Raw genomic sequence first — 72,089 nt, 5'->3', positions numbered from 1 at the left:
CTATTTGATAGATCAAGCAGGCAGAAAATCAGTAAGAATAGAGATGACCTAAATAGCACTACCAATCAACTTGATCTAATTGACATTTATAGAAGACTTCATTCAAAGTGGAGTTTACATTTTTCTCAAGATTACATGCAACATTTACCAAAATACACATTTTACGCCATAAAACACAACTTAATAAACTTAAAAGAATAGAAATCATACAAAGTATATTTTCAGACCACAATGGAATTAAACTAGAAATAAATTAGAGAGCTAGAAAATACCAGATATTTGGAAATTAAATAACACACTTAACACACTTCTAAATAACTGATGACTCAAAGAAGTCCCCAACGAAATTTTAAAATATTTTGAACTAAATTAAAATTAAAACACATCATCAGAATTGGTGGGATGAAGCAAGAGCAGGACATAGAGGGCAGTTTATAGCATTAAATATTTATATTTGAAAATAAGAAAGATCTAAAATCAAAAACCTAAGATTTCACTTTAGGAAATTAGAGAAAGAAGAGCAATTTAAGTAATACAAATTGGAATATAAGTCAATGAAATTGAAAACAAGAAGCCAACAGAGAAGATGGTTTTAAAACTTCAGTTCTTTGAAAACATTAACAAAATTAATGAACTTCTAAGTAAGCCAATCAAGAAAAAATGCAAGAAGATACAAATTACCAATATCAGAAACAGAAAAGAGATCAACACTACTGATAAGAAAACACTACAAAAGACTTTACTCTTGCAAATTTTATCATGTCAGTAAAGTAAACAAATTCTTTGAAAAACACAAACTACCAAAATTCATGCAAAAAGAAACAGATGAATCAGTATTTTAAAACCTTTTAAAAAGTAATTACCAGGCTCAGGTGTTTTCACTGTTGAATTCCACCAAATATTTAAGGAAAACATGTATCTATTCTCTACAATCTTTTCCAGAAAATACAAGTAGAGAGAGTATGTTTTAATTTATTCTCTGAAGCCAGAATTACTTTAATATGTAAAACAGATGGCATTACGAGGAAAGAAAACAACAGAAAAATCTCTCTCATGAACACAGATGCAAAAATCTTCAACAAAACATCAGCAAAGAGAATCTACCAGTATGTAAAAAGAATTACACACCAGGAACATGTGATATTTATTGCAGACATCTAAAGCTGGCTTAACATTTGTAAATCTACTAGTGTAACCCACCATGTGAGCAGGCAAAGATGAAAAAGAAGAAAGGGCGCCTGGGTGGCTCAGTCGTTAAGCGTCTGCCTTCGGCTCAGGTCATGATCCCAGGGTCCTGGGATCGAGTCCCGCATCGGGCTCCCTGCTCTGTGGGAAGCCTGCTTCTCCCTCTCCCGCTCCCCCTGCTTGTGTTCCTGCTCTCGCTATGTCTGTCTCTGTCAAATAAATAAATAAAATCTTTAAAAAAAAGAAAAAAAAGAAAAAGAAGAAAGATGCTGAAAAGCATTTGACCCACTCATGATAAAAAAAAACCTCTCAATACTCTGGAACAGATGGGAACTTTCCCAACTTGATAAAGAATATCTACAAAAACCCCCTACATTTAATATCATAGTTAAAGACAAAAAAAAAAAAAAAAAAAACTGGAGCTTCCACACTAAGTTTGAGAAAAAGAGATCAGCTTACCATCTCATACTGAAAGCCCTACCTAGTACAATAAAACAAGAAAATAAGAGAAAATTAGACTACAAAGAAAGAGAAAAATGTTTTTATTTGTAGATGACATAAGTGTATAAAAATCCCCAAAGAATCTGTAAAAAACACTCCTGGAACTAATAAGCATGTATAGCAATATCACATTATACAATATCAATATATAAAATGCAGTTGCTTTTCTATATGCCAGTAATGAATAACTGAAATTAAAATTCAAAAAGTACTATTTACAATAGCACAAAAAAGGGAAATGCTTAGGTATAAGTTTAACAACATGTATAAAACTGTATGCCAAAATCTACAAAACACTGATGGAAGAAATAAAAGATTTAAATAAATGGAGATATTCCATGTGTCAGTAATGAAAGACTCAATATTCTTACATTGACAATTCTTCTCAAATTGATCTGTTTATTCAACATAATCACTATCAAAATCTGAGCAATAGTCAGTTAAGCGTCTCCTTTCGGCTCAGGCCATGATCTTAGGATCCTGGGATAGAGCCCCGCATCAGTCTCCCTGTTCAGTGGGGAGTCTGCTTCTCCTTCCCTCTGCCTCTTTTTGGGCTTGTGTGCACTCTCACGCCCTCTCTCTCTCTCCCTCTCGCTCACTCACTCACTCTCTCTCTCTCTCACTCGCAAATAAGTAAAATCTTTAAAAAAAATCTGAACAAGCTATTTCATAAACATCAACATACTGTCTAAAATTTATATGGAAAGGCAAAGGATATAGAAGGTCAATAAAATACTGAAGAATAATAACGATGGAGGACTCAAATTATTTGATTTCAAGACTTATGAAGCTATAGTAACCAAGAGAGTGTAAAGGATGGCAGATGTTAGGAGCCAGGTTTCTCAGCGTTGGAGTAGGAAGTTATAGACAAGTAGGGGGAGAAGTCTAGAATGGCTGATGTGGTAAAAGATTACAGTTAATGACATCAGTATGAACTCATGTGTAGCTTAATATAAATATTTATAGATATGTGTATGTATAAGTATTATAAATATATATATGTACGTGTATACACACACAAAGTTTGCTCTGTCAGCTGAGAGGGCCTAGTAGGGTTAACATTCAGGTAGAAATTAGTACAAATAGGGCACAGATCTCAGATTCTAATACAATTCTCCAATAAAAGGAAGTCGGGCTCCTTAGAGAAATGACCACCTAGAAGGCTGTGTCAGAGGATATACAAGATGCACTTGGATAATAATGCTATAAATATCAGGGTACATGTATCCCTTTGAATCAGTATTTTTGTATTCTTTGGGTAAATGCCTAGTAATGCAATTGCTGGATTGTAGGGTAGTTCTACTTTAACTTTTTGAGGAACCTCCATACTGTTTTCCAGAGTGGCTGCTCCAGTTTGCATTCCTACCAACAGTTAGGAGGGTTCCCCTTTCTCCACATCCTCATCAACACCTGTTTCTTGGTTGTTGATTTTAGCCATTCTGACAGGTGTGAAGTGATATCTCATAGGTTGGGGGATGGGTTAAATAGGTGATGGGGATTAAGGAATACACTTGTGATGAGAACAGGTGATACATGGAAGTGTTGAATCACTATATTGCACACGAAGCTAATATTACACTGTATATCAACTAAGTGGAATTTAAATAAAAACTTTTTTAAAAAGATGCACTTGGAACATCTTGTAATGCTAAAAAAAAAAAAAAAAAAACCCCTCTAAAAAACAGAAACCAACCACAAACCAAAAAATCCATAATGATGCTGTGTCAAAGGGATACAAGAGTCAACTGAAAGACCTCTCAAAAGCCAAAGCTAGAACAAATTGAACAAAATAATTCCTACTGGATGATAATCCAAGATATAAAACAATTATCCATGAGTCCATACTAACATAAATGAATGACTGAATCAATAAACCAGGAGAATGGATAAATTTCCCATCCAGAAGAATTCCAAATAAGTTATACAATATTCCTCATTCACAGAGATAGAACCCAATTCCCCATTCCTTAGTATGAACTGCACATAGTGACTTCCTTCCAAAGAGTAGAGTTTGGAAAAGGGGGAGAAAAGAATAACATTATAGTGGAGAAATATGACAAATACTACTTCAGCCAGGAGCTCAAGGGTAACATCAATAGTGATAAGTGATATTGATAGGATGTACCCTTAATATGTTATGATGAGAATGGTGCTTTAACTCTGTGGGTTTTCTCCCCAAAACCCATCATTAAGAAACTAGCACAGCCAAGAAGAAGTAGGAGATATCATAAATAAACATATGTGGTATCCTGAATGGGATCCTGGTATAGAAAAAGATATTTGGTAAAAATAAAGAAAATCTGAATGAAGTATGAATTTTAGTTAATAATGTAATAATATTGGTTCATTAGCTGTAACAAATTACTAACTATAGTAATATGAGATGTTAATGATAGAGAAACCTGGGTGTAGGATATAAGGGAACTCTCTGTACTCTCTTCATAACTTTTCTGTAAATCTAGAACTACTAAAATGAAAAGTCTATTTAAAAAAAAAAAACTGAGAAAGCATTTTTTGTAGCCCCTATTCTCCACTTTAACTTCTCTTCTTCCATGTTTATGCTTATTGATGTTTAAAGTTTTCAGTTTGAAAAAAGTTTTATGGCTGAAAAAAAATGCAGTTCCAAATGGCCTAATTCATAAGATGGGACACATATATGTAGGGACCGGACCTAATAATTTTTAAATTTATTTTTGCATATATTAAGTGCTTGATATGTTGACAGAATTGTTTGATTAAACAGCAAGAAGCATAACTATAAATTAACAAAGAGCAGTGTGAACAAGACTTTAGACAGTATTTTATATACTAAAAGGACTCTGGTCAAATAGTTGGGATAACTAATAACATCACAGCTCTTAAAACCAACAAAATGATCACATCAAGAATAGATGAAGAATTATAAGCATTGACTTGATAAATCTAGATATGCCTGAAGTGTCCTTTCTCAATTCCAAATTTTCAACAAAGGTAAGCGCTATTTCTATACTCTGCATATTCTGGCCTAAAAATGAAACTTATCATTCTGATAGGTAGTAGGATTTCTCTTCCTTTGTAAAAGCTTCTCTGCCTCTCTTAAGATCTGCCACAATTAGAATGATTTCCACTCCTCATTCTCCCTCTCCCTCCGTCATGTCCCTAGAAAGGTCCTACTTCTCTACAATATAGAAGAAGAACTGCTTTGCTGTTTTTTTCTTTTTGAACTGCCTTGCTTTTTATTAGTGTAAGCCATTTGCATGAGAAAACAGAATTCTATAGACAGAAACGACACTCAGAGTGACACAAATCTACTTCCAAAGGGACAGTATCCTGTGGATGGAAATGGAAAAAGCAGCACCTGCAGAATTTTTAAAATGTATAATCTAACAGATCTAATTTCACTTAGTGATAATATTTATATAGAATACCAATGAACTTCTCCCACTGAAATAGTGTCTGCTTCTCAACTGGGAGGGATTTGGGGCTATATGCTTCCCAGCTTTTTCCTTGAAATAGCTTAGCCTTTAACCATGTTTAAACACAAAAGCAACACAAAATACCTCTTCAAAGTCAGTTTAGGTAAAACAATCCTTTTCTCATGTGAGTTCTGTAAAGACAACATAATAACCAAGCTGGAAGTGAAAATACAAGATGGCCCTGGCTCTCAAAGAAAATCTGATTAAAATGGAATATTTAAACTTACTTATAAATATCAAATGTTTTCACCATGGGAACAGAAGAGCAAATAAAGAAAGCTGTATGAACAGATTCACTTTACATAACTAACATTTACTGAGAATTTCTCATGTGTCTCACTGATCTTAGCATATATGGAGAATTATATTTTCAGTTTGAATTATTTTTGAATGGGCTGAATATAATATTTGGCTACAATAAATATACAGGTTACTTCTGATTTTTAAAAAATATTTTCTTAAAAATTATCACTTTTTATTTCTTTAAATCATCTCATTGCACTTAAAGCCATCTGTGACAGAGAGGAGGATGAGCTACTATTTCATAATATCTTGTGCTCCATTATGACTATACTGATCATAGTTTATGCAAGTTTATACTGTGCAAGTTTATACTACCTTATTTGTAGTCTGTGCAACTTTATATTACCTTATTTGCAGTATAATGAACCAGTGTTTCCATATAGCTACACAATTATTTTCAGGTTCATTAATAAAATTTCATAAGAATAAATGAATACAGTATTAAGATATTGAGAGGTCTCTAATGGTGGCTTGGAGAATAATTGTTAAGAGTGGGAAATGAAGCAGGGACAGCTATTCCACCAAATATTCATGACCCACTTCAGTAGTTTGAAGTTATCTTTAAGAAGTGACCACTCAGTCATGGATTACACTTGCCAATCATCCTTGTATCTCAATAGGGCCTTGTAATTAATTCCTGCTGATGGAATATGAGCAGAAGTAATATGTGACACTTTTGGGTCAAGGTATTTTTGAAGCGAAAATAGTTTGTGTATATTCTCTTTCCTTCTTGGAAGACATTTGTTGATGATCTTACAACCTCCAGTATCCTAGGTCCCTGAATGACTATATGAAGTAGAATTCTCTACTTCAGTAACCAAAAGCACCTGCACCGTGAAGTGAAACATAAGCATTTACTGTATTAGGGCACTGTAGTCTGGGAGTTGGCTTTTTAAAATAGCAAGGATTACTCTACCTAATACATACTTCATCAAGCCTCCAGAAACATAATCGACTGCTTCACAAGTCCTGGATAACCCGGATGTGCAAAGGGTGGAGAAACCTTGAGCACCGGCCTTTAATTAAAATAGTTAAAAAAAGCCATACAAATAAATCCTAAATAAGCCAGTGGTCTTGGGTATAAATTTAAAAAAACATGAAAGTTAATATAGAATTTTTCTAAATGTTTTAAACATTTGTTTCCTATAGCAAAACAGATCTTTGTTTATTTAGCATTATCTTTAAAGATTATCACTTTTAAAATCATAGTGACATTCCAGGGCTAGTAAAATAATATTTATATGATCATAGAATACATTTGTTATTATAGATATGAACCTAAAAACTGCAATTGCTGTTAGGAGTATCATTTTCTAATACATCTAGGATTATGAAAGAAAGAGTTTAAGAAGGAGATCAGTTTCACCTGCCACTAAAAAGAAGTTGGTGTTTATTAACCTGGTTTCCAGGGAATTGCTATCCTTCAACAGAATAGCTATTTAAAGACCTGTTTTTCTATGACCTAACTATATCCATGCTGTCAGTTTGTACTTTATGGGGGAAATATTCAGGACCTCATTAGAGAAAGAATGTGGGCTAGATTAGCTTTTCAGGGGACTATGGATCTTGTTAGCAGGTTAGTTAGTCGCAAATGCTCCAAGAGCATGTGATAGAGTAAGATACTCAAAGCACATAAAGTCTATGCTTGTGGGTCTTTTTCTAATCAAGTTGTCATTACTTGAGCCCTTTTATATTCTCCTTTCATATTCCTCTCCATCTGCCCTCAGCACTATTTGGTGGGAATAAAAAAAAGAGATAAAAGTATCAATAAGTGAATTTTGCCACTTTTTGAACTTTGGGAAAAATCAGAAAACAGGAAAGAACTTAAGAAATGTGTGAGGTTTCACTCTACTTGTAAGTTAGCAAGTCATCCTGTCAGTTTCATGGATAGAAGGACTCCATAGAGAAGGATAGGAGAGACAGAAACACAGTAACCATGGCACCCACAGTACCACCTACAGTAGGGAAGGAGATCACTGGAAGACCAGCACACAGATTCACCCAACCTAAAGCACAGCAAAAACAAACACAAACAAAAGCAAACACACACACACACACACACACACACAGTGGTTTAAAGGGGAACTACTATAAGTGACTTACCCTAGAGCATCTGCCAAATGGTGGAAAAAACTGCTGGAACTCTCTCTGGGGTCAGAGCTGCTGGCAAGTGCCATTGTTTACATTTCCCCTTCACCTTGATAGTGCAGACAGGAGCAAGGTCTAGGTGCTCTAGTCAACCTGCTAGAGCCACTGCAGTGGGGTTTGGGCCCCTAGCCCACAACAGCTCCAGCCATCCCCCACAAGGGGCCCCCTGCCTGCACCTGCTCTAATTCCATCCATCCCATCGAGGCAGCCCTAGAATGGCATTCACTGGGAAATCTCCAGCCATCCTACCAAGGCAGTCCCTGCACAAAGCACACTGGCTGCGTCCATTCCAGCTCCAGCCATCTCACAGTGTAGCCCTGGCCAGTGCATCTTGGAAAACCCCTGGCCCACATGGGCCCAAATTTCAGCTATCTCACCAGAGCAGCTCTGGCACAGAATGTCCAGGAACATCTGGCCAAAGCCAATGAAGCTCCAGCCAGCCCATCAGGGTGACCACACAGCAAAACACCCTGGAATTCCTGGCCTGCACCTACTCCAGCTTCAGCCAACCAGCCAAAGCCACCAAAGCACATGCAGTCAACAGTGGGGATATTCCAACACAAGGCCACTCCTTCAAGACTGGAGAGGTAGTTACTCTACCTAATGCATAGAATAAAGAAAGTCAAACAAAATGAGGAAACAGTGGAATATGTTACAAATGAAATAATAAGACAAGCCTCAGAAAAAGAACTAAATGAAATGGAGATACCCAATCTGCCTGATAAAGAGTTCAAAGTAATTGTCATAAAGATATTTGCTAGAGTTGAGAGAAGAGTGGATGAACTCAGAACTTCAACAAAAGATAGAGAATATAAAAAAGAACAAATGAGAGTTGAAGAATACAATAACTAAATGAAAAATACACTAGAGGAAATCAACAGCAGATTAAAGAATGCAGAAGAATGGATCAGTAATATGCAAAGAATGGATCAGTGAAGAGCAAAAAGTAAAAAGCATTTTTTTTTAAAGATATGTTAAGAGACCTCTGAGGTATTTTCACATGTACTAACATTCACATTATAAGGGTCCCAGAAGGAGAAGAAAGAAAGGGGCAAAAAATTTATTTGAATAAATAATAGCTGAAAATTTCCTAAGCTGGGTAAAGAAACACATGCAGGTCCAGGAAGCACAAGTCCCAAACAAGATGAATGCAGAAAGATACACACCGATATGTATTATACTTAAAATAGTAAAGTTAAAGAGAAAAATCTTAAAAGCAGCAAAAGAAAACAGTCAAATACAAGAGAGCACTCATAAGACTATGAGCTGATTTTTCAGCAGAAACTTTTCAGGCCAGAGAAAATGGCAGGGTGTGTTTAAAGCACCAAAAGGGAAAAATCTACAACCAAGAATACTCTACCCAGCAAAATTATTATTCAGAGTTGAAGGAAAGACAAATTCCCAGACAAGCTAAAGCAATGCATCACCATTAAATCAGCCTTATAAGGAATGCTAAAGGATCTTCTTTAAGTGGAAAAGAATAGGCCATAACTACAAATTTTAAAAATATAGGAAAAATCTCTCACTGGTAAAAGCAAATATATAGTAAAAGGCAGTAAATCAGCCACTTAAAGAGTTAGTATGAAAATTAAAAGATAAAAATAGTAAAATCAACTATAACTATAGGGACATATAGCGGTCCCCAACAGATATGTCCCCAACATAGGGACATCTAAATATATGAAACAAATATTAACAGACATAAATGGAGAAATTGAAAGTAAGACAATAAAAGTGGGGGACTTTAATACCCCATTTACATCAGTGGATAATCTAGACAAAAATAAATCAATGAGGAAACATTGGCCTTTAATAACACATTAGACCAGATAAACTTAATAGATATACACAGAAATTATCATCCAAAAACTACAGAATTCACATTCTTCTCAACTGCACACAGAACATTCTCCAGGATAGATCACCTGTTATGTCATAAACAAATCTCAATAAATTCAAGAAGACTGAAATCATACCAGACATCTTTTCCAACAACAACAATATGAAACTAAAAGTCAATTACAAGAAAAAAAACTGGGAAAAACACAAACATGTGAAGGCTAAACAACATACTACAACATGAAACCAGTGGGTCAATGAAGAAATCAAAGAGGATATAAAAAATATCCTGAGACAAATTAAAATGGAAAAACAACTTTAAAAAAATATATGGGATACAACAAAAGCACTTCTAAGGGAGAAGTTTATAGTGATACAGATCTACCACAAAACAAGAAAAATCCCAAATAAACAACTTAATGTTATATCTAAAGGAACTAGAAAAAGAAGAACAAACAAAACCCACAGATAGGAGGAGAAGGAAAATAAAGATCAGAGCAGAAATAAATGAAATAGAGATTTTTTAAAAATACAAAAGATCAATGAAACTAAAAGCTGGTTCTTTGAAAAGATAAATAAAATGAATAAACCTGTAGCCAAACTCATCAAGAAAAAAAGAGAGTGGACCCAAATATATAAAATCATAAATGAAAGAGGAAAATCTATACTTGGTACCACAGAAATATGAAGGATCATACAAACAATTACATACAAACATATTGGACAACTTAGAATGAATAAATTCCTAGAAACATACAATCTTCCCAGACTGAATCACAAAGAAAGAGAAAATCTCAATACACTATTACAAGTAATGAAATTGAAGCGGTAATTTAAAAAAACTTACCAGAAAAAGAAAGTCCATGAGCAGATGACTTCACAGGTCAATCTGCCAAACATTTAAAGTACAGTTATCACCTTTCCTTCTCAAATTATTCCAAAAAACTGAAGATAAAGGAAGCCTTCCAAACTCATCTTACCAGGCCAGCATTATCCTGATACTGAAACCATGCATACACATCACACACACACAAAAAGAAAATTACAGGCCAGTATCCCTGATGAATATAGATGAAAAAACTTAACAAAATATTAGCACACTAAATTCAACAATACATGAAAAGAATCATACTACACAATCACGTAGGATTTATTCCAGGAATGCAAGGATGGTTCAACATCTGCAAATCAATTAGTGTGATATACCACATTAAAAAAAAAAAGAATAAAAATAATATGATCTCAACAGATGCAGAAAAGCATTAGACAAAATTCAACATTCATTTATGGTAAAAGTTCTCAACAAAATGAGTACAGAGGGAATGTACCTCAACATAATAAAGGCCCTGTATGACAAACCCACAGCTAACATCATACTCAATGGTGAAAAGCTGAAAGTTTTTCCTCTAAAATCAGACACAAGACTGGAATGCCCATACTTGCCACTTTTATTCAACATGGTACTGGAAGTCCTAGCCAGTGGAAGGAAAAAGAACTAAAAGTCATTCAAATTGGAAAGGAAGAAATAAAACTGTCACCCTTCACTGATGACATGATAATATATATAGAAATATATATAGAAAACCTTAAAGACTCCACCAAAAATCTATTAGAACTAATAAATGAATTCAGTAAAGTTTCAGGACATAAAGTTAACACACAGAAATAAATTGTGTCTCTGTACACTAATAACAAGCTACCAGAAAGAGAAATTAAAAAAAAAAAATCCCATTTACAATTGCAGATAAATTTGACCAAGGACATGAAAGACCTGTACTCTGAATCTTATTAAACAGTGATGAGAGAAATTTAAGAAGACACAAATAAATTAAGAGATATTCTGTGCCTATGGACTGGAATAATTAATATTGCTAAAATGTCCATACTAACTAAAGCAATCTACAGATTCAATGCCATTCCTACCAAAATAGCAATGGCATTTTTCATAGAACTGGAAGAATCATAAAATTTGTATGAAATCACAAAAGGCCTCAAATAGCCAAAGCAATCTTTAGAAAGAAGAACAAACTAGAGGTATCATGCTCCATATTTCAAATTATACAAAGATATAATAATCAAAATAGTGTGATACTCAGTTATAAACAAAGAATGAAATCTTACCATTTGGGATGACATAGATGGACCTAGAAGCTATTATGTTAAGTGAAATAAGCCAGACAAAGACCAATATCATATGATTTCACTTATATGTGGAATCTAAAATATAAAACAAATGAATAAAACAAAACAGAAACAGATTCACAAATATACAAAACAAATTGTTACCAAATCTGAATCTTTTATAATGGACAGCATGCCATCTCTCTCTCTCTGCTCTGGAAGATAGCACTATTATTTTCCAAGTAAGCAAGCCTACCTTTGTTCCAGACAAAGACACTATTTCTGTTTAGTATAAAAACATCCTGGGGTGCCTGGGTGGCTCAGTGGTTAAGCGTCTGCCTTCGGCTCAGGTCATGATCCCAGAGTCCTGGGATCGAGCCCCACATCGGGCTCCCTGCTCTGCGGGAAGCCTGCTTCTCCCTCTCTCACTCCCCCTGCTTGTGTTCCCTCTCTCACTGTCTCTCTTTCTCTGTCAAATAAATAAATAACATCCTTAAAAAAAAAAAATCCTTAAAAAAAATAAGTCAGAATAAAAGGGGGCAAACAAGTTCTCACTCTCAAGATGTATAGAAATGCAAAACTCATAGGTATGAGAATTCTCTGTCCCTCTCCTTAGTATCTATATATTTGTATATTCTGTACTCTGTGTAAGGCATGGCAAGGTTAAGGTAGAATAGCATTTAATAAATACTTAGTTTTGATTGATTGAAGTAACTATCACCAACCAGAGATTTATTTAAATATATACAGTTAGCCTTTACATAACATGGGTTTGAACTATATGGGTCCATTTATTCCCAGATATTAAAAATAAATGCAGGGGATTAACATAACAATAAAAAAAAATTTAAAAAAATAAAAAAAATAAAAAAAAATAAAATAAAAAAAATAAATGCAGTACAGTACTGTAAATGTATTTTTTCTTTATTATTTTCTTAATAACATTTTCTTTTTCCTAAGTTACTCTATTATAAGAATACAGTATATGATACATGTAATATACAAATTACGTGTTAATCAACTGTTTAGGTTATTGGCAAAGCTTCTAGTCAACAGCAGTTTATTAGTAGTTAAGATTTTAGGGAGTCAAAATTTACGTGTAGATTTTTGACTACACAGGAGGTTGGCACCTCTCACTTCCATGTTGTTCAAGGGTCAACTGTGCATATATATTTGTATTACATATTAAATATACATTTATATTATATATTATTTACATTTTATATATTTATGTATTACATATTAACATACATGTCAAATATTTTATATATTTAATTAAACTTATAATGGTAGATTATTAATTCAATCAGTCAAAATAAGTACTAAGCCCTATTCTTGCTGTCCTTACTTTCCTAATTTTTAAGACTGAGATAATAAAAGTAGCCATTAATTGCATTATTTTGAAGTTTAAATGAGACTATGCATGTAAAGCACCCAAAATTTTATTTTGTTTATACATACCAGTTCAGAAAATGTTAGCTCTTACTGTTTTATTATATTAGTTTATATTTTATCATGTTTTTCAAATCATCTATTGATTACTACTTATTTTACTATGTAATTATTAATAACTATCCATCTGTTTAGGTATATGTATGCATATATATATATTTTATGCTTTGTGCATTTTAAATGTTGAAATCTATAATTCTATGCTTTTCTTCAGAATATAGAAAAATCTGTTTATTTTATTATTTACTCAAGTAGACTCTAGTTGAAGTGCAGAATCAAGTTAAAATAGAGGAAAGATACTAGGTAATAGATGTTCTTGCCCCCTCAAGTAACAGTGACAGGTCTTGAAGTAGCATATTAATTCTCTCCTCCTTTGTAGATGGAATCCTTTTAATAAACTGTGATCCACAAAGTATACGAAAAGAAATGCAGTTTGTGAAGGAAACCAAAAAAAGAACGCTTATTAAAAGCACTATGCTTTTCGCTTCAAAGAGTATTCATAAAGAGCCTCTTAAAAGGGAGTGAAATCTTCCGTTCCTGTGGGAGAATACATTAGGATTTTCTTTCTTTCTCTTTTTAGACTTGCATCTACCAAGAATCTCCTTTTTAATAACAAGGCCAGGTCATGCTGCAAAATATATGCTGCTATTTCTGGCATTTTGCTAGTTTCTCAGTGGTTTCAGATCACTTTTCACTTTTCACAGAATAAAAGCTTAGGGGGAAAGGGAAGGTCAGATTATAATGAATTGGTACTATTAGTAGTTTATATATAGGGTGGGGGCGGGGACAGGCAGGAGTAAATTAGAAATGGAGAGAGGAGTAGGGTAAAGTTTATTGGATTTATTACTTTGTTAAATACTCTGAGTTAAAATTTTCTCTCCTTGGTCTTTACAATCACCCTCAGTAGTCTGAGCCTCAAGTGAAATTAAACAACAAAACTAACTTACTGGATTTATTTAGGCAAAGTCAAAATGGCTACTAATTTCCCCAGGTTATTTACCCTGTCTTTGTGCAAAGAGCACTAGACAACCAAAATAAACGAATGTGCAGCTGTCAGTTTATAATGAAGAGCACGCCACCACTATTGCCTACTAATTACAGCCCAAGAGTTTAATTAAGATCTAATTACTCATTTTAGTACCATATTGCCTTAATTCTCCTGCAAAAGAGGTCAATCCATAGATATAGTTGATGGTGGGTCAGTCATCCACCTGGCCTCAGACTGTAGCTTTTGAGGTACCTTCATAGCATACATCATGGATTTACTAATGCATTTTCCTCTTATCTTTCAGAAATAACATTTTGTTGTTGTTGTTGGAATAAAGCCCTTCTGTCTCCCAATGCTCCCATTCAATCCTCATTTAAATGAATAAAACACTTTAGGATGACACTTGTTTGTACAATTTGAAAACGTGGAAATGTGCAGATAAATACAGTTAACTGTTGGTTTTTTTGTTTAATTCTTGCCTTAGTGTAAATGGCTCAGGATGATTATGGTTTCTTGATAGCCACACAAGAAGAAATCCTGCAACGATGTAACCTGTTGGGACTATAGTCCAAATCTAAATTGTTCCAGTTCTTGTAATATTTCACCAGTAGCAAAAAAATGTTGAGGGAGATCAGAAGTATGCTAAAAGAGTCTCCTTCCTCTCCCACTGCACCCTGATTTCAATTCATAATGTCTACATAAAGTAGCAAGAAATGCTCTTTAGAATTGACATCTCCCTATCAAATAATATAACCTCTTGAGGCAGTGTTAAATTGTATTATAATTTATTTTAATAGTATTACATGGGTATATAGGAGTGAGGGATTTCTATTACCTATAATATAGGCTGTGTTCCTGCTTAGGAGAAGTTAGTCTAAGATATGTATTCATTGAACCATATCACCTGTTAGTGCTCCTGACAGGAAAAGTACACATAGCTCCCACCTACCTATCTCTAACTAGTGGAGGTTATCAGTTTTACTCAGAGAACCTGTACAAGTAGTTATAATAGCCTTGACTCATATGCACAGTTTGATGCACAAAGGGTCTTTGGGTTGCCGGTTATTTTAGTATATACTAGTAATCTCTACTGCTTAGAGGTGGGTAGATGGGTCATACGTCCCTTTCTTGTCAAGATCACTAATGGGTATTATTTCAATGTAGATATGAAAATTTATTTTTTATTTTTTTAAAGATTTTATTATTTATTTGAGAGAGAGAAAGAGAGAGAGAGAGAACACAGAGGGAGAGGGAGAGGGTGAAGCAGAGTCCCCGCTGAGCAGAGAGCCCGATGTGGGACTTGATCCCAGGACCCTGAGATCATGACCTGAGCCAAAGGCAGATGCTTAACTGACTGAGCCACTCAGGCACCCCTAGATATGAAAATGTATTAAAGAAGGGGCTCACTTAGATGGCCTACAGGGCTTAAGAACTGCAGCCATAATCTATGATTGTCATGTAATGCCATAAAAAGGAGAATGATTTTATATGGCTGGATCAAGGTTTTGGTGATTTGTTCAAATCTATCTTATTAGGTTCATCAAATTTAAAAATGTGAATTTAAATTTTAGTTTTGCCAAAACTCCCATTGAGTGATTCTAGATAATGGAGTTTACTGTATACATTTATAAATATCTGGAAGAAAATATTTGATACAGAAATTTATAGTTTCCAGGTCTTCCCATACAACTTTAATTGTGTGAAAAAAATCAATTAAGTTAATGAGGGTTAAGAAAAGTATAAGAAGAATTTGCAATCACAGATCTTTCTGTTAGTAAAATTGAAAATAATGATTACTAATATATCCATGTCCAGAATCACAAGACCACTTTTTTCTTTTAACAGTAACAAAAGCATCAAAAAGAGTGTAGGTTATTTTTTTAAGATTTTATTTATTTGAGAGAGAGTGAGAAAGCGCGCATGAGCGGAGGGGGGGCGGGGGAGGGGAGGAGGGATTGGGAAGGGCAGAGGGAGAGAGAGAAGCAGACTCCCTGCTGAGTAGGAAGCCTGATGTGGGGCTCCATCCCAGGACCCTGGGATCATGATCTGAGCCGAAGGTAGACGCTTAACTGACTGAGCCACCCAGGCACCCAAGAGTGCAGTTTTTAAACAGCAAATTTAACTAATATCTGTCTACTTTGTAGCATTTCATTTTATTTCACATCTATTAAGGGATTACTTCAGCTAATCTTAAACAACTTGGGTATATAAGACATATTAGGATAGGTTTATATTGTGGTAATATTCCATCCCCAAATCTCAATGTCTTAAAATACAAAGTTTATTTTTCACTCATGTAGAGCCTACTGTAGGTTTTGGAACTCTCCAGGGTGCTGAATTCCGTGTGCCGGCTCTGAGATACAGGCTGTTTCGGACTTGTAGTTCCTCCATTAACAACATGTGACCTTTACTCTTACCCTGAAGGGAAAAGAGCAGAACTGGAAAATCATGAAGTGTTTTCCCTGCCTTAAATAGGAAATGGCATTTACTGCTTCAGCTCACATTTTATTGTCCAGAACTAGTCACAAGGTCCCTTCTCACTGCAAAGAGCCTGGAAAATGTAGGGGGACAAGTGAAATGTTTGGTGAGCATCACTGTCTTTGTTGAACTAGATTACCGGACATTTTAAGAACCAGCTGCAAGAAAGAGCACAAGTTTTCTTATATTCTCTTTCCCAAAGATTGATTCCCAGAGTTTCCATGCAAAATGTTTTATAAGGTAGGGTAAGATTTTGATTATGTAGAATTTATATTGTTGGTGGAGAAACAGAAACAAAAAAAAGTGTATAGTCAGGCTCACAAATAAATTAGGATCCACCAATTCTGTGCTGTAGTCTTTACTGACTTTCTCCCTTTTAGCTAATTATTTTTCCTGGGTAGGAGTAAACACAAGTATTTCCTACCAGATTATAAGAGGAGCAGCAAGCATAACATTGCTATATGTGATAGAAAGCACTTTCTGTCTCTTTCCCTACCTCTGCACCTCTCCCTCTTCCTCTCATTTGCACCTGAAGACTCCATACTCTTTGAAAGACAAAAATTAATATATGCAATGATTTTCTCCTTTATGTGACTCTTATTTAAAATTTGTTTCTGCCTCGTCACATTAGGAATAAGATGCTTTCCTTTTATTCATAAATAAACAATTTTTATTTAGGTTTCCTATCTGGGAAATATAAAAAAGAATCATCAAATTGAAGGGAACATTTTTTTCTCTTCAATTCTCTTTATATTATAGAAAAATTCCAGTTGTTCTGGAATTCCTTGGTTGTATTTCATATTCACAGATCACTGATCTCACGATTGAACCCAAGAGGGAACAATGTAAAAGCAAACAACAACAACAAAAGTAATAATAGTAAAGCTATGGTCCAATATGAAAGCATTAAACTAAATTACTTTGTAAAAATGTCTCTGTCATTTTCTGACTTTGCTTTTATTTCTAGGGTACAAATTATCCCTTTAACAACCCAGTACAAGAAACTGATTTTAATGTATAATTCACAATTCTGAGAAGCCTCATAATGAAGTATTAATTTTCTCAAAAACAAAATTTGTTTCATGCTAATAAAAGTGTATTTACTTTTACTGTGACTGGGAATCAACTCGAGATGTAAATGTCTCCTTTAATTAAATATCATAGGTTGATAAGTTTGTTTTTAATTATTATTTTGAAAAAATACAGTATAATCTTTCCTAGATGATACTGATAGGCAGTATAATCTATTTTCAAGATACAATAGATAGATTTTCAAGTATATGACAAGACCTTCCCTACTTATCTATAGATCAGTCACTGTAGTGGATTTAATAGAAGCTTTCAAAAATATAAGTCTACTTGGAATGTACAAATATGACTTTATTTGGAAAGAGGGTCTTTGCAGATATAATGAAGTTAAGAATCTTGAGATGAGATCATCCTGTATTAAGATGGGCCTATGAGAGGACATAGAAACACACATAGAAAGACCATGCAAAGACAGGTAGAGATTGGAGTTATCTTGCCACAATTCAAGGATGTTTGGAGCCACCCAAAGCTGGGAAGGGCAAGGAAGGATTCTCCTCTAGAGCCTTCAGAGGGAATGGAGCCTGCCAACACCTTGATTTCAGACTTCTGGCCTTGAGAACTGTGAGAAAATAAATTTCTGTTGCTTTAAGCCATGAAGCACATGGAAATTTGTTATGGTAGCCCTAGTTTGTTATAGTGTCCTGAAGGGTGTGTCCGGAAGGGTCTGTCCTTCAGAACAAATCTTTGAAGCTGGTTATGTGAGAAAAGCTGTCCTGTGTTAGAATCATATATTTTGGGAGGCTCAGCCAGAGTTAGGAGTTAATGAACACCAGGTCTTAACCTAGGCACTTACTTGCGAGATGATTTAAAATTTTTTCTGTCATATATTTTTTATTAAAATAGTGATGACACTTGTTAAATTCTATGCTAAAATCCCTTCTTTTCTCCTTACTAAATAAAAGAATCCTCTTTGGAAAAGTGAAAAATATTCTACCACAACAATCCCTTGAAAATGAATTTAATTTATAAATAAGATTATTAAAAATGCAACACTCTGTAGATGTAAAAAGAAAATAATATGGCCAGGAATCACATTTCTCATGCTTTGAGGTCCACTCGATGGGTAATTATACAAAGAAATTCTTCACATCATTACAAATACCTTTGCATCATAATTTTCTGAGTATCTTTAAAGACATTTTGAGAAATATGAGAAGAAACAAGCTATGAATTTCTAATAGAGATGTTTCTTTTTCTACTCTTTGAAAAATAAAACAGTCACTAAAATATGACCTATGCTTATATGGGTAGGGAAATTAACATTAGTTCATGTTCTCAAACTCAGATTAGCTAAGTAGAATGGATTTTCTAGGACAGCCTGGGCTCCACATACCTGATTGTTTAGAGGGGCAGCTGTACTCTAATTCCCTGAAGCCACTTTGTGGCCCCTGTGACTTGAAGGTAAAGAGCAGCCACTATCCCTAATATTCACAATGAGACCCACCACTGACATTTGCAAGGTCAAGGGCAATAATCCAAATGGGAACTCATAGACTTTATGCCAAATTATTTGAGATATACATCAAGCTAACAAACTCAGTTTGAATTCTCTTCCCCTTAGTTTCTCTTCAGTACAGGACAGTGAACTGGAAGGAGCTCCAGTTGGTTAGTTTGGCAAGTGCACAGCGTCTAGACCTACCAATATCATTAAGTCTTTCTGCAGTCCTTTTCCCCTCACCTCATTCTCATTGGAGCCTGCAAAGTCTCCTCCCAGTTTCTACTCCTGTTCCTGGATTGTCCAATTTAATTTTCTCTTGTTTATTTTGGGGCCGTGGTTGTTTTTTTTTTTTTTTTTTTCATTCCAACAAACAGCCACTGGTTTTTTTTGGATCCAGTTACTATTAGAAATTGGTCCCTTCCCACACATATTTTGAGATTCATGAGAATTCTGTGTTACCTTGTTTTGTAGTAGATGTTGTCCACGGGCTTTTTTTGTTCGTCTGCCTAAACAGTTGCTCCATCAGTTTTTGAGGGGTGATTCAAAAAGATAAAAAGACTCCACTCAGGATTTTCACTTATTGGAGAATGACCTATTGGAACCTCATTTACCTTATCCATAAATTACGGAAAATAATAGTAGCTATCTTATAGGATTGAGATAAGAAATAATATGAGACATGTACATTTTTAAACACTGGCCCAAAAGTAGAATGTAACCATATTAACTTTTATTTTTAGCCATTAGGTTCAAGCTTTTCAGAACCTTCTAGATTCTTTTTTACCACAAAATTTCAAAGAAGCTTTTGTATGTGTTTTCAGAACACATAGAAGATAAGAAACTGAAAACTAACAGATGGTAGGAGGTGCCATTCGCTCACAATTTCAATTACAACAGAAAGGTTCTTTGACAGCCTACTATTTGAGGGAAGGCACGGAAGTAAAAAGCGATAAAGAACTATATTATTCCTCAGTACCATAATGGACACTTATACTTTTCACATAGAGATTACAGTGTTGTTATGTAATAGCTTGAAAAACATTTAAAGTTTCTTTAAATAAAACAGAAGTTAACTCCATTAAAAGTTTTTTTAAAAACTTGACCACAAAACATATTTTATTAAGAACATCATTACCTTGTCATTCTTCCTTAGGTTAAATAAATGTATATCTACCTATCTATAACTAAAGAAAAAAAACATTAAAAATCACTTTGTTATTCAAAGTTATAGTGAAGGACAAATCATGTGCCATTAGTCACATAAAACATCTCTCCCACTACAATGCAGAAAACCCAGTGTAATATGTAATGTTTATTCATCTATCCTTTAATTGCATTATTTCAAGGGAGTGTAAACTCTATATCAAGTTTTAGTTATTTGCAAAATTGAGTAGTTTGGTGGTAGAACCATCTTATCTCCAACTGAAAGGACTGATAAGAAGAGATTCAGTGAAGTTTAATTCTAATGTCTCTTTTCATTCTACTGTGCAACATAGTGGCATTTTAATGATCTCACGGTGTAATCTTGGGGTTGTTTGCCTTTTGTACTTTCTTTTAATTTCCCTAGAGTGTAAAAAACTAAAGAGTAGAAGCCAACATCTGAGCCCTGGTTATGACTGGAGCGGGAACACTGAAGATTGATGTCTCACATGAAAACCATCAGTAAAAATTACCTAATGTCCAATTTCCTGGCTAACTTGGTGATCCTGAATGACTTGTGTAGTTTGTATCCCCATATCCATCTGTAAAGAGTGTCTGGCTCACTTCATAGAAAAATCTTGAGACTGTCACGGCAATATAGGTGGCACTATGAGGAAAGAAGATATGGAAAGGGAGCCACGGGGCCACCAGAGGAAAGGACTGGCCACCTGATACTCATATAGAATCTGACAGGCTAGGAGACAAGCACCTTGCTACAAAATAGGAGTTAGGAGAGGAAAGGAAAGGATGGGCAGTTGAAGTTTCATGGTTCTTGGACTCTCAGCAGCACTTAATAAAATTAACAATATCCCTTATTCTTGCAATGCTCCCTTTCCTCCTCTCAGGCCCAAGACAACTTGGATTGTTCTCCTAACTTCTCAGACTACTCCTTCTCTATGTGAGTTTTTTTTTCTTTGTGGCCCCTGATTTTCTTCATTTTTCTTTCTGCTCTGCCTTTCTGTCTTGCAAACTCACCATTTATTATGGTACTTTTATATGATTTTTTTAAAAAGCTGGCACAGTGCGTTATGCCTTTTATTTATTTATATTTTAGTATATTAGCATTCCCATTTTGACTGAACTCCTTTACAGGAACAACAAATCATGCCATTTTAATGAAGGGATAAATGACAATATTGATTGTGAATCCATTTAAATTAAGAACTACAGTATGGAGAATGAAAGGAGAAACCACAAAATGGAAGAACTATTATCCATGAAATATTAAAATTACTACAAATCAATTAAATAAAAAGAGATATTAGAAAATAGGAAAAGGCCTGAATAGGTCAAAGAAAGAAAATTCCAATGGTCAATAAACAAGAAAACTTACGGCACTTCAATAATAATGAGGTAAATTCAAATTAGGATGATTTTGAACAAGCACTACCCATTCACCAGATTAGTAAAAATTAAAACATTTAATATACCAAGTGTTGGTAGGATGTGGTGCAATGAGAACTCACATACCTTGCAGATGGGAGTGTTAGGTGTTTAGCCACTTTGAAAAGTAATTTGACTTATCTAAGTTGAAGTTTTTCATTCCTGATGCCCCATCAATTCCACTTGTAAGTATACTTCTAAGTATAAAGGACAACTCTTGCAAATGTGCATAAGAAATAATGTGCAAGGGTATTCATGGCAGCATTACGTGTGATAGCCCTAATTGAAACAACCCAATATCAGGCTAAAATAGAATGAAAATATATTTTATAATTCTTCATGTATTCATACAATGGTATTTATAGAGCAATGTAAATAAACAATGTCCACATACAATAATATTTGTAATTCCAAACATAATGCTGAGCAAGTCTCAAAATAATGTATCAAGTATAATTTATATAAAGTTCAAAAACAAGCAAAGGTAAACTATATTGCCATGCGGTACATAGATGGTGACTCTCTGAAGAGAAGGAAGGAAATAATGACTATGGTAAAAATCAGGATAGTGGTAACCCCTGGTGGGAGGAAGGTCACTGTAATTAGGTGGGGCACACAGAAGTTAGGTATGGAGGTGGAGGGAGTTTCTACTGTGTTAGCCAAGTTGTTTCTTGATCTAATATGTTTGCTTTATAATCCTTACACCTCTCACAATTAAAAAATAAAACAACCACACACAAAAAAGTCATGAAAGAAATATGGTAACTGGCCTCTAAAGATGATCTCCCAATGAACCATGCACTTAATGCTGTCCCCTCCTCTTGAATCTGGTCTACCTTTCACCCATAAGATATGGTAAAAGTGATACTGCATGACTTCTCATGTAGGTCATAAAAAGCCACATAGCTTTTTTTCCATATTCTCTTAGAATATCACTCCAGGGAAAGCCAACCACTATGTAAGAAGTCTCACTACTCTGAGGCTGCCGTGCTACGGAGATGTCCAAACTAGTCATGTGGGGAGGCTTCATGGAGAGATAGATGTCCAACCAGCCTGAAGCTACTCTAGCCATTTCAGCCCAAGCACCAGATACATAAATAAAGAAGTCTTTATACAACTTTAATCACAACTGCATGAGAGTCTCTAAGCATCTAGCTGAGTCCAGTCAACCCAAAAAGCTATGAGAGATAATAATAATAATAAACATATTTTTTAGCCACTAAGTATTGGGCTGGTTTGCTATGCAGCAATAGATAACTGGAACAGAATGAGAGTGGAACAATTAGAAAAAATAAAGTGGGAAATTTATGTTTTAACTAATCAAGATAAGGTAAAAATAATCTCATATATCTAAATAATAAAAATTCAGCACTTCTTGGAATATAGCTCACGCATGTATTTCGACAAATATACTCTCTTCTTACTGACAAACTTATATTTTCAACTGTCTGTCGGACACCTCTACCTGGATATCCTATTGGGTTTTTGGTTCCAAAATGAACATCCCCTTCCCCTGAAATTGGCTCCTTTTCCTAAGTTAATATTTCTGTTAATGTCAGAGTAAGCCTGACTCATATTTATGCTCTCACTTACATTCACTTAATTAGATATGAAGTCTTATAAATACTAGCTTTCACCTGTTCGTTGTCATTCATTCCTTCAATAAATAATCAGTCCCTACTAAGTTCCAGGCACTAAACTAGGTGCTGAGCTACAAAGGTGACCAACCAGTCATGCCTCCCGCCATCGTGGGACTTTCTACAAAATTCTTGGAGTATCCTTTCCCATTTCATTTCCACTATCTCCACCTACTTTCAAGGCTTTATTTACTTTCACTTGAACTAATGGGTAATTTCTCTACCAAGAGAACAGGTTTTTCTGCTTGCTGTTTTCACTGGTCTGGCTTAGCCATGCTGCCAAATTGATCTTTGTACTCGGATTGCTGTATTCCTTCACAAAAGTGATTCACTGATACACTACTGATAAGCTTCCTCTTCCCAGGACTTAAATGCAACATTTAATGCAACACTTACATAGCATCATCCCTCCTTGCTGATTCCTACTCATCATTCAAAGCACATCTCTAATGTTACCTCTTCCACCAAACCTGTCCTGTGTGTGAGATATTCTTTTGTTCATTTCAAATGAGTTTATTGAAGGGAGGCGCACTATGTATTCTGCCATGTATTATAGTCATACGAAATGAATAACTGTTCTCCCCAAACTATGGCTTCAATCATCTCCTATCTGGAATAGGCTTTCTCTCAATAGTTTAACCTATTTGACCCTAATTCAATATAGTCCATTTTCATAGTCTATTTTCAATTTAATAGGGTTTACAACTGGTAAATGCATTTCATCAATGTTAAAGTTCTGTCCCTGCAAGGTAACATACTTACAACTTCAGCTATGAATATAGAGAAATGAAAAGAATCAGATGTCTCAGAAATTTTTTTTTTTAAATTTTATTTATTTATTTGACAGAGAGAGACACAGCGAGAGAGGGAACACAAGCAGGGGGAGTGGGAGAGGGAGAAGCAGGCTTCCCGCGGAGCAGGGAACCCGATGCGGGGCTCGATCCCAGGACCCTGGGATCATGACCTGAGCCGAAGGCAGACGCTTAACGACTGAGCCACCCAGACGCCCCTGATGTCTCAGAAATTTCTATGTGAATTTATATTAATGATCCTGGAAATTGATAAAGAAGATAAAGGCTAATTCAAATATCCTTTTTTCAATTTCTTCTAAAAGAAAGATGACAAAGCTAAAGAACATGAGCCTTGCTGCCTCACAGACATGCAGAGAAATATACTAGACTTTTTAAAAAATTAAGCCTCTTCTCATTCTGTAAACTTTTCCATAAATATTTTTACAGAGCCCATTTAACAAACTATTGTTTAGTTATAGCTTTTTAATATTTGCTAACATTAAAAGCTGCTTATGTTTTCATGCAGGACTCATTCCTACTTTCAAAATTTCAAAAATTTAAATCCTTATATGTAATTATACCTTAGAAAAAGAAATTCCTGAGTATTTGACTGATTTTTCAACCATACAAATCCTCTCCAGGACTGTCCTTTTAACATTAAGAGCTGCACAGAGTTTCATAAGAGCTGCACAGATTTTTTACAAACTTTTTGCTTAAGCCTTTTACGAAATCATGTCTTAAAAAACATAACTGCCAATGATTGAACTGATGTTTTCAACCACACACACCCAATAAATGCACCTGAGGAAGTAAAGCTGGTGAAACAAAGCTCATTTGTCTTAAAGACATCCATGAGATGTAATGCACCGCAGCAAACTTAGGGAAAAGGAATTGCAAAGACAGTGAAAAGATTCTCTCCTTCCTAAGAGTTCTGCATTTAATGTTTCCATAGTTTCAAAAGCAAAGAGTAATCTTTTAAAAGAATATCTTTACCCTCAATCTGAACTACCGTATTTCTTTATAAAATATGAGTATCTAGATGTTATTAAGTTTGTAGTAGGAGGCTGCCTGACATAGGGGTGTGAACATAGGGCTTAAAAGAGAGACCTCTATACTTCACAATAGACATTGCAAAACTTGGGGCAGTTTACTTAACCTCTTTCGTCTCTGCAAAATGTGGATAGTAACCCTTACCTTCAGGATTCAGATAAGAATTAAATAAGATAATCAATGGAGGGGCACCTGGGTGGCTCAGTTGGTTAAGCAGCCAAATCTTGATTTCAGCTCAGGTCATGATCTCAGGATCCTGGGATTAAGCCCTCTGTCAGGCTCTGCACTAAGCAGGGAGTCTGCTCCCTCTCCCTCTGACCCTCCACGCCTCTTAAAAAAAAAAAAAAGTAATTAATTAAAATAAATAAATAAATAATTTAAAAGAAGATAATCAATGGAGGGAGCAGATGATCTTGTAATAGCCATTGCAACCATAGTAATAGAACAAAAGATTCCTACCATTCAAAGAGGTGGATGTGATTAGTCGTGGGAGGTGGAATGTAGTGGTTAGAAAAGATCATACTCCATTTTATTATTCAGAAACACATTAGGAAAGGGAACTATGCTCCTGTTTCATAAAGCTGTAAGTAATGTGACATCTCTGAAGGAAACACAACAGATTTGCTATGTATTGCAGTAAATAGTCCTATTTCGTGAAGCCCTTCTGTTTTTCCTGATGGGTCATGGTTTAACCAAATGTGTCACCCTCTGTCCAACTCATCACCAGGGTTGAGCTGAATGATTTTCCCTGTAATATACTGCTTGCATAACTGAATAGAAACATGGCCAAAAACTTGCTTTACAGAGCCCAGAGACTTCTAGCTAACTCGGATGTTGTGCTTTCTACCTTTACAAATGTGTCCCTCTGGGGCGCCTGGGTGGCTCAGATGGTTAAGCATCTGCCTTAGGCTCAGGTCATGATCTCAGGGTTCTGGGATCGAGCCCCGCATCAGGCTCCTTGCTCCGCGGGAAGCCTGCTTCTCCCTCACCCACTCCCCCTGCTTGTGTTCCCTCTCTCGCTGTGTCTCTCTCTGTCAAATAAATAAATAAAATCTTAAAAAAAAAAAAAAGTGTTTTAAAAAAAAAAAGTGTCCCTCTTATCAGACTACAAACACTCAGGGACACCTGGGTGGCTCAGTCGGTTAAGCGTCTGCCTTCAGCTTAGGTCGTGATCCCAGGGTCCTGGGATCAGGTCCCACATCGGGCTCCTTGCTCAGTGGGGAGCCTGCTTCTCCCTCTGCCTCCTCTGCCTGCTCCCCCTGTTTGTGCTCTCTCTGACAAATATTAATAAAATCTTTAATTTTATTGGTTATCTCTTATTTACTGGTTATCTCTTTCCCTGACTGACTTACTTCGCTTGGCATAATGTACTCTAGTTCCATCCACATCATTGCTAATAGTGTGGAATTTAAGAAACGAAACAGATGACCATAAGGGAAGGGGAGAAAAAAGAGAGGTAGGCAAACTGTAAGAGACTGTTAACTATAGAGAACAAGCAGGATTGCTAGAGGGGAGGTGGGGGGGGGATGGGCTAAATGGATGATGGGTATTAAGAAGGGTACTTGTTGTGATGAGCACTGAGTATTATATTTAAGTGATGAATCACGAAATTCTACTCCTGAATAAACAAACAAATAAATGATGAATAAATAAATAAATTGATCTAGATAACTGAAGAATATCCCCTCAGATAACTGTGCTCTGCAAATCAAGTAAGAATACGAGCGGTAGCTAAAGCTGAAATATTTCTACCTGATATTATATAGTATTCTGGTCTAGTGGGTTCAGTTTAACTTTTTACTGATGAAATGAAGCCACTAATTCCCCAAATACCCACTTCACTTGGTATTTTGTCAGCAGGGAACATATGTAGGAATTGTAGAGATGGCACTGTAGAAAGGCTGAAAATCTGCTGTCCCTCCCAGGGTCTGAAATCCACTTTTGGATTGCTGGCATCCTGACATCTACCAAGAAAGGCTGACTCTTCCTGGAATTTGGGGGAGACCTGCAGGTAGGAATGTACAGGAAAGACAACTGTTGGGACACCTGGGTGGCTCGGTTGGTCAGTCGGGCATCTGCCTTTGGCTCAGGTCATGATCCCGGGATCCTGGGATCGAGTCCCACATCAGGCTCCCTGCTTGGCGGGGAATCTGCTTCTCCCTCTGCCTGCAGCTCCCCCTGCTTTTGCTCTCTTTTTCTCTCTCCTCCAACAAATAATATTTTTTTTTTTTTAAAGAAAGACAACTGTCACTGTGGCACAGAAAATGTGTAGGGGTATTTTCAAGAATTTCTTTATAGTTCAGAAAAGAAAATTCTTTGGGACAGGGAGGAATTAGCCTTTATAAGAAGCTGTCTGGCTTCTGTTATTTCCATAAATTATACTAATGACCAAATTTTGCAGTATGATAGGTTTGTTATTTGATGAATAGGATGTATTAGAGCAAAAATGAATACAGCGTCAATGGTAATGACACCAACATTGTAATGATATTTGCCTGCACTAATAAACAGGCCTGGTCAAATTCCAGGAAAAACATGCCTACATCTTGTAGAAGTGGAGAGGGAGAGGGCAACCAGGGGGACATTTCATAGAGGAAATGACAACTGACACACGATGAAAAGAAGCAAAGCCACGATGCTTTGGACCAGTCCTCAGTTTTCTTGCTCATTGTTCTTTATGTCCCCATCCGGGCCTAAATAAAGCATGCATTTTCCTTTTCACAAACTTTTCTATCCCTTCAACTTCTTCTCTAACCTTAAGGCAGCAATTACTAGTCGCAGGATCATCCAGAGACTAAATTATTGCTACCTCTTTGGCATTCTTCCTACTTCAAGCACTCTTTCCCCAACTGGCATTTCTGCTAGGTGGACTTTGGTAAATGGTACTTTTTTTTTTTTTTTATTTGACAGAGAGAGACACAGCGAGAGAGGGAACACAAGCAGGGGGAGTGGGAGAGGGAGAAGCAGGCTTCCCGCGGAGCAGGGAGCCCAATGTGGGGCTCAATCCCAGGACCCTGGGATCATGACCTGAGCCGAAGGCAGATGCTTAACGACTGAGCCACCCAGGTGCCCCGTAAATGGCACTTTTAATAGTAAGCCCCTTCCCTTCCCTCTTTCGTCTGTGGGCATATCCCTAAAATTCTTTCTCTAATATACTTCTTACATCAAGCTCTTTAAAATCGTATGGAAATATCTTTTACAAATGTGTCCCTCTGGGGCGCCTGGGTGGCTCAGATGGTTAAGCATCTGCCTTTGGCTCAGGTCATGATCTCAGGGTCCTGGGATCGAGCCCCGCATTGGGCTTCCTGCTCCACGGGAGCCTGCTTCTCCCTCTCCCACTCCCCCTGCTTGTGTTCCCTCTCTCGCTGTGTCTCTCTCTGTCAAGTAAATAAATAAAATCTTAAAAAAAAAAAAAGTCTTTTAAAAAAAAATGTGTCCCTCTTATCAGACTACAAACACTCAGGGACGCCTGGGTGGCTCAGTCGGTTAAGCGTCTGCCTTTGGCTTAGGTCATGATCCCAGGGTCCTGGGATCAAGTCCCACATCGGGCTCCTTGCTCAGTGGGGAGCCTGCTTCTCCCTCTGCCTGCTCTGCCTGCTCCCCCTGCTTGTGCTCTCTCTGACAAATATTAATAAAATCTTTAAAAAAAAAAAGACTACAAACACTCAGAACATATAAAATTGACCACTGCAGATGGTGTTACAGGACTTTTATTCCCTTAGTGCCCAAGGTTCTTGGTCATGCCACTTCAATGAATGAAGAGGTAGACCAGATGAAGAGTGGTGGGGAGCAAGGCAAAGTTTATTGAGTAACAGTATAAAGCTCCCAGAGGGGGAAGGGACCCAAGAAGGTTGCTTTTTGGCGTTCAAATCTGAGAGTGTTTATAAGCTCTTTTACAGAAATATCTTGAGCATCCTCAGTGTGGGCCCCTGTGGATTGGCTGCTAAGGAGTGCCAATCAGGGCTTTGATCATGCACCCATCCACCTATTGGGTTATTGTTCACCTGTTGATGGTCTTTTGGGCTGAGGAGACTAACTGCCTCAACCTGTAATAGTGACCAGTGTTTTATGGTTAATTGTTTTATTTCAGGATGTTTTGCAAAAGCCACTTCAGCAGAGGCTGCTAGATAGGATACTATTATGGTCTTGTTTAAGCTATAAAACAGGATGCTAGTGCAGTTTTGTCTTGGCTGTCCCCACTCCCCAATCCCCACTGGGGACTCTGGCTCTGACTACCTAGTTGTCCAACCAACTCTTAACATTGGTACCAGTACTTGCATTTTAAAGGAAATCAAGTGAAATTTCAACTGGAAAGGCTATTGCTTCCTTGCCTCTATTCACCCCTTTTAGAAATCTTTCCTCTTTAGCTATCACTCACATTCTTACTTCCAAAAATTCTCAGAATCTTTCACCTATATTCTGAATGATGTTCCATCTTTCCAAATATCAGACTCTTAAGATCCCATCCTTCCAACCCCCAGCAATTTTATGGAATTTCCCTGGGCTTTTACTCTTCTCATCTGTACCAGCCCTTGTCTGATTCTATACACATTCACAATTATTTCCTCCTAAGTTCAAATCTAAATTCAAATGGTGTAAGCTCAAGTAGAAGCACTTTTTTTTACTAGATTTGACACATTAGGCAAGATGGTTTGCTTCTCCAAGTCTTGGTTCCCTTTTTGATAAAATTTGGGTATTAATAACTGTGAAGCTCACAGAACTATCATTAGGAATAACTGAAAGAGAGGCTAAGAGTGCTAGGGACGCTACGAGCTACTGTAAACATGTAAGCTATTATTGTATGGAGAGACTGAATATATCAACTGACATATATACCCAAACCACATATGACAATTAGAACTTTGACACACAGCCTCTGTAGCAACCAGCTCAGCAAGCCAAACAATAACCTCTGTAGCAACTGGCTCCAAATGGTCAAAATATATACAATGATTGCTAGCTTCCTGAATTTTTGCCACCCCTCTCCATTTCCAACTCAGAACCAACCAGGTTGGTTCTCCAAATAATCACACAAGACTCTTCCCTTCTAGCAAGCCCACCTCCTACTTCCCTTGCCAACAACTTCCAATAAGAGCCTTCCTAAAGCCTTCTTTCCCCGCTCTAGAAAGCTTTGCAACTCTCTCACCTGCCTGCAGGTCTGCCAAATGCAAGTAATAGCGACTGACTCCTTGCCAAACTACATAAATTGCCTCTGTTTATTCTCATTTGTGTGGTCTTTATATATTTTTATAATACCTTGATGTATATTTAAATTTACTCCCATTGAACTTGAGAGTACTATATTTTTTTTTCTCTCAGAGAAATCTATTCATTCATTGGCTTAATGTTGATATTTATTAAGCATCTCCTATATAATACTGTGATGGCTCTCCCAAGATTCCAAAGAAGACTAATTTAGGTAGAACCATAAATTAAGTAGAGCCATGGAACACATTGGCCTTGTTTGTAAGATATGATACAGAATACAAAAAAGTAAGTAAAAAGAAAGTCAAAAGTTCAAGACAAGCTAAAAATAGCATTGTATAGATGTAAAATCAGTGATATAGGCAATAAATGCACCAATTCCAAAAAGTAGATGTCCCCTCTGCTTAGCTAGGATGTAGGAAGGCTTCAGCAGGAAATTAGATTTGAACTCAAATTTGCAGGAGAGTTACAAATTTAGGGTGGTGGCAGGAAGTGAAACATCCATACTAACATCTATTAGTAATTTCCAAGGTGGGAATGTGCAAAACCTAATAGGAAAACTGGTCATAATTACAAAAGCAACCATTGGAAGCAAAATGAGATATAAGGAAGTGGTGGCAATTAGGACTACAAAATCATTCACAGAAATGTGATCTTCATCGTGAGAAGCTTCTCAGTGTTTGTGACCAGGGTATAATACATGTAGATATATTTTCAAATTTAGAAAGTTTTCGCTCCATATTTATGTTAACCTCTCAGTATATGTTGGGAAACCGCCCCCCCCACTTGGGTTCTACTTACAATCATTTATAAAAGTATCATTTTTGATGTAACTAATTTTAAAATATTTTACATTATCAAAGAACTTCCAAATACTAAAACCATGGTCTCTATTCAACTTTCTTGGGAAAATGCCTTTTAATACTTGCATACTTAGAAAGCATGCAAAAAGACTTTGGAGAGCATAAAGACATTATGTATATTCATTTTATTATTAAGTCCTCACTGGACTTTATTTGAAAGCCCATACTCAGCAAAACTTCTGTTAAGAATTTTGCCATGCTGAGGATTACAAATTAATATGTTGTGAAGTTTTCTGGTGGATAATTATCACAAACAACAACTCTAAACAAAGAAAGTACAGCACAAAAGCTTACAAACAACCTGAAAAAAAGTTCTGGTTTACAGTATTTGTATTTTTCTGAAGTAGAAATGCCACTCTTTCCTATAATTTTTAAGATAAATTTTCACTTGCTGGTAGGTGCATTATGATGAAAATAGTTCTGAGGAAACAACCTGAATCTTAGAGGCAAGGAGGAAAACAGCATCTTTTGGGGGTTCTCATTAGCCCACCAACCTCTGGGTGGGGGGGTGCGGGGGGGGGTAGGAGGCGTCCCTTCACGGCCATAAACTCCTCCCTTCATCACCTGTTCTCCACCATCACAGCCAAGTATGTCTCCCAGCTGTGCTCTTTTGGATGTCAAAATCTCTATTTTGATGCATTTTATCTTTCAAAACTTCTAGAATGGATTTTAAAGGTAATCTTATTATATGTTCAAAGTTTTATTTCAGTAGAATATCAACTGCATCTATCAAACTGTTCTCCAGATATTCAGTTTCAGGAATATAGATAAATCACAATGTATTATTGTTAGGTGGAACCTATTTTATTTCCTTCCTCGTCCCCTTTCCTATCTTTCTGGGGCCCAAGCACATGCTGGAGATCCTGAACTTGTTTCATATTGCATCACAATATTGAGAGAATGATTCTTCCTCATCTAATATGAGAAATGTCAAGAAGGAAATCTTTGGTGTTGAACCAAACTACTGACAATGTTGGTGAAGCTAATATCTAGAAAATCAGTGTTCATGAGTCTTTGGTGCCCTGGAAATGGGGAAGAAGTCCCTAAAAAAGGGAAAATTTGTTTTATTGACCAAAAGAAGGTTGACTATAAGGTATCCTGAAAGTCTAAAAAAAATTTTAAAAAAGTCATCCTGAGAGTCTAAAATGTTGGTCTCTGGTCCACTTAGGAGCTGAAGGCAAATTATATAAGCTTAAAAAGCCACCAGCGACACACCATGCAACAACACCCACCCACAAACACCTTATGGCCTGACATATGGAAGTCAAACTTGGTTCAAATATTAAGTCTCTTTATCCACTCTTCTGGAGTGCTCAACGGGCCAAGAGTAAGCGTGTATTGTACCATATTGTGACATTTTCCCTTGAATGCTTATGTATGAATTATTTGAGTAAAAGCTAGGAGTTTCACAGTAAATCTTTTCTAATAGTTATTAAATATCAGTATGTTGAATATCTTTTCTCCATGGGGACAAATAAAGTTTGGTAATAGAGAAATACATACAGAAAAAGTGTATTGCATGTTTGGGGAAATAAACTAGCCATGTGTCATAGATACAATAAAATAGTTTGCATTCAAAAATTAATACTTGCATAACTAACATACTTTTGATAAAATGATAGCAAAACAGATAATACAGAAAAGTTTTTTAAAGGGAAAGAAATGAACAAAATTTAAAGAAAGTAATGTAAGAAGAGGTTTAGAAGTTGAAAAAATTGAACTATATATTCCCTCAGATAATCTATAATGAAAAGAGAATAGAAGGCATTACTAATGAGAGGCGAGAGGTCAGCAGAATAGAATGTCAATCAGAGCTTAGTCAAAGAAAAGTTGGAAAGAAAACTTAGCAAACCATAGGAGGTAAGTAGCTCCAGAAAGATAAGGTTCTAGAGGTAAGATACCGGAGGAGAAAAGGGTAAAAGGAATAAAAAAAATACAAGCAGGGATATTGACAACAAATTATGTATGTATAGAAGAGGAAGTCCAAAGGAACTCTGAAAACTGGAGATGATTTTACATGCAGGTTAACAGGAATTCAGCAGCCCAGTAAACTGGCCTTTTACTGACAATCCCCCTCACGTCCTAGGCGCTTATCGGATAGTAAGGATAATAACCAGAATAACATACATTTAGCATCAATGTGCTGATGTGGAGACCAGAGGAAAGTCATATTTTTATCTATGAACAAGTGGTAAATACATGGAACCACAGAATCGCAGGGTTGAAAGCGTCTGCAGGGTGTAAGTTGCTTAGAAGTCATCTACAAATCATTTTCCAAAAGCTCATTACCTTCTAAGGCAGTCTTTTCTGGTCAGGACAGTCTGTCAGATATATCTTCTTTGTACCAAGCCAGAATCTAGCTCTGTGTATCCATGACTCATTGAGTCTAACTCTAGGACCACATGAAAATACTAGAGTCTTCCGCATCGGATCCAGTGACTGTGTCTATCGTGTGACACTCTGCGGGCTAACACACAGACAAATCTCCCAACAGTGCCTATAATGCATGGTTCTAACGTTCTGCTAGCAGCATGAGTGCTCTTCTTTGAACATGCTCCACTTAATGTAAAATTCTTAGTACAGTCTGATTAGCCTTCTGGGAACTATTATTTTATGAATGTGGTGTAAACCAATTGAGTTTTGTAATGAGCCTATCATCACTGTTGATACTTATTGAATTGATTCAAGTTAAACACATGCTGGTATTCAGCCGTATTTACTTGAGCCTGATCATATGTAAGTAATTTTTTTTTATTTCAGTTTGAGGACCTTAGATTTATATCAGATGATATATTATTATATTGTTCTGTTGTTCCACTTGTTGGTATTTTTTTGGCTCCTCATGCAGTAACTAGATTATATATCTTGTTCAGTAGTGTCTTCATCATATCATTTAATAACTGGGTATAAACTCACTCATATGAAAGTGATCAAAACAGAGAAGACAGAGCAGACCATTATAGATGTTACTCTGGGGTCCAAACATGCCTAGTTGTATGATAAACTAAAATACGTTTCTTCAGCTTGTCCTCAATAACCTCGATAAATTGGCAAATATTTTGTTATTATATCTCTCTCATCTACAAGATCAGTAAGCCTCTCCAAAAGTGAAATGAGGTGACAGAATATGTTCTTACTGCAATTATGCAGGATCCTAGTGATTATGGCTTTCTTCTTTTTTTCCTCATACCCTAGTTTATTTTATAACAATTTTTTAAAGAATGATAAAAGTTATACATTCAAACTATAAAAATAAAAGTCACACAGCTATGAAACATAAAAGTCTTCCATTCTGTCCAATGTCCATACACAACTCTCTAGAAATAATACTTTTTTTTTAACCAGACATTTTCCTTTCCTTTTATTTAAACTGGAAAATCCTAATTCCTCACAGGAAGAGAATGTTATTCTGACATAAGAGAGAAGCTACAAAAGCACAATTCACAAAGATGAAGCTCAAAACATTTATGAGAATAAAAATCACTCATAGGACTCTCTAACTTCAGAAAACTAGCCAGTGACAATATAGGAGGGGCCCATTCCACAAGGTAGAAATAAGTGCATTTGAACAAAACCCTGATCCACTGTCAAGTTAGTATTCTTCTGGCAATTGCTCCAATCAGTAAGACACATTGCAGGTACATTAGGAACCTTACTTGCTTTTATCGGTAACTAAGTTTTGTTTTTTTTTTTAATAATTTTATTGTATTATGTTATGTTATTCACCATACATTACATCATTAGTTTTTGATGTAGTGTTCCATGATTCATTGTTTGCGTATAACACCTAGTGCTCCATGCAGTACGTGCCCTCCTTAATACCCATCACCGGGCTAACCCATCCCCCCCACCCTCCTCCCCTCTAAAACCCAGTTTGTTTCTCAGAGTCCATAGTCACTCATGGTTCATCTCCCCCTCCTATTTCTCCCCCCTTCATTTTTCCCTTCCTACTATCTTCTTCTTCTTCTTTTTTTTTTAAACATATAATGTATCTCACTGATAGGAGGAATTTGAGAAACAAGACAGAGGATCATAGGGGAAGGGAGGAAAAAAATGAAACAAGATGAAACCAGAGAGGGAGACAAACCATAAGAGACTCTTAATCTCAGGAAACAAACTGAGGATTGCTGGAGTGGGGAGGGGTGAGAGGGATGGGGTGGCTGGGTGATGGACTTTAGGGAGGGTATAGGTAACTAAGTTTAAACGATTTTAATACCTCCAACCTAGTTAGGATCCCTATGCCCAAACTAGAGCCTAAGCAGAATTAAAAACCTTTAAAATCTTGACATTTTGGGGGGCTCTGAAGATGATAAAAAGTGTTAGTTTCCTCCACAAGGTTTTTAAATTTTACCTTCATTATGCAAATTTTACTTTTTTTGTACATGCTAGACCAGAAGAAAGTAAAAAAGAAATTGGAAAAAAGGAAAAATAATAAAGGAAGCAAACAACAGGAGCAAAGAAAGAGGATACAATGAAGAAAACAGAGCAGATTTGAGAAAGAAATTCAATTCAGCAAATTCATCAGAACAGTGTGAATATATGCTAAAATGATCAAACTCATAAATAATGTAAATTTTTCCAATTTACACCGTTTGACCAAAAATGAAATGATTTTAGATCGTAGCAAACCAACAGATTCTCACTTCCACATTCATAAGTGATTTTGCCTGTGTATCAACCACCCACTTTAATTGTGTAAACAGCAACAAAGCTTTCAGTGAAAGATCATCCATTTCAATCACAATCATACCAGGAAACTGAAGAGTTTGTTTGTTTTTGCCTTTTTTTTTTTTAAGCGAACAGGCCAAAACAGATTAACGGCAGAGTTTTTAAAATTTTGCATTTCTCTTACAAATGGTCATTCGGAGAACAGTAATTTCGAAGTCTATTAACTCTCGGCATATAAACAGGGAAACTTGATGAATAGGTTGTGGTTGGAATATTGAGGAACATTTTTGTTCTGCCAATAGCAATTTAAGTTTTTGTAAAACACACCCACAGTTAAAAACAATTATAGGAAGGAACATGTAACAAGATGATGCAACATGCATGCATTACATTTAGAACCTTCATGACCTCATACATGCAGAAACATGCATGAAGAGGAGAAGAGGATGGTCTTATTATTTGGCATATTTTCAAACATATTTTATTTTACATTCATATTAAAATGCACAGATAGAGGGCTAGTTATACCTTATTTCTAGGAGTATAGACATAGATACTGTTTTTTTATCATCCATTATATGTCTACTATTAACGCATCCACCTAACTATCCAACATGTTCATTTTGTTCAGTTACTTGCCTTTTTTACTTTAAATGCCCAATTTTAATGAATAGATGCAATTACATTGTAATTTATATCAAGCGTAAGTATCTTCTATTTGCCTTTCCATATTTATTTGCCACCCTTCCCACCTTTTTTTTTTTTTTTTTTTTGGTATCCTGGGATGCTGGCATGCATGGACCACATCAACAGTCTGTTTCTTGCCAGAGTTCTGATAGATACATTCATTGATGGCTTTTAGATTGTTTGCAATATTTTACTACTTCAGAAAAACTTCAGTGAACAACCTTGTACACATATCTGTGCACAACTCAGGGGACTATTTCTGTAGGAAAATTCTCTAGAGGGGGAATTTATGAGTACCTATCTTTTTAAGATTTATTTATTTATTTCAGAGAGAGAGAGAGAGCTCATGAGCGGGAGAGGCAGAGGTAGAGACAGAATCTCAAGCAGACTCCACCCTGAGCGCGGAGCCCCACTGGGGGCTTGATCTCACAACCAAGAGACTGCCACCTGAGCCGAAACCAAGAGTTGATGCTCAACAGACTGTGCCACCTAGGCGCCCCTCTTTTTTCAGATATTACCAAATTTATCATAAAATTTGCAAATTTGTACCTAAAATGACCCTGTGTTAATGGGAGTACAAACTCAGCTCCCCTGTGTAGCATGTGATCCATATGAAGTATTGGATAATATATTCTAGAATTGTTCCTTAGTTTGACATTAAAAAAATCACCAGTTTTTAGAACCACTTCAAATGTTTTAAGAAAACTTGGAAAATGATATTTTCTCAGCTTGCATTTCCATTCTCTGTCCTCTTTCCACAATCCTTGCTATTCCTCTGATAGATCTGCCTTCACAAGTATGTCTCTTAGTCCTGGGACGTGACTCTTCTATAGCATTAATACAAAGACTGGAGTGTTTACCAAGCCCCTTTAACTTGGAGGGATTAAACTCTAAACTGTGTCTTCCTTTCACTAGGAGGCTGTTAACAACTTTGTTCAACAATTTCAGCCTTCTAGATATTGGTCTCCCTCTGGGCTCCTTAGAGTGTCACAGTTCAGGAGTCCATTAAGGGTGGGTGAAGAATCTGAATGAAGATTTTCAGGCTTTCCTGTCTGTGGTCCCCTTTTCTGGGATACTGCCTCCCTGATTCCCAGCCTCTGTGACAGCTCTGAAATTCAAACACAGACTCTTCAACACAATAAGATGTGACTTTGGGCTTGCATGTTATTTTTGGTTTGCTGTGGGGACCACGGAGTGCCCCAAGGGAAAAAATCAGTGTGATCTTCCAAGGGTCATATCCTCTCTAGCTTCTGCATGCATTATTAAGGTCCTTTAAATAGTTCCTTTTAAATATTTTATTTAGAGCTTATTATTATTATTGGCAATAGGTTAGTCTTACCAAGCTACTCTACCATTATCAGAAGCCAGAACTTGGTTATATGACCCTTTAAAGATGTTGGCATCTCAGAATTTTTAGAAGTAAAAGCCTAGATGTTTATGTGAACACTGCAACAATTTTTGCTAAATCTTAAAAAGTGAGGAAGCCAGTGATACTCTAGAGTTAAAGCTTGAGATAAGTGGGATCTTATTTTATCGTCTGTGATGATAATGGAAACTCAGGGCTTTAAAAACACAGAACATTTAGTTACTAAGTGTATAGACTGTTATAACAGTTACAATACATTTTAAAAGTTTATAATTCTAGTTTTTCTCAGAAATTCTTACATAAGACAAAACAGTATTGAAATAGCTTTACAGAAGTTTAGAAATGAATGAAACATTACATGTTGGTCTTGCATTTTTGGAGAATTCTGGCCTTCAGTTTAGAGGCAGATGAAGTTCTCTATCCTGAGGACACTGTTTTATGAAAGTGGTTAATATGGGAAAGGCTGTACTTTTCCATGTACTCATATATCTTTATATTAGCTATGAAGAACGCTTTATTAGAATAAATTTAATAGTTTAAAGAAGATTAGAGAGGGTATTTAATTTAATGGAGAGAGAGACTGCTTTTAAGCATACTTTTGCACGTTAGAAGTATACATTTAAAAGCCATTGAAGGACTAATTAGAAATCATTCTTTTCACTAAAGCATGAACAATAATGTAAGCATGGTTTAGGATCTTCTTAGCTTATTTATAAGTTTAGTTTTTAGCATTTTCAAGCTGCTTTCCCCTCCCGTATACCTTCACAGATGCTATTAATCTCAGAGCTTATTGTAATTATTAGTTTACTTATCTGTACCCTCTGATTGCCTCTGTCTTACTCAGCTTCATGGTCCTTATGCTCACCATAGTGCGTTAGATGTGGCAGATGGAGTAAAATTTGACTGTATGTATATTTATTTTTAATGACTAGATAAACAGAGTGAGTATATTTTTAAAACTTTATGATCAAGATTTCTACTGTTTCAGATTGGTCTTCCACTGTTAGACCAATTAATATTTTTCCGGATATTTTATTTTTTTTTATTTTTTTATTTTTTTTTAGATTTTTCCGGATATTTTAAGGAAACTTATTAACTAAACTTATTATACCAGGAGTTTAGAGAAATCTGACACTACAGAAGTTAGGCTACGGAAGTTCTGTAAAGGCAGTTTTGTGTGAGGCTGGAGGTCAAGTTAGGATTTTACCTGAATATTATTCTGCAACCGTCTTTCCCGTAGTTCCCCCATTAGCTCAGAGGTTCTGTCAGGGTCAAGAGTGCAGCACTAGCCTCTGCCATCTCTGAAACCGTGATTTGCTGGCTCTTAGTTCAAACACACTGTCCAAACTTACATTCTGTACAATGTCAAAAATGCCCGGGGAGGAGATTCATAACTCCCAAAGAGACTAGCTCTTCTCCCCACCTTCTGTTCTATGCATTCTTTCTATAAAGGCATACCACATTCTATATATCAGTTTAGGACCTGAAATTTATTTTCTGGGAATAAAATATGAAAAGGAGTTAATGTCAATTGCAACAATAATAATAATTCCAGTAAATATAAAAATAATAACAGCTATCATTTATAGAGCACATATCATACACCAGCCTCTTTTCTATGTGCCATGGCTCAGTGTTTTACAACATTAATCTAAGATTCCCATATATGTTTATTTATAAAATAAGAATATACAAGTTATTAGAAGAACATGAATTCATATCCTTCTACCAGGATCTGCTGGACCTCTTTGTAACAGCAACTCTAAGAAATGCCATTCTAATTGACTTATTTTCTTTTAAATAGATTAAAACTTAAACTAGGTTATAGAGAAGTCCAGCTAGCCTGTGAGCCTTTTGGTTTCTTTAGAGTTTTTTGTACATATCTTTTCTGATCCTTATATGCTGATTTCGTGTTTGATTCTCAAAGAGTATATCGCCTATATTTCCAAGTTCCTTGTAGGGAGGGGACTGCACTATTGTGAACTAGCACAGGAAGTCTCCTTTCTTATACAGTTTTGGTAAGACTCAAGTGATGATAATAATTATTATTACTGTATTAATAACTAATAATTATATATTATTAATTTATAACATTATGTGCCAGGCACTGTCCTATGCATTACAGATATTGAGCCTTTGAACCCTGACAATAACCTTATGAGACAGGCACTGCTATAGTGCCATAGTCCTCATCCTTAAGAAGACAATGAGGCATCAGGAAGTGAACTACCATGACCAAGGTCACATGGCCAGGAAGGGGCAGAGTCAAAATCCATACCGGCAGCTGTCTCCGGAGTAATGGAGGTTGATCTGGGGCTTTTTTTGTTAAAGAAATATTGTTTTATTTTTTTCTTGTTATAATGGAAGGTGCCTTCATTCAATGTGAAAATCTGTACTTGTGACTCAGAACTAACTCTTCTTTTTGTCATTTTTACATAGAAGGCTGATTAAATCTACATGTAGCCTAGATAAGAGATGTGGAACAAATGTGGAAATTCTATTTAAAATAGAAAGATAAACCTTGGAAGTAGGATAGTGACAGGAAAGGGGACAGGGTATAAAGTGTCAGCTCTTTGGGAACTAGTTTTAGAAAAGATAGTCTCTGGGTATCTGCTTATTTGCTCTTAATACATTCAAATTATAGTTTTAGTAAAAGATTTTTCTGTTCTTCAAAATAACTCCAGGAGTGGTTCAGATCCAATACTTTAATTTTAATTTTCATAAGCCTGTAAAAAATTATGAATGCACGGGAGCCGAATTTTAGTAGAATCGAATTAATTTTGGATGCTTTCATTAATGAGATGACAAAGTGGCATAAAGAAAGCTGCATCTAATGAGAAGTACATAATTAAATGTTTAACATCAGCTTTGAGGAATAAGAGTTATTTTCCTACTCGTTTTTCTCTGATGAATAAGAAATTAAAGTGATGAATCACTAAATTCTACACCTGAAACTAATATTACACTGTATGTTAATTAACTGGAATTTAAATAAAAACTTGAAAAAGGAAAAAAAGAGAAATTAAAAAACTAAAGATCTAAACAGTATTTTAGTAGATTTAACAGAAAGAGACAATATTACAAGAGAAGAAAAATATATAATAGGGAGAAAAATGAAAGGCTTGTTGAAAACATCAAATCTAGGAAAACTAAAGACCGTGCGTATAATGGGTGTGTCCTAGTGTCTCATTGCAGTTTTAATTTGCATCCCTTTAATGACTAACAATACTGAGTATTTTTTTGTATGCTTTTGTCACCCATCTGCCTTCCTTGGTGAAGTATCTGTTCAAATTTTTTGGCCACGTTCTAGAAAAAATTGGATGATTTGTCTTCCTATGCTTATTTTTTGAGAGTTTTTTATACATTCTAGATAGAAGCCCACTATCAGACATATGATTTGAAAATATTTTCTCTGAGTTAGTAGCTTGTCTTTTCATTTCCTTAACAGTACCTTCAACAGAAGTTTTTCATCTTATGAAGTCCTTCTCACCATTTTAAAAAGTTTTATGGATCACACTTTTAGTGTTGTATCCAAGAAATCTTGTTTAGTCTAAGGTCAAGATTTTGCCTTATGTTTTTTTTTCTAGAAGTTTTATAGTTTTAGGTATACACTTAGATTTGTGTACCACTTTGAGCTGATTTTATATGTGGGTATGAGGTATGGATTGAGGTTATTATTTGCACTGGATATTTGATTGCCCTAGCACCCTTTGTTGATAAGACTATTTCGTCACCATTAAATTTCAGCTCCATAGCAAAAAAAAAAAAAAAAAAATCAATTTAAAATTAGGCAGAGGAACCAAATAGACCTCTTTCCATAAAAGACATATAAGTGGCTTTTTTCTCTTCTTAATATGAGCATTTAATAGTATAAATTTCTCTGTAAGCACAGCTTAATCTGCATCCCAGATATATCGATACATTGTATTTTCATTTTAATTCAATTCAAAATACATTAATTACCTTCTCAGTTTCCCACTTGGATCCATATATTATTTACAATTGTATTATTTAACTTCCAGTAATTTAGGAAGATTTTCTTGTTATTTTTCTGTTATTGATACCAAGTTTAATACATTTTGGTCAAAGAACACACTTCCTATGATTTTAATTCTCTTAAAGTTCATGTTATGAGTATTCTGGTAAATGTTTCATGTGTATTAGTAAAAAAGAGTTATTCTGCTGATGTTGGATGGTTTGCTGTTTAAATGTCTTTTAGATCAAGATTTTCCATTTCTTCCATCAACTGCTGAAAGAAGAGTATTAAAGTCTCCAATTGTAATTGTGGACTTAGCTCTTTGTTTATATTTTATCTTAATACACTAACCAAAAGACAGAGATTGTTAGCTTGGTTAAAAAAGCAAAACCAGGGGCGCCTGGGTGGCTCAGTCGGTTAAACGTCTGCCTTTGGCTCAGGTCATGATCCCAGGATCCTGGGATCGAGCCCTGCGTCGGGCTCCCTGCCCAGCGGGGAGCCTGCTTCTCCCTCTCTCTCTGCCTGCTGCTCTGCCTTCTTGTGCTATCTCTCTGTCAAATAAATAAATAAAATCTTAAAAAAAAAAGTATCATCTTTTTAAAAAAGCAAAACCAAACTACTGTCTGCCAGAAACCCACTCACACTATAATGAAAAATATAAATTGAAAGGAAAAAGATGGATACGTTATACCATAGAAACACTAATCAAAAGGAGAGATGGGTGGATATAATAATATCAGAGGAAATTTCAGAACAAGAAAATTACCAGAGATTAACTGGAACACTGTATAATGATAAAAGTTTCAAATCACCAAGAAGACAAAACAATCCTAAATGTGTGTATATCTAACAACAGAGCTTCAAGATACACAAAGCATTGTTTTGTTTATTGTTTGCTTTTTTTTGAAGCCTTTTAAAACTGAAGTATTATTTATATATTATATATCTATTTTAAGAGTACAATTGGATAAATTTTAATAATTGTATATAGTTGTGTAACCACTTCCACAATCAAGATATACTATAGTTACCTTACCCCAAAAAGTCATCTTCTACCCTTTGCACTTTATCCTACACCTTGCAGCTCATCTTTTTCTCCCATGCCCCCAGGTCTCAGGCCGTCATTGTTTGCTTTCTGTTATGCAATTTTCATAATTTCTACAATTTCATATGAAAGAGATCATTTAGAAGTGAGATAAAAAAAACAGATAAATGACCTCTTTTATTGGATTTCTTTTACTAATAATGTTTTTTTATATTAATCAGTGTTGTGTTCATTAATATTTTATTCCTATCTCTAAGTAGTATTGCTGGGCTCGATCATATCAGTTTACTATTCAACAATTGATCGATCTTTGAGTTGCCTCCAGGTTTTAGTTAATATGAATAATCCTGCTGTAAGTACTTGCAAACCAATATTTGTGGTGACAAATGTAATTTCTCTTGGAGAAATACCTAGATTGAAATTGCTTGGTTATATGAAAAGTATAGGTTTAACTTTTAAAATATAGCCATTTTGTTTCCCAAATGCTGAACTTTTTTTAAATGATTTACCATTTTGCCTTCTCACTTGCAACGCATAACAGTTCCACCTGTTATATATAATACCAATAACTGGTATTAATAGGCTTCTGAACTTAAATGTAGTGGGTGTGTATTTCTATCTCATTTTTATTTTAATTTGCATTTCTTTGATGTCTGGTCATCTTTTTGTGTATGTATAGGTCATTCTTATGTATTTATATATTCTTTGTGTAGTGTGTTCAGATCTTTTGCCCACTTTTGGAGGGCATATTCGCCTGCTTGTTATTGAATGTTGAGTTCTTTATATATGGAGGATACAACTCTTTACTAGACATATACTTTGTAGATATTTTCTATCAGTCTGTGGCTTGTTCTTTGGTTTATTTAATTCTGTCCCTGAAAGAACAAAAGGTTTTAATCCCTAATGAAGTTAACTTTATCATTTTGTTCATATTTTATGCTTTTAGTGTCTTATCTAAAAAAAAAAAATCTCTAAAAAATAAAAAACTCTAAAAAATAAATCTCTGCCTAACCCAATTAAAGATATTTTCTTCTCTTTTCTTCTAGAAGTTTAATAGTTCATATCTAACATGTATGTCTATGGTCCAATTTTGTTTAATTTTTGTCTATGGTGTAAGGTAAAGATAGAAGTTCATAATTTTTTCCTTACAGATCTTCAGTTGTTCTATCACCAATTTTGAAAAGATAATTTTTCCCCCATTGAGTTACCTTGACAACTTTGTTGAAAAATCAGTTGATTTTATAAGCGTGAGTTTTTAATTGATTTCTGGACAGTTTATTCTGTTCCATTGTCTTATATATCCTTTTGCCAATAGCACATTGTCTTGATCACTATAGCTTTATACTAATCTTGAAAACAGGTAGTTTAAAACTACCAATTTTATTTCTCAAAAAAAATTTTGGCTTTTTTAGGTCCACTGACTTTCTCTGTAATTTTTGTTTTGTTTTGCTTTTTAGTTTTTGAGTATTTTACTACACAAAACCTCCAAGTATACAATACAAAAATCTTCGGCGGGGCGGGGGGGGGGAGTGCGTTTCTATAAATGGAGAAAGGGACCACCATATGTTTGAAGAAGGGGCATTTGATCTCAGGTAAGGAGGACAGAAGAAATGTGAAAAAAAAAAATGCTGAGAGAACGTCTAGATCTAATTTGAGAATGACCATCCACTGTCAAAACAGAAGAGGAAAGCTCAGGCTGGCCTACATGTGTGCCACGATGAGAAAACTGGGATAAATAGACATAAGAACGACTATGCTTTCTTTTTGCCCTTCTTTTTTTTTATTATGTTATGTTAATCACCATGCATTACATCATTAGTTTTTGATGTAGTGTTCCATGATTCATTGTTTGCATATAACACCCAGTGCTCCATTCAGTATGTGCCCTCTTTAATACCTATTACCAGGTTAACCCATCCCCCTACCCCCCTCCCCTCTAGAACCCTCAGTTTGTTTCTCAGAGTGCATCGTCTCTCATGGTTTGTCTCCCCCTCCGATTTTCCCCCCTTCATTTTTCCCTTCCTACTATCTTTTTTTTTTAACATATAATGTATTATTTGTTTCAGAGGTACAGGTCTGTGATTCAACAGTCTTACACAATTCACAGCACTCACCATAGCACACACCCAGCCACCCCATCCCTCCCACACCCCACCACTCCAGCAACCCTCAGTTTGTTTCCTGAGATTAAGAACCACTATGCTTTCTAACCTGCCTGTTCCCATATGAACACATGCTCAAGAGAAAATCCTTAAAAATTAACTAATATGTCTCTGGGTCCACACATAAAAAGCTTGGAATTTGCCATTCTATTTTAACAACAAGTAAAAAACTGAACAAACTAAAAATATCCATTTTTCTTGGATCTGTAAGAGAGAGGAGAATACAGGGCAAACTGCTGCCTCCAAGATTGGAGAGACACACAGGAGAATACGAGGAGTCACGGCTTACCGGAGCTGAGAATCATGAGAAGAAATTGCTGCAGGAATCCGTACCATAGGAAAACCAGGGCTGTAACTGACGAATTGCTGGAGGCTCAGTGTAGACAACTCTGAGAGTTAAAAGGTCCAGAGGAACCCAGTCATAGGGGAGCCTCACAATTTTGTGAGATTTTCTTCCAGGAGCTCAACCAGGTTTTCACTGTGAGTACCAGAGAAAAATCCCGTAGTGCATCTGGCAGGAAGAGGGAGGAAAGTAACAAGTCTGAAGCAAGCCAGAGCACTCTGGTCTTAATAAGACATGCCCTCAGGAGAGTTAAAGGGAGCCTTGTTAAAGAGAGCCTAACCTGCTGGGATATTGTCAGATCCTAACAGACCTGGGGGAAGGGACCTGGCCAACTCCAGTCAGCTGTGGCCTTCCATGTGGGGAAAGGGAAATATCTAACTCCAGTCAGCTGTGTCCTCCATGTGGGGAAGGAAATACCCCACTCCAGCACACACTAACCATCCTGTCTTAACTAATGGGGGAAGAATAAAGAGCTGAGAAACACTTGAGAAGTTCACCCTGCAGAGGCATATGCTCGCTAAAAGACTGAGACCAAATCATAAAACATGTCTCATCTTCCCAACCTCAACACCACATTACTAAGGCTTTTATTTACATTAGTTCCTTTTGCCCAGTAGATCATCTCTGGTTATCAAGAAGAAATTACGAGGCACAATAAAAAAACAAAAATCACAATTTGAAGACACAGATCAAGCATCAGAACCAGGGTCAGCCACCGCAGGGATATGCGATTATCAGACCAGAATTTAAAACAACTGTGACTGATATGCTTAGGGCCTTAGTGGATTAAAAATCTTTCATTTTTTTATTCATAATTAGTCTAATAAATAAAATTAGAAATAACAATAGTGACAATGTATTTACGTGTGTTTAGTATACACACATATATTTAATATGTATATAAAACATGCTAATGGACATTTTAACAATATTTGTTCTCCCAATCCCTGAGCATGAAGTATCTTTCCATCTTTTGTGCCATCTTCAGTTTCTCTCATTGATATTTTATAGTTTTCAGAGTATAAGTCTTTCACCTCCTTGGTTAAGTTTTTTCCTAGGTATTTTATTATTTCTGGTGCAATTGTAAATGGGACTGTTTTTTATCTTTCTGTGCCTCTTTATTAGTGTATAGAAACACAATAGATTTCTGTATATTAATTTTGTATCCTGCAACCTTATAGAATTCATTTATCAGTTCTTGTAGTTTTTTTGTGAACTCTTTAGGGTTTTCTATATATACTATTATGTCATCTACAAATAGTGAAAGTTGTATTTCTTCCTTATCAATTCGGATGCCTTTTTTTCCTTTCTCTTGTCTGACTGTGGTGGCTAGGACTCCCAGTACTATGCTAAATAAAAATTGTGAGAGTGGACATCCTTGTCTTGTTCCTGATCTTAGAGGAAGAGCTCTCAGTTTTTCACCACTGAGTAAAATGTTAGCTGTGGGTTTTTCATAGATAACCTTTATTGTGAAGAGGTATGTTACCTCTAAACTATTTTGTTGAGGGTTTTTATCATGAATGATGTTATATTTGTCAAATGTTTTTTCCTGCATCTATTGAGGTAATCATATGGTTTTTATCCTTTCTCTTGTTAATGTATCACATTGATTAATTTGACAGTATTAAACCACCTCTGTATCCCAGGAATAAATCCCGCTTAATTGTGGTGAATGATTTTTTTAATGTATTGTTGGATCCTATTTACTAATATTTTGTGGAGGATTTTTCCATCTATGTTCATCAGAGATGCTGACCTATAGTTCTCTTTTTCTGTAGTCTCTTTATCTGGTTTTGGTATTCTGGCCTCATAGAATGAATTTGGAAGTTTTCCTTCCTTTTTTGTTTTTTGGAATAGTTTGAGAAGAATAGGTATTAACTCTTCTTTAAATGTTTGGTATAGGAGGAGGAGCAAGAGTTGAGGACTAGGAGACCTAAATTTCGTCTGGTCCCAGGAATTCATCTAGATAGGGATCAAACCATGCTGAACACCTACGAACTCAACAGGAGATCAAAGAAAAGAATAGCAGCAACTCTCTGAACAGAAAAGCGACCACTTTCTGGAAGGTAGGACATGCGGAGAAGTGAATCCGAGGCAATATACAGGAAGATAGACCGTGGAGGGAGGGAGCCTCCGTCAGCCGGCTACCGGCAAGTGATAGAGCAGTGGAGCATAAAATCAGAAATTTTAGAAGTCTGCTCCGCTGAGGGATGTCGCTCCAGTAGCTAAGCAGGGGGTGGAACCCTTGCTGGGACAGTGACCCAGGGGTCAAGACCCACGGGGTCACAAAAAGACCGGGGGTGCCTGAGTATGACAGAGCTCCCAGGTATCAGAGTGGGGAAGCCAGCTGCAAAGACAGAGCCGAGGAGTGGGCTCACAGCTCCAGGTTGCCATAAACCATGATCCATGGCATAGTCGGAGCACTGCTCTTCAAGCAGGGACCCAACAGGATGCAGATCCGGGAAGACTCTCCTTCCTCCCTGGGAGGAGCGGCGCAGGAGTGCACAGCAGGAATCTGCTGGGTTTGGAGACTCCAAACAGGGTCGGGTGCCAGAGATAGAAACGCTCAGTCACAGGACGGGTGAGCATGGAGTGCGGCTGGAAACGAGGGAGACAGGAGTGATTGGCTGCTTTTCTCCGGGGGCTCACTGAGGAGTGGGGCCCTGAGTTCTCGGCTCCTCCAGGGTGGAGATTGGGAGGCTGCCATTTTCACTCTCATCCTCCAAAGCTGCACAAAAAGCTTGCAGGGAAAAAAAGCTCTCGACAGCAAACCCGAGTAGATTACTTAGCCAGGACCGGGCAAGGGCGGGGCAATTCCACCTCTGGCAAAGACATTTGAGAATCACTGTGACAGGCCCCTCCCCCAGAAGATCAGGAAGAACAGCCAGCCAAGACCAAGTTTACCAATCAAGGAGAACGGCAGAACTCCAGCACTAGGGGAATACAGCACATAGAATTCATAGCTTTTTTCCCCATGATTCTTTAGTCTTTCAAAGTTAATTTTTAAAATTTTCTTTTTCTTTTTTTTTTTATTTTTCTTTTTCCCTTTTTCAACCAACATCTTATCAATCCCTTTTTTAAAAATCTTTTTTATTTTTCATTTTTAGAGTCATATTCTATCCCTTCATTGTAGTTAACCTTATTTTTGGTATATATATAAATTGTTCTCTCTTTAAAATTTTGGGATACAGTTTCTTCTAACAGACCAAAGTATACCCTAAATCTCTAGTGTATGGCTTTGTTCTAGTCTCCTGCCTGATAACATTCTCTCCCCTTTTTTTCTGTTTTGTTTTTTTAAATTTCTCTTCTTTCTTTTTTCAACCAACTTCTTATCTTATCAATTCCTTTTATAAAATCTTTTATAATTTTCATCTTTACAGTCATATTCCATCCCTTTATCATATTTACCCTTATTTTTGTACATATATAAGCTTTTCTTTCTTTAATATTTTGGGAGGCAGTTTCTTCTAACAGACCAAAATACACCCAAAATCTAGTGTGTGGCACTGATCTGTTCACCAGCCTGATCATATTTGACCATATTCTTTTTTTTTTTCTTCATTTTTCTTTCTTTCCCTTTCTTTTCCCCCAGTTTCAGGTCTCTTCTGATTTGTTTAGTGTATATTTTTCTGGGGTCATTGTTACCCTGTTAGCATTTTGTTCTCTCATTCATCTATTCTCCTCTGGACAAAATGACAAGATGGAAAAACTCAGCTCAAAAAAAAGAACAAGAGGTAGTACCGACTGCCAGGGACCTAATCAATATGGACATTAGTAAGATGTCAGAACTAGAGTTCAGAAAGACGATTATAGATACTAGCTGGGCTTGAAAAAGGCATGGAAGATACTAGAGAAACCCTTTCTTGAGAAATAAAGGGGCTAAAATCTAACCAAGTAGAAATCAAAAAGGCTATTAATGAGGTGCAATCAAAAATGGAGGCTCTAACTGCTAGGATAAATGAGGTAGAAGAGGGAATTAGTGATATAGAAGACCAAATGATGGAGAATAAAGAAGCTGAGAAAAAGAGATAAACAACTACTGGATCACGAGGGCAGAATTCAAGAGATAAGTCATACCATAGGATGAAACAATATTAGAATAATTGGGATCCCAGAAGAAGAAGAAAGAGAGAGAGGGGCAGAAGGTATATTGGAGCAAATTATACAAGACAACTTCCCTAATTTGGGGAAGGAAACAGGCATCAAAATCCAGGAGGCACAGAGAACCCCCCTCAAAATCAATAAAAATAGGCCAACAGCCTGACATCTAATAGTAAAACTCACAAGTCTCAGAGACAAAGAGAAAATCCTGAAAGCAGCTCGGGACAAGAGGTCTGTAACCTACAATGGTAGAAACATTAGATTGGCAACAGACCTATCCACAGAGACCTGGCAGGCCAGAAAGGACTGGCATGATATATTCAGAGCACTAAGAGAAAAATATGCAGCCAAGAATACTATATCCAGCTAGGCTGTCATTGAAAATAGAAGGAGAGATAAAAAGCTTCCAGGACAAACAAAAACTAAAAGAATTGGAAACACGAAACCAGCCCTACAAGAAATACTGAAAGGGGTCCTCTAAGCAAAGAGAGAGCCTAAAAGTAACATAGACCAGAAAGGAACAGAGACAATATACAGTAACCATCACCTTATAGGTAATACAATGGCACTAAATTCATATCTTTCAATAGTTACCCTGAATGTAAATGGGCTAAAGGCCCCAATCAAAAGACACAGGGTATCAGATTGGATAAAAAAAAACATGACCCACTGATATGCTCTCTGCAAGAGACTCATTTTAGATGCAAAGACACCTCCAGATTGAAAGTGAGGGGGTGGAAAATAATTTACCATGCTAATGGACATCAAAAGAAAGCTGGGGTGTCAATCCTTGTATCAGACAAATTAGATTTCAAACCACAGACTATAATAAGAGATGAGGAAGGACATTATATCATACTTAAAGGATCTATCCAACAAGAAGATCTAACAATTGTAAATATCTATGCCCCTAACATGAGAGCAGCCAATTATATAAGCCAATTAATAACAAAAGCAAAGAAACACATCGACAATACAATAATAGTGGGGGACCTTAACAGCCCCCTCACTGAAATGGACAGATCATCTAAGCAAAAAATCAACAAGGATATAAAGATTTTAAATGACACACTGGACCAAATGGACTTCACAGATCTATTCAGAACATTCCATCCCAAAGCAACAGAATACACATTCTTCTCTAGTGCCCATGGAACATTCTCCAGAATCGATCACATCCTAGGTCATAAATCAGGTCTCAACCAGTACCAAAAGATTGGGATCATTCCCTGCATATTTTCAGACCACAATGCTTTGAAACTAGAACTCAATCAAAAGAGGAAAGTTGGAAAGAACTCAAATGCATGGAGGCTAAAGAGCATCCTACTAGAGAATGAATGGGTCAACCAGGAAATTAAAGAAGAATTAAAAAAATTCATGGAAACCAATGAAAATGAAAACAACTGTTCAAAATCTTTGGGATGCAGCAAAGGCTGTCCTAAGGGGAAAGTATATAGCAATACAAGCCTTTCTCAAGAAACAAGAAAGGTCTCAAATACACAACCTAACCCTACACCTAAGGAGCTGGAGAAAGAACACGAAATAAAGCCTAAACCCAGCAGGAGAAGAGAAATAATAAAGATCAGAGCAGAAATCAATGAAATAGAAACCAAAAGAATAGTAGAACAGATCAACAAAACTAGGAGCTGGTTCTAATCTAATCTAAGAATTAATAAGATTGATAAACCCCTGGCCAGACTTATCAAAAAGAAAAGAGAAAGGACCCAAATAAATAAAATCATAAATGAAAGAGGAGAGATCACAACCAACACCAAAGAAATACAAACAATTATAAGAACATATTATTAGCAACTACATGCCAGCAAATTAGATAATCTGGAAGAAATTGATGCATTCCTAGAGATGTATAAACTACCAAAACTGAACCAGGAAGAAATAGAAAACCTTAACAGACCAATAACCACTAAGGAAATTGAAGCAGTAATCAAAAATCTCCCAACAAACAAGAGCCCAGGGCCAGATGGCTTCCCAGGGGAATTCTACAAAACATTTAAAGAATTAATACCTATTCTGAAACTGTTCCAAAAAACAGAAATGGAAGGAAAACTTCCAAACTCATTTTACGAGGCCAGCATTACCTCGATCCTAAAACCAAAGACCCCATTAAAAAGGAGAACTACAGACCAATGTCCCTGATGAACATGGATGCAAAAAGTCTCACCAACAAACTAGCCAATACGATCCAACAGTACATTAAAAGGATTATTCACCACGACCAAGTGGGATTTATTCCTGGGCTGCCAAGTTTGGTTCAACATTTGCAAATCAATCAAAGTGATACAATATGTTAATAAAAGAAAGAACAAGAACCATATAATCCTCTCAATAGATGCAGAAAATGCATTTGACAAAATACAGCATGATTTCTTGATTAAAACTCTTCACAGTATAGGGAGAGAGGGTACATATCTCAATATTGCCAGAGTCCAGCTCCAGCCGGGGTGGGTCTCTCATAGGAAAGGACGGCGTCAGCAAATGAGGAGACACAGACACAGGGTCAGGTTGCAAGCATCTCCTCCTGACAGTCTCAGAGGAACTTTATTTATATGTTAGGATATTTTTGTTTTTCCAAATCTTAGATCATTTTCTGGATTACAGCCATAGCCTTCTTTCATTTTTCCTTTGTAATGATTAACATGACCTTTATTGATTTCTGCTTATTGGCTTTCGCTAAAACTAAAAAACAACACACAAAGAGAAAGGTGCTAGACAGAGCGTGACCGTCTTGTTATTTTGTTCTATAGAAACTAATTCTTCGTGGAATTAGTTTCATTATGATTGCTTAGATAGGCGTAACTAAAGTGAGTAGTCACTTTATCATGAAACCCCAGAAATATTCCTACAATTATAAAGATTGCCATAAATAAAATGAAAAAGAATAGCAGGAGCCAGCCCAGAAATATTCCCACAATTATAAAGATTGCCATAAACAAAATGAAAGAGAATAGCAGGAGCCAGCTATGGAGTCTCCTGTTTTCAGGATCGTCCCCCATACTTGGACTTTGTCAAACAGCATGAGTAGCTTGGCTCGTGCCACAATATCATAAAAGCCATCTATGAAAAACCCACAGCGACTATCATTCTCAATGGGGAAAAACTGAGAGCTTTCCCCCTAAGGTCAGGAACGTGGCAGGGATGTCCACTATCACCACTGCTATTCAACATACTACTAGAAGTCCTAGCCACAGCAATCAGACAACAAAAAGAAATAAAAGGCATCTAAATCGGCAAAGAAGAAGTCAAACTCTCACTCTTTGCGGATGATATGATACTTTATATGGAAAACCCAAAAGACTCCACCCCAAAACGGCTAGAACTCATACAGGAATTCAGTAAAGTGGCAGGATATAAAATCAGTGCACAGAAATCAGTTGCATTTCTATACACGAAGAAGACAGAAAAAAGAAAGATTAAGGAGTCGATCCCATTTACAATTGCACCCAAAACCATAAGATACCTAGGAATAAATCTAAACAAAGAGAAAAAGAATCTGTGCTCAGAAAACTATAAAATACTCATGAAAGAAATTGAGGAAGACACAAAGAAATGGAAAAACGTTCCATGCTCATGGACTGGAAAAACAAATATTGTGAAAATGTCAAAGCTACCTAGAGTAATCTACACATTTAATGCAATCCCTATCAAAATACCATCATTTTTTTTCAAAGAAATGAAACAAATAATCCTAAAATTTGTATGGAACCAGAAAAGACCCCTAATAGCCAGAGGAATGTTGAAAAAGAAATGCAAAGCTGGTGGCATCACAATTCCGGATTTCGAGCTCTATTACAAAGGCATAATCATCAAGACAGTACGGTACTGGCACAAAAACAGACACATAGATCAATGGAACAGAATAGAGAGCCCAGAAACGGACCCTCAACTCTATAGTCAACTCATCTTCGACAAAGCAGGAAAGAATGTCCAATGGAAAAAAAACAGTCTCTTTAACAAATGGTGTTGGGAAAATTGGACAGCTACATGCAGAAGAATGAAACTGGACCATTTCCTTACACCACACACAAAAATAGACTCAAAATGGATGAAAGACCTAAATGTGAGACAAGAGTCCATCAAAATCCTAGAGGAGAACACAGGCAGCAACCTCTTTGACCTCAGCCACAGCAACTTCCTAGAAGCAGCGCCAAAGGCAAGGGAAGCAAGGGCAAAAGTGAACTATTGGGACTTCATCAAGATAAAAAGCTTTTGCACTGCAAAGAAAACAGTCAAAAAAACCAAAAGACAACCAACAGAATGGGAGAAGATATTTGCAAATGACATATCAGATAAAGGGCTAGTATCCAAAATCTATAAAGAACTTCTCAAACTCAACACCCAAAGAACAAAGAATCCAATCAAGAAATGGGCAGAAGACATGAACAGACATTTTTCCAAAGAAGACATCCAAATGGCCAACAGACACATGAAAAAGTGCTCCACATCGCTCGGCATCAGGGAAATCCAAATCAAAACCTCAATGAGATACCACCTCACACCAGTCAGAATGGCTAAAATTAACAAGTCAGGAAATGACAGATGTTGGCGAGGATGTGGAGAAAGGGGAACCCTCCTACACTGTTGGTGGGAATGCAAGCTGGTGCAGCCACTCTGGAAAACAGTATGGAGGTTCCTCAGAAAGTTGAAAATAGAGCTACCGTATGACCCAGCAATTGCACTACTGGGTATTTACCCCAAAGATACAAATGTAGTGATCCAAAGGGGTACCTGCACCCCAATGTTTATAGCAGCAATGTCCACAATAGCCAAACTATGGAAAGAGCCAAGATGTCCATCAACAGCTGAATGGATAAAGAAGACATGGTATATATATACAATGGAATATTATACAGCCATCAAAAAAACCCAAAATCTTGCCATTTGCAATGACGTGGATGGAACTAGAGGGTATTAGGCTAAGCGAAATAAGTCAATCAGAGAAAGACATGTATCATGTGATCTCACTGATATGAGGAATTCTTAATCTCAGGAAATAAACTGAGGGTTTCTGGAGTGGTGGGTGGTGGGAGGGATGGGGTGGCTGGGTATAGACATGGGGGAGGGTATGTGCTATGGTGAGCACTGTGGATTTTGTAAGACTGATGAATCACAGACCTGTACCTCTGAAACAAATAATACATTATATGTTAAAAAAAAAAAAAGAAGATAGTAGGAAAGGAAAAATGAAGGGGGGGGATATCAGAGGGGGAGATGAACCATGAAAGACTATGGACTCTGAGAAACAGACTGAGGGTTCTAACGGGGAGGGGGGGTGGGGGGATGGGTTAGCCTGGTGATGGATATTAAAGAGGGCATGTATTGAATGGAGCACTGGGTGTTATATGCAAACAATGAATCATGGAACACTACATCAAATGAATAAATAAATAGAGAAAAAAATGAAAAAAAAGTTTGGTATAATTCACCTGTAAAGCTGTCTGGTCTGGGACTTTTGTTTGTTGGGAGTTTTTTGATTACTGATTCAATTTCATCACTGGTATTTCAATCTGTTCAAATTTTCTATTTCATCCTAATTCAGTTTTGGGAAGTTATATGTTCCTAGGAATTTATCCATTTCTTCTAGGTTGATCAATCTGTTGGCATATAATTTTTTCATAATATTCTCTTATGTTAAAATGTCCATACCACAAAAAGGAATCTATAGAATTAATGTAATCCCTATCAAAATTCCAGCAGCACTTTTTTTTCACAGAATTAGAACAAATAATCCTAAATTTTCTATGGAACCACAAAACAAACAAACAAACAACCACCAAATAGCCAAAACAATCTTGAAAAAAAAAAACTGGAGGTATCACAATCTCAGATTTCAAGGTATACTGTAAAGCTGTAGTAATCAAAACACTATGGTGCTAACACAAAAATAGACACATAGATCTATGGAACAGAATAGAGAGCCCAGAAATAAACTCATGACTATATGGTCAATCAATTGTCAGCAGAGGAGGAAAGAATATGTAATGGGAAAAAATAGTCTCTAAAACAAATGGTGTTGGGAAGAATGGACAGCTACATGCAAATGAGACTGGACCACTTTCTTACACCATACACAAAAATACACTCAAAATGGATTAAGAACCTAAATGTAAGACCTGAAACCATAGAAGTTCTAGAAGAGAGCACAGGCAGTAATTTCTCTGACACTGACCATAGCAAGATCTTTCTAGGTATGTCTCCTGAGACAAGGGAAACAAGCAAAAATAAACTATTGGGACTATATCAAAATAAAGTTTCTGCACAGTAAAAGAAACTATCAACAAAACTAAGAGACAATCTACTGAATGGGAGAAGTTATTTCAGTCTGTCCTTGAACATTATAGGTTTGAACTGCAGAGGTCCACTTTTACAGGGATTTTTAATAGTATAGTTGACCCTTAAACAACAGGAGGTTAGGGGTGGAGGCTCCCATGCAGTCAAAAATCTGCCTAGAACTTCTGCTTCCCCAAAAACTTAACTACTAGTAGCCTACTGTTGGCCAGAAACCTTACTGGTAACACTGATTAACATGTAATTTTTACATTCTATGTATTATGTACTGTGTTCTTACAATAAAATAGGCTAGAGAAAAGAATATGTTATCAAGAAAATCATAAGGAAGAGAAAATGCATTTACAGTACTGTAGGTATATTTACTGAAAAAATCGGAACATAGGCGGGCCAGGTGGGCTGGGCTGGGACAGAGGCCGTGGCCATGGGAGGCCTGGCCCACAGCCTCATGGCTTCGGCTCAATAGCAGCAAATGCAAGGTGGGCTCATGAGTGGCAACAGCAGCCTCGAGGCCCACTACAACTGCTCTGTCTGCCTGGAGGTATACCACCAGCTGTGGCCACTGGCGGTCGTGGCCACATGTGAGTGTGCCTGCTTCCTGGAGGCCAAGGGGCCAGGGCCCCACTGCAGGCAGGGGTCTGTGCTCCTCTGCTTTCCCAGTGCAGTGCTGAAGCCCTACATGCAGAGAACCAGGGAGGGGGGCAGTAGGAAACAGGGCTCCCACTCTGTGCCATCTCTACCCTCTGGACACATTCCTCTACTTCAGCCCAGCCTCCTGCTCACCAGCCCCAGGCACTACACCTGAGCACTCCAACAGCATGCACGCGCGTGCGCGCGCACACACACACACTGGGTGACCTGCAGCCCTGCCCAGTCCTGGGGCCACCAGGGGCTGCTGACAGCCTCAGGGTGTCCCTGGGTACTCAGAGGGCAGCAGACATGACTTCTGCACTATCAATCCAGTGGAAACCTGAATGGGCAGATGCAAATAAATGGCTTTTGCTGTCAAAAAAGAAAAATCTGCATATAAGTGGACCCACACGGTTCAAATCCCTGTTTGGTCAACAATACAGTACTGCAATGTATTTTCTCTTCCTTGGGATTTTTTTTTAACATTTTCTTTTCCCTAGCTTACTTTATTGTAAGAATACAGCATACAATACATAATAACATACATAATATGTGTTGTTCATGTTATCAGTAAGGCTTCTGGTCAACAGGAGGCTATTAGTAAGTTTTTAGAGGCCATTAGTAAATTTTTAAAGGCTATTAGTTAAGTTTTGGGGGAGTCAAAAGTTATACACAGATTTTCAACTTCATGGGGGTCGGTGTTCCTAATGCCCACACTATTCAAGTGTCAACTATATATGTATATATGTGTGTACATATACATCTGATGTGGGAAGCAAAGGCAGAAGAAATGTAGATAAAATTAAATGTCCTCATAACCTGCAGCCCATTGACAAATACTTGAGGCAGGCAGAGTATGATGCTCCTCCAGGAAGCTCCCAACTGTCCTGATGTTAATGCCTTGCTACAGGGAAAAACAACCTTGGTTTGACAATAGCAAGGCCTCAGGTTTCTTGTGAGTCTTCTTTAGCATATGAAAATCCTTTGGAAACTTCCCTTATCCTTACTGCCCCCAACCCCAAAGTATATAATCAGTTGTTCCTCACAATCCTGGGGCAGCAGCTTTTTCTGCCCACAGGTCCTGTTCCCTGCTTTAATAAAATCAACTTTTTGCCCCAAAGAAGTCTCAAGAATTCTTTCATGGCCTTTGGCTCCAGACCCCACCAACCTCAGCAACGTTCCAAAACTACATCACATCCACAAATGCATCCACATAAACATCACACACTCACATATATACGTATATATCGCATATCATATTAGTTACGTACCTACCGTGTGATGCGGGAAACAGAGGCAGAAGAGAAATTATTACATTCCCTTACTACCTACAGCCCACTGACAAGTCCTTGAAACAAGCAGAGTGACATTCCTCTAGGGACTCGAATGCCTCGATGTTAATACTTTGCTGACGGCAAAAGGATCCTGTAAGTCTATTTTAACATATAAAAATTCCTTTAAAAATTTCCTTTATCTCTAAACCATCCAAGATACGTGTTGGCAGTCATTCCCCAAGCATATAGCCCACCGGTAAACATCTGAAGGGTCTCATGACTAAGGTTTTATTAGACAGTAATAAATGACCTTTTCCCAACAATAGCTAGCCCCCTCAAGGTCCTGGAAACCTTGCTTCCAAAATTCCTTTGAGACTTACCCTATCCCTAACCCCCTCCTAATTTGAAAGTATATAATCAGCCACTCCTCATGACCCCAGTGCAGCTCCTTCTGCCCCCAGGTCCTGTCCCCGTGCTTTAATAAAACCACCTTTTTGCACCAAAGACGTCTCAAGAATTCTTTCTTTCCTGTTGGCTTCGAACCTTAACGTCTTTCCTACATCACCATGCAATATTTTAAGTGCTATGCCTATTTTAACTCATTTAATCCTCATAACAATACTATCGCGTACATTATCCTCATTTTGTAGATTAAAAACAGGGAAACAGAAAGATGAAGTTTACATAGCTAGTAAGTGGCAGAACCTGGATTCACAACCCTGCAATCTAGCTGCAGAATATCTGCTCTCAATAACATCCCATTTATTTTCTCTGGTTTTATTTACCTCTGGGTGGTAACTTTTACTCTCTACTCTTATTCTTGAATATATGTTTAGCTGAATATATTATTAGTGATAGTTATTTTTCTCTTAGCACTTAGAATATTTTATTCTATTGCTTTCTGGAATATATCAATGCAAATAAAATACTGTTATACATGTGATTGTCCTTTAGTTTTAAGTAATCTCTTTCTATTAGCCTTTAAGATTACTTTTTCTTGTCATTTATATCTTTTAGTTTCAATATAGAGTATCAAAGATGTGTAGTTTTTATACTCCTATATTCCTGGCTTCTTAGTTCTGAATTAGGAATTCTGAAGAATTCATATACAGTCAATCCTTGAAAATAGTTCCTCTGCCATTGTTATATATATATTATAGTTGACTCTTGAACAACACAAGTTTGAGCTATGCAGGTCCATTTACAAGTGGATTTTTTTTTCGATAAATATGCCTACAGTACTATAAATGTATTTCCTCTTCCTTATAATTTTCTTAACAACATTTTCTTTTCTCTAGCTTACTTTGTTGTAAGAATACAGTAGATGATATATAGAACATATCAAATATGTGTCAGTTGATTGTTTATGTTATCAGTAAGATGTTAGGTCAGCAGTAGGCTATTAGTAGGTAAGTTTTTTTATTGTGTGGGAGTTGAGGGGTTTGGGAGCCCCTAACCCCACATTGCTGAAGACTTTATTGTGTGTGTGTGTGTGTGTGTGTGTGTGTTGTGTCTGTAGAGAGAAAGAGATTGAGAAATATATACATTTTGTATATATGTACATATATATACTATAGGTATACATTATTCTATATGTACATGTCATGTGGTAATATGTACATGCTGCATACATATGTATTCCATAGACTATGTATTTTATTCACACATATATTTTATCTATTTAAATGTTTCTTGAACATATTTCTCCTTTATAAGATTTTTAAAAGTTCCTTTTATATCTACTAGCTGATGTTCCATTTATTCCTATATTTCTATTTCTATTTATTTAAAGATATCCTTCACTTCAGTTTTTTGTTCTTATTTTTGTTTTGGGGAAGAGAGAGGATCCTAAATGAAAAAAGTCATTTTCATTGACCTATGGTTTTAATCCTATCTAGAGTGATAGGACATTGTTCATTGTCTTATATTTGTTTTCCTGTTGTGTTTTGAAATTTTTCTCAGCGGATTGACCTTGAATGTGGGGTCCTGCATGGGCTCCCTGTAACATGTATTAGGATGAAATAAGATAGTTAGTTTAAGTCACTGAGAGCAGTTCAAGGCACATAAGCTTTTGATAAGCCTTAGGACCTTAGGACTTTTCATTATACCTACTCTCTGTCTAGCATTTCTTTTGTTGCTTTCATCTGGCCCTTATGGATCTCATTCTAGAACCTCTTGTTATACTGGGGAGTCGATGTAGGCTCTGGCTGTAGGGCAGTTTGTTAATTTCTCCCTTGGAATGTACCTTTACTCTCAGCTTTATCAGCCTCCTTTGTGGGCAGAGAGGCCCATCTTAGTTCAGCTTTCAAATAGTAAGCACTTCTCAAATGCTGTCCAATACGGGTCACTTTTTGCCTTTTACTCCACAGTTAAACTCTCCACTCCCTGATGCTACTTCCAGATCCACAGCTCAGTGGGCCCACAATTTGTTTGTTTGTTGTTTATAAGATTTATTTATTTATTTGGGATAGAGACACACAGAGAGAGAGAGAGCAGGGGGAGGGGCAGAGGGAGAGGGAGACAAGCAGACTGCCTGCTGAGCAGGAAGCTGGAGGCAGGGCTGGATCTCATGACCCTGAGATCATAACCTGAGCCAAAATCGGTCAGATGCTTAACGGACTGAGCCACCCAGGCGCCCGGCCCACAGTTTTTCAGGACTTTCTGCTTTGTCTTCCATTTCCACTTTTAGTACACGGAGATGTTTACCTTGTTCACTTTCTCCAGCTTTGTTACGATTAAAACTGGCAGGTCAGGGGACACTGCAAGCATGAACTTTTACCATGTTAATTAAAATCTCATCAATTTATTTTACAAGTTCTGCTTACAACGTTTAAAATACAGCCTTCTAGGGATGCCTGGGTGGCTCAGTCCGTTCAGCGTCTGCCTTCGGCTCAGGTCACAATCCCAGGGTCCTGGGTTCAAGTCCTGCGTTGGGCTCCTTGCTCAGCGGGGAGTCTGCTTCTCCCTCTGCCTGCCGCTCCCCCTGTGCTCTCTCTCTCTCTGACAAATAAATAAATAAAATCTTTTATATATATATATATATCTTTCTTTTCCACTATACTGAAAATAGTTTCCGATAGCTTGGGATTGAGTCTTAAGCAAATCATTTCAATAAAAATATAGACTTTGAATTAATTCACTTTATCTGAATCTAGACTCCATTGGTCAACACAACATGATATTTCCTATTTATAAGAACGATAGCTCTATTTGCATTCTTTACTTTACTGAGCTTCTATTTAATAAACGGTTTCTTTGCACTAATTCCAAGGCTATATTTTTGCCATTTTTCAAGCAAGGCCACTAAATATCTTCATTTTCTATCTGAGAAAAATTTGATCTGAATCAATGAATGCCTCCATAATTATAATGAAAATATTTTCCTGACAATGAAATTCTGAACATTAGTTTTATTAAAGTGCAGTACTTAAGAAACATGTACTAATTATCAAAGCAAAGTATTTTATCTTTTTGCTTATGTATGTTAAGTATGAATTTCTTTTTGGTAGAGGAAAGGGAGGATGGAAGACAACGTTTTACTTATTATGTAGCACTCATATAAATATCATATGAACATCTTTATATGAACAGTTTTCTGATTAAGATGTTTAGGGGCCTGGAATATTTTTATGATAAAAATATTGGTTTATATTTCAAGTGAAACTGCATATAACCTTTATTCAATACAAATATTGCCTCACTCTTTAAAATTCAGTGTCCACACAGTGGACACACTGTCCACACTTGCTGGCTATACAAAGAAGTGGAATGCACAAGTTTTTTGTTTGATATTTTCATCGACTTGGTTTCCACCAAGTGTTAGAGATATTTACAATAGTAAAGTACATCCACATGTCTGGTGTACTATTCTGCATCTTGTGGACCTTAATAAATACATCTAACCCGAATGACTACATGTGATTTTCAATAGTAATAATTCATAGAGAAAAGGAAAATGTTCTATTTCATTCTTTATCATTGGTATGGACAGGAAGTATTTTGTTGCTAAGCCACAAGGATTTGTTTTTCCTGGTGACTCTAGCATCCAATCCAATTAAAAAGCTTTTCTTTCCCTGTTAATTTAAGAAGTCAGCACCCACGCTTCACTGTGGTGTTCAGCTCTCAGTTATTAAAGCTCTCTTGACATCTTATTAAATTGGAGAGGCTTTCAGACCCAAGATTAAATGGCATGTATGAATCTCTTTATATTATTCAAAATGTATATTCTATCCACATAAACTACTATTTCTATTATCTTAATTTTGTACAGCACAATAAATTATGTGAAGTATTACTCGTAGGCCCTCAAAGAGAGTAATTTTTCAAAAAGGAAGTAACCACATAATAAAAAGGTCAAAGCAAAATCACAAAAGAAAAAGTCTCTAATCTTTAAAAACACTTTTATTTTTAATTTGGAGGAAGATGAGGCACATCAGACATCAGCTATTTTCTACCATAATCTAAGATACATGGTGGAATAAATCATAAATCTCAATTCTACATGATAGATTCCCTCCTCCCAGGAGTAAAAGTATGCTTGTAGTACCCATATTTAGAAAGGGAATCCTTCTTCTTCTTTTAAAATTTTATTTAGTGAGGTATAATTTACATACAATAAAATGCAGACTGCCTGCTGAGCAGGAAGCTGGAGGCAGGGCTGGATCTCATGACCCTGAGATCATAACCCGATCTCAGGTGTTGATGACTTTTAATTATAGAGTTTGATGAGTTTTCGTAAATTCATACATACATACACATACACACACTGATATGACATTAATATGTAAAATATTTTTATCACCCACAAATATTCCTTCATGTCAACTAGAGTCAATCCCCAATCTCTATTCTTGGCTCCAGACGATTGCTAATATATTTACTCTTTATCACTAAAGATTAGAGTATTTCCTAGACTTTCACACAAGTGGGTCTATATATGGTATATATCCTTTTGTATCTGGCTTACTTCAGTAAATGTATTTTTTAAAATAAACTTTTCATTATAGGATAATTTTAGATTCACAGAAGAATTGCAAAGATGGTACCTCATACCCAGTTTCCCCTATTAAAATCTTACATTAATTAAAATGTAATTAATATAATTAATATGGTACATTTCTCACAACTAATGAAGTTGTATTGGTACATTAGTATTAATTAAAGTCATATTTTATGTAAATTTCCTTACTCTTTAACCTAATGTCCTTTTTTCAGTTATAGGAGCCCATCCAGAATATTGTATTACATTTAGTCATGGCATTTAGTTGTCATGTCTCTTGGCTGTGCCACTTTCTCAGATTTTTCTTTTTTTTTTTTTTTAAGATTTTTTATTTATTTATTTGAGAGAGAGAGAATGAGAGAGAGCAAGCACATGAGAGGGGGAGGGTCAGAGGGAGAAGCAGACTCCCTGCCGAGCAGGGAGCCCGATGCGGGACTCGATCCAGGGACTCCAGGATCATGACCTGAGCCGAAGGCAGTCGCTTAACCAACTGAGCCACCCAGGCGCCCTCTCAGATTTTTCTTGTCTTTGATGACCTTGACAGATTGGAAGAGTACTGCTCAGATATTTTGAAGAATGTTCATCAGCTGGGATTTGGCTGATGTTTTCTCATGCTTACAACGTGGTTAGGGGTTTGGAGTGGAAGACCACAGAAATAAAGTGCCATTCACATCACATCTTATCAACATGACTTTGACTGTTGATGTTAACTTTAATCACCTAACTGAGGTAGTGATTGTCAGATTTCCCCAGTGTAAAGTAACGCTCCCCACCCCGCCCAACACCTGTCACTTCCATGCTGTACTCTTTGGGAGGAAGTCACTAACAGCAAGCCACACTTACAAAATGGGGAATCATGCCCACATCCTTCATTATGGAGACCAACATAACATTATTTAGAATTCTGTATATATTTGTTTATTATCCCCTATTTAGTTCTTTAATAAATCACTTATTTATATCAGTATGGACTCACGCACATTTAGCTTAAGCTTTGAGTTATAATACAACACTATATTATTAATTTTGTTCCAGTTTTCGCCATTGGAGCTCTTTCAACTGGCTCTTTTTCCCTTTAATATACTCCTATCATTGTAGGTTGTTTTGTTTTGATTCAATTAGGTTTTTGTTTTTGTTTTTGTTTTTGTTTTTGAGCACCACCTTGCTTTCTGTCACTACAAGGTTCTCCAGCCTTATATATTCTCTGCTGTAGCCCTGAATCTGCCATTTTACCAATAAGTGCATATGGCCAGCATGTACCCTTAATAGAATGGTATGAGAATGATACTTTATCTATGTGGTTTTCTCCCAAAACCTAAAACTATAATCTAAATATGAGAAAAATTGGAGAATGCTACTAGATACAAAAAGCTAGATATGGTCATTTACTGGGATATATCATCATTTCAAGGCCTTCTCTGTGGATATACAAGTTTTCAACCTATATATATATATATATATACGGTATATATATAGGTTTTATATATATATGATATATATAAATATTTCTATATGTATCTATCTGTATCTATGTTGAATTCCATAAAGTTGTACAATGTCTCCACTCTAATCCATTACTATGTGGATAATTTTAGCCATTTCCCATTGCTTATTAGTACACTCTCACTCCAGCAGTGAGAAACTTGATTTAACTGATATATATAAATATATATATATATGTGTGTGTGTGTGTGTGTGTTTCAGAATTGTTATCCTCTACTGCTGGAGAAACAACTTTATCGATTAAATTGCTGTAGATAGTTCCTTTAGTCTTTGGTTTAAAGTCTCCACCAAATTCCAAAGTTACTTAGCTCAGCACTTTTTCCCCTTGCCCCTTCAGTGATGCTGTCTCATACATTTGCAATAGCGACGAGTCACTGCTATATATAAAGGTACCATTAACTGGGACTGGAAAAATGGAGGGGATGAGGTTTTTTTTTGCAAATCAAGAGTTACAGTTTCATGTATGTTAAATTAAAGATACTTATTAGAAATCCAGGGGAAATATCAAGTAAACTGTCAACAAATGTTAACCATTTTTCTGGTATGTGAACTGCAATAATTTTCTCTCAGTCAATGTTTATCTTTTAAATTTGATTATGATATAATCATATGTAATTATGTATTTATATTTTATATTTAAATATATATAACATATTTCATAGGGAAATTAAAATATATTTTCTTTATATCCTTCTATTCCTTCTAATTGGTATTTTGAAATTAAAACATGCTCTGGGTGCTTTAAAACTTTGTAGCAGAATAATTTTGAATTCCATTTAGCGAATTTCCTTGTAATCATTGTATTTTTTTTTTTAAAGATTTTATTTATTTATTTGAGAGAGAGAATGAGATAGAGAGAGAACATGAGAGCAGGGAGGGTCAGAGGGAGAAGCAGACTCCCTGCTGAGCAGGGAGCCCGATGCAGGACTTGATCCAGGAACTCCAGGATCATGACCTGAGCCGAAGGCAGTCGCTTAACCAACTGAGCCACCCAGGCGCCCTAATCATTGTATTTTCTATCTAATCATTATGAAATTTGGCTCTAAGTAGTTAAGATCCATTATGTCTGTAGTTTAAGATCCATTATGTCTATATACAAAAGTCAAGATCAAGAACAGTCTGAGAGGAGACAACTGTCCCTACTCCAACCACTATATGAGTGAAGAGATCTTTGGTTAGGTACTCCTATTTAACTATATCCTCAATTACCTAAAGTGAAGGAGTAAACATTCTTATTTCTTGAACGACTTAATGCACTGCATTGTTATCTCTTCTTTCCTTTATAAATGCACAGCTTGGTCTATTGGTATATTACTTAATTTACTTAAAGCTCTATTTTTCAGAATATTAAATTTATAATAAAATTGTACATCAAGAGAATAAAATAGGGAAATAGGTTAAAATAGCCACAGATCATTTCACTACAAAATGAAAACTGAACTCATACCTTACCAACAGTTGCCTTTTAATCAATGGTGATAATCTTGACATCACTAGCTTAGCATTTTCATGGATAAGAGCCAAATATTGCTCACCAGGAAAAAATACACAAGGTAAGGGAGAACTTTTTTTTTTTTTTTAAACATACAAGACGCTACGACAGGAGCTACAGGAATGCTGTGTACAATTTTAATATGGATTCTCATCTAGAGAGGAGCAGAAGGAAATTTGAAGGGGAGCTCAGTTTACACAGTTGTGATACTTTGGTAGTACTTTATGTGACATGGTATAAATAGGTATAAAAAATAATAAGAGCATGTTTATAACTGGCAAAATTATGCCATAGAAAGCTTTGAAAGGATAAGAACTTGTCACATAAGGTGCATTGTGCTAAAACAAAAAATATAGTCCTTTGTCGTTGACATATAAATAGCATTCAGGCCTCCCACTTTTTTTTCTGGGCTTATTAGCCCTCGAGTAAATTCCATTTGGTATTTTTCTAACATAGATTATATATAGGCAAAGTGAAGCCTCTCCATTAAATATACATGCTTTCAAATAAACCTGAATATGATTAATTGATCAATTAATGAGTGAGTTGCTCTTGCTACTTTCAGCAAATACAAAGTTAGCTAAATTAATGCTGTACTAATTTTCTTTAGTGCTTTGTCTATAGCACACTTATTTTGCTTCCCATATTTGAAAACTTCAAACCACATCATCATGGATTATATTTCTTTTCAAGAAACTGCAGATAAGAACTAAAACAGCCAGAAGATAAGAGTGTGATAGGAAAACACGGAGGTATTTTTTAGGGGTTTTCTCCAATTTTCCTAAGGGCTATAAGCAAGGAGTCTATGGTGATTGCATTTTTTTCTTTTGTTTTCCTTTTTGGGGGAGGGGTGGAGAAATCACCATATACCCACTACAAGAAGGAAGAAAAGGCTTTATTTTCTCCTGTTGCTAAATGTTTAATCTTGGGCTCTTCCACAAGAACCTCAGTGTGAATGAATCTCACAGACCTAAATGTCATTTTAAAAAAATACAGAAAAGATAAAATTGCAAATATGATTTTTCCCTAAAGACTCTCATCCAACTTATAAAAAGACACACACATATATATAGCACATATTTTACACATGCATAGATCTGACCATGGGAGAGCACTTGATGGTAAATGTGGTGGCTGAGCATTCATATTAAAGGTATGCAGTGATCATTTTAATCAGAACAATGGCTGGTTCTCCTGAGGAGGATAGAGTTTACCAATTGGTTGAAATTATTGAATTAATATTACTGAAAAAATAATTATATTGCTTATTATAAATTATTAAATTAAGGTTTTGAGATAAATACATTAGAGTTGGATTTCTTTAAATGATTTACCACTGGGGAACCATAACAAAATTATAAAACATCCATTCAAAATAAATGATGGCTACAAAAGACTGCTGAATGCTCATAACTAAGTTAAAACACTGTTTTTGGGGTAACTGGGTGATGGGCATTAAGGAGGGCACGTGATGTGATGAGCACTGGGTGTTATACACAATTGATGAATAACTGAACTCTACATCTGAAACTAATGATGTATTATATGTTGGCTAATTGAATTCAAATGAAAAATACACTGTTTTCACTTAGATCTCAACTATGTAAAATTACATATGATTTAAAAGGACTAAAAATGCTGAGTAGTTGTCTCTGGGAGTCAAGGGTACAGGTGATTCACACTTTCTCCTTTTCTGAGTTTCTCTAGCCTTCTGCAGTCATCCAGTAATGTTTTAATAATCAGTGAAACACACAAAATTTTCTTGTATAGCTTGATCTATCAAAGTAAATTCTCTTGCTCACACATTATCCTGGCTGTCATAATTATGTTCTAAAGTGAATCCCTATCTGTGGACGTCCACCCTGACAACCACAGACAAGCTCTGCTAATGATTTATAAATAACCCCAGGAAATTACCTTCATCTTATAAACAGCACAGCATCATGTTTTCTTTACTTTGACATATAATAGCAAATTTGGCCTGGGATGCAACAGACTATCTTAATTAATACTGTTTTCATTTTGACAATATTCTCGGCTTCAGTTAAATTCAGAGCAGCTGCTGTGTTCAAAAACCAAAGAGAAAACTATGTGTGAGTTTTTTGGCCAGAAAGAGGACTTTCGTTTCTTCTGTGCTGTTGTGAACATGCTCATTCCTAACCTGCGGAACAAAACAATGTTGTGCCACTATCCTTTTATAGCCCAAATTATAATGAGAAATGTTTCTCTTGGTGCAAGGGCAGAGTTAAGCTATATGAGAAGGGAAAACAACCTTGACAAAAATATAGTCACATGAAGGAAAATACCATAAAGAATTGAACCAGTCTTTGAGTTGGAGCTATCCTGAGATTAATCTGATCAATTATATGTATAATGTTGAGCATCGTTCATAGTAGCAGCTCAATAATACTTGTTGAATAATTATAAAGTGTGACCATAAAGTAATAAGGCAGGTCCCGTAGGTTACCTTATGGTCATGGTTTTCATATTTTGTTATAGCTGGTATAACAAGGATCTTCTACAAAAACTAGTGATGTCTTTCTTGTCTGATTTTAATGCCATTGATTTTTGCAGTGTAAAAACTATGAATCTGGGAGTAAGACAGAACTGGATTCCAGTCTCTGCTCTTGTATAAGCCTATGTCCTTGGGCAAATAACCTAATTTCTATAAGCCTCAGTGTCTTCTTTTGTAAAATGGAAAAAAAAATGAAACCTAGAAAAAAATCCTAGGGTTTTAATGAGAATTAAATGAAATTATGTGAGCAGAGCAATACTTGAGATACATTAAGTGCTCAATAGATAGGAGCTATTATTATCCTTGAAATGAATTTATTCTATGATGTTCAGAGCTATTATCTTAAACAACAATAAAGTATAGTGGGTAGGAGTTTGAGATTAAAATCAGACGATCCTGGTTCCAACTCCTTCCTCCATCTCTTACTAGTTTTGTGACCAAGTCAAAATATTAAGCTTCCTTAAAGCTCAGTTTCTATATCAGCAAAATGGTGATAAAAGAATTGACGTCACTGAGTTGTTCTAGAGATTTGATAGAGAATCCCTATAGATGTGTGGTAGAGGGATAGGACTTACTAAGTGTTCAATAAATATTAGTTATTGAAGCTTTTATTGGCAAGACTCAGCTGATGGTAACACTGATCTTGCCTCTGACTCCTAGATGGACTTTCTAAAACTCTTGCACAGCTAGGATCTCTTGTGTGAGTATCTGGGGGAGGGCTATTTTCAATCATCTGCCATGTTATTCATAACTGGACTTCAGCAGAGTTAATAAATGTCTTCTCTTCACCCTGTTTCTAATGTTCCCAGTCAGTTCATCAAACAATAGCTGCTCTGCTGTATGTATCCCATAAACATTTATTCAGTGGTATAAGTCCTTATATGTTGTTATCTTTTCCCACCATGGGGATATAGATAAAAGGAAAATTACAAAATATAAGAATTCTTGGGGAGCCTGGGTGGCTCAGTCGTCAAGCGTCTGCTTTTGGCTCAGGTCATGATCCCACGTCCTGGTATCAAGCCCCGCATGGGGCTCCCTGCTCAGCGGGAAGCCTGCTTCCCCCTCTCCCACTTCCCCTGCTTGTGTTCCCTCTCTTGCTGTCTCTCTCTCTCTGTCAAATAAATAAATAAAATCTTAAAAAAAAAAGAATTCTAAAAATTTTATGAGTGGTCACTATTCCTAACCCCTATAAACAAAGCTAGAGTTTAATTCCTCAGCTGTCTTTTCAGACTGTCCTGCAAGCTGAAAATACAAACCTCTCTAGACCGAGATCTATCAGACTTTTCCCCATAGTCTTCCTACTTTAACATATGGATCCCACTCCCTATTTTCTACCAACACCACAACCCTCAATGTCTTTGTAATAATCAGAACCTATTGTTCCTGACAGAATCCAAGTCATCCTTAATGAAGCACTCACTAAAGGCTAGGGAACAGATGCACATAATCTCTGACCCTCACAAAGCCCCACAAGGCAAATATCTCCAGTCTCACTTTACAGATGTATAAACTGAAACTTGGAAGATAGAGAAAAGGTGAAATATAAAATCAGGTCATGATCAATGTACCAGATTTTCACTCAGAAGATAATCTACATGATCAGTCAAGACTCTTAAAAGTTGTAGAATATATTCATGACTCAGTGGGATCTCCAGTCTATTTCTCCCATATCTGTCCTCAGTTTTATCTATAAAATGTTAGCATGTGTTGTTTCCTGTCACTCTACCTGCCCCACTAATAATTGTGTACCATGTTAAAAGAGTGTAAAACTTTGAAGTAGCAAAATATACATTTAAAGGAGTTTTATTTTCACTAGAAGATGATGCTTGTCTTTACAGAAGATTTATGAGAACATTCTAAAATAATGCAATCCATTGAGGCAAGTCTGAGGACAGTGTATGGTCACATTACACTAAGTCACATCTCTGATTTCATTAGTCAGAGTTTTGTAGTTATCTAGATATAGATCGTGGACATATCATTTTAGATTTTTACCTAATTATTTCATTTTTAATGCTAATTTAAATGGCGTTGTTTTTAATTTCAAATTCCACTTGTTCATTGCTGGTAGATAGGGAAGCAATTGAGTTTATATACAAATTTAGTAACTTGTGCCTTTTAATAATGGATTGTTAGTTCCAGGAGGGTTTGTGTGTGTGTATGTGTGTGTGTGTGTGTGTGTTGATTCTTTTTGATTGTATACAAAAATAATCATGTCAGTTGTGAGAAAAGACGGTTTTATTTCTTCCTTTCCAATCTGTATACATTTTATTTCCTTGTCTTGTCTTATTGTACTAGCTTAGATTCCTAGTAGGATGTTTAAAAGGCATGGTGAAATGCAAGCATTCTTGCCTTGTTGTGATCTGGCGGGGAAAGTATCCAGTTCCTCACCAGTAAGTATGATGTTAGCCTTAGGTATTTTGTCAATATTCTTCATGAACTTGAGGAAGATCCCCTCTATTCCTAGTGTGCTGAAACATTTTATCTTAAATGTTTGCCAGCTTTTGCCAAGTGCATTTTCTATGTCAATTGATATAACTATTGATTTTTCCTCTTTATCCTTTGATGTAGTGGATTTTGATTGATTTTGAATGCTGATCCAGCCTTGCTTAGCTGGAATAGATATCACTTGGTTGTAGTGTATAACTCTTTTTATATACTTTTTAATTCAATTTTGCTAAATTTTGTTAAGAATTTTTTCATCTATACTCATCAGAGATATTGGTCGGTAGTTTTCCTTTCTTGTTATGTATTTACCTGGTTTTGGTATTAGGGTAATGCTAACCTCATATAATGAGTTAGCAAGTATTCCCTGATCGTATTTTCTGGGAAAGATTTTGAAAAATTGGTATCATTTCTTCCACAAATGTTTGGCAGGATTAACCATTTAGACCATATGATCTTGGTGCATTCTATTTAGGAAGGTTTTTAATTATTGGTTCAATTTCTTTAATCGATATAGACATATTCAGATTATCTTTCTCATTATGTGAGTTTTTTCATTTTTAAAAAATTATTATTAAAGCATAATTGATATGCAATATTATATTAGTTTCAGGTGTACAAGATATTGATTTGACAATTCTATATAGTGCTCACTGCAATAAGTATAGTCATTATCTGTCACCATACAAAGTTATTAAAGTATTATTGAGTATATTCTCTATGCTGTACTTTTCATCTCCATATCTTATTTATTTTATAAATATGTTTGTATGTCTTAATCCCCTTTATCTACTTTGCCCATGCCCCCACTGACCTACCCTCTGGCAACCACCAGTTTGTTCTCTGTATTTAAGAGTCTGGGGGTGGGGGGGGTTTCCTTGTTTGTTTTTGTTTGTTCATGTGTTTTGTTGTTTAGATTCCACATATAAGTGAAATAGTGTGGTATTTGTCTTTCTCTGTTTTACTTATTTCACTTAGCATAACTAGAACAGAACTAGAACAAATAATCTTAAAATTTGCATAGACCACCAAAGACCTCAAATAGCCAAAGTTATCTTGAGAAAGAAGAACAAAGCTGGAGGTATCACAGTCCCAGATTTCAAGATACACTACAAAGCTATAACAATCAAAACAGTATGGTACTAGCACAAAAACAGACACTTAGATCAAGAAAACAACACAGAGAGTCCAGAAATAAACCCACACTTATATGGTCAATTAATCTATGACAAAGGAGGCAAGAGTATAAAGTGGAAAAAAGACAACCTTTTCAGTAAATGGTGCTTGGATAACTGGACAGCTACATGTAAAAGATTGCCTATTCTCTTTTTAAAAAAATTATTTTTTCTCTTTGCATTTCTCTTTGCATTTCAGGTTGACATATCAAGCTCACTTATTCCTTCCTCAGTTGTGTTAAGTCTACCAATGAGTCCAATAAGGCATTTCTGCCT

The sequence above is a fragment of the Phoca vitulina genome, unplaced genomic scaffold, assembly GCF_004348235.1.
Source record: "Phoca vitulina isolate PV1807 unplaced genomic scaffold, GSC_HSeal_1.0 scaffold11, whole genome shotgun sequence".
NCBI classification, from domain to species: Eukaryota; Metazoa; Chordata; class Mammalia; order Carnivora; family Phocidae; genus Phoca; species Phoca vitulina.
The sequence above is the reverse complement of the archived record's forward strand: the minus strand, read 5'-3'. Positions refer to the sequence as shown.